Source organism: Neopsephotus bourkii, unplaced genomic scaffold (assembly GCF_033783945.1).
Source record: "Neopsephotus bourkii isolate Nb327-2 ecotype Australia unplaced genomic scaffold, CSIRO-AGI_Nbou_v1 NB_1820, whole genome shotgun sequence".
NCBI classification, from domain to species: domain Eukaryota; kingdom Metazoa; phylum Chordata; class Aves; order Psittaciformes; family Psittacidae; genus Neopsephotus; species Neopsephotus bourkii.
The window spans coordinates 1,168,259-1,239,367 of record NW_026902293.1 but is presented as its reverse complement, the minus strand read 5'-3'; the positions used below and the strand labels follow the sequence as shown (position 1 = coordinate 1,239,367).

The 71,109-nt window shown below is 39.3% G+C and overlaps 3 protein-coding genes across 4 annotated transcripts; 2 read left to right on the top strand and 1 right to left on the bottom strand.

Moving 5' to 3' along the window:
* Window positions 1-8,617: 8,617 nt before the first annotated feature.
* MRPL15 (mitochondrial ribosomal protein L15) lies at window positions 8,618-19,889 on the bottom strand. The gene is made up of 5 exons (XM_061342967.1): window positions 19,730-19,889; window positions 16,369-16,526; window positions 13,895-14,060; window positions 13,329-13,452; window positions 8,618-12,237 (listed from the first exon to the last, which is right to left on the bottom strand). The coding sequence occupies exons 1-5, from the start codon at window positions 19,826-19,828 to the stop codon at window positions 11,900-11,902; spliced, it is 885 nt and encodes a 294-aa protein (XP_061198951.1). The 5' UTR covers window positions 19,829-19,889; the 3' UTR covers window positions 8,618-11,899.
* Window positions 19,890-23,424: 3,535 nt separating this feature from the next.
* Window positions 23,425-33,975, top strand: LYPLA1 (lysophospholipase 1). Of its 2 annotated transcripts, none has more exons than XM_061342948.1 (9): window positions 23,425-23,560; window positions 24,166-24,197; window positions 27,237-27,302; window positions 28,989-29,036; window positions 29,847-29,917; window positions 30,505-30,578; window positions 31,226-31,327; window positions 31,915-32,091; window positions 33,566-33,975. In XM_061342948.1, exons 1-9 carry the CDS (start codon window positions 23,492-23,494, stop codon window positions 33,617-33,619), a joined length of 693 nt encoding a protein of 230 aa, XP_061198932.1. In that variant the 5' UTR covers window positions 23,425-23,491; the 3' UTR covers window positions 33,620-33,975. The 2 variants fall into 2 exon arrangements, with proteins under 2 accessions (XP_061198932.1, XP_061198933.1); XM_061342949.1 differs by lacking the exon at window positions 23,425-23,560 and adding an exon at window positions 23,631-23,740.
* Window positions 33,976-43,033: 9,058 nt separating this feature from the next.
* Window positions 43,034-70,662, top strand: TCEA1 (transcription elongation factor A1). The gene is made up of 10 exons (XM_061342947.1): window positions 43,034-43,167; window positions 48,822-48,884; window positions 51,820-51,925; window positions 61,801-61,888; window positions 62,926-63,074; window positions 64,907-64,963; window positions 65,920-66,074; window positions 68,150-68,296; window positions 69,224-69,295; window positions 70,329-70,662. Exons 1-10 carry the CDS (start codon window positions 43,099-43,101, stop codon window positions 70,335-70,337), a joined length of 915 nt encoding a protein of 304 aa, XP_061198931.1. The 5' UTR covers window positions 43,034-43,098; the 3' UTR covers window positions 70,338-70,662.
* Window positions 70,663-71,109: the final 447 nt, after the last annotated feature.

The window sequence follows — 71,109 nt, the reverse complement described above, 5'->3', positions numbered from 1 at the left end:
GGTTTCAAAAGAAATGGTGAGGGAGCCAAATGGATACACAGACAGGCAAGTGTGTGCTGTTATGCAACACTTCTGTCCTTAGACTAAAACACGGGAAAACTTGACCATAGCATTCCCTGAACCTGATTAAGGGAATCAACTCTGACTGTGAGGCTATGACAAGAAGTCATCATATTCTCAGAATGTCAGCTGGCATCAGCGTTAGCTACTGAAGTGTATTTCCTTTCCTCTTTTCCAGATGGGCCTGCAACTGAGAGTTCCGCTCCCTACTGAAGCCATGGCTATGCCAGCATCGCCAGCTCTTCTCTGTCTGTGCCTCCCTAACTGTGACCAAGGGACTGCTACTACCAGCCTTCCACTATAGGCTTCCAGGCATCCAGGTCAAAGTTTTACTTGAAAATGCTGTAAAGATTATATGCAGGGATGGTGTATTTTCAGCTGCCAGGCTGCAGTTTGATGAAATCAGAGGTTTATGTGCCCTCTACTTTTTACCAAAACAGTAGCCAGGGAGTAGCTTGATGATTGGATTTTGATTTTCATAAAATCATAGAATCATGCCTCATCCCTGGCAGTGTTCAAGGCCAGGCTGGATGGGGCTTTGAACAGCCTGGTCTAGTGGAAGGTGTCACTGCCCACGGCAGGGGGGCTGGAACTAGATAAGCTTTAAGGTCCCTTCCAACTCAAACCAGTCTCTGATTCTGTGATTTTATGTTCTCCCTTTGATCTCGTTCTTTTAGTAAACATTTTCTGTTCATATTAATCATTTGAACCAATTGCTCAAACATACAAAAAGAAATTCAGTAATTCCTCAATGAACTCTGAAGTCCCACCATTATTTAAATGACACTGTACTGTATAGCTTAATGCATGAGCATATACTTTATCATGATGTCTTTATTTGGACTAGTTGATAAGCTTTTATAAGAAAGTGGAATCAGGAATTTTCCAAAACTCTTGTTTCAAAAAGGAGTCAATAACACTATAGTCAGAAATCACCACAAACAGCTGCCACCTTCTGATAAAGAATATTAATGGATAGAGATACAAAGGTAGTTTTTCAGTGTAGAAACACGCATTTCCTGGTGCATTTCTGAAAAACAAAGCAAAATAAAACCAAACCACCCCGAAGAAACAAAAACAAAACCCCAACAAACAGCAATCTCAGCAGTGTAAAATTTTTCACTTAAGTTTCATCGATTGGTATTTTTAGAACACAGCTGTGTAAAATTCCAGTGAATATGCAGTGGGGATATATCCTGAGTCACAAGAAAAACTAAGATCAAAGAGGTACATTTAGCTTTAGCTTTCATTTAACTTGGCTTTTGCTGTGACTGAGAGTACGAAATGCCTTTGTACCTCAGTTTGCAAGTGTATGATCAATTCAGTTGCTTTATGAATATAATACAGGTAAATTGGTAGAAAAACTTGTAATATAAAAAAGGAAGTATAAATTTAAGCGATCCAGCTCCTTGGTTATTTGGAAGTACCACTAAACCTCTTGCAATTTGGATAAAATCCGAAGATGCAAAGTTGCATACCTCATTTACTGGCTCCCACATAGTTCTGGTGAAGGCATGTGAGTCTGAAAGATCAGTTTCTTCTTTAGTATGATGGTAGCTGGTTGTATAAGCAGGCAAAGCAAGACTAGTAATTGTCCTGGCTGAGTTTGCCATTAAGCAAATACAGGAAATACAATTATTCCTGCACTACCAGGTGGTAGCTGATAGTGGGGGTCTTGCAGGTGGACTCTGCCAGAGGAGAAAACTTCTCCAAACCCCTTTGCTAGACCAGGAGGCAGGTCACCTCTTCAGTTCCCAACCTAGCTGCAAAGACAGCAGGTTAACCCAGTGATCAGGGGAGAAGGCAGAGCTGCTCTGTGGCACTGGAGGGGCCCTGATGGAGTCATGGGGCTCTCCCTGTGCCATCACCTCCAGGCTGGGACAGTGCTGGAGGACTGTAGCCACCACGAGAGGGAAGGTTCCAGGAGAGTTTTGAGCACAGGGAGTTACTCTGAGTGATTTCTTCTGCCTATACTTGTACGCGCTCTCATGTCGGCACTGTTGGAGCTCTGTACCGCGTGTTGATTTGGAGCAGACAGACACATGGACTGAGCTCTGCCTTAGCGCACCTGCTACTTGGATACTACTGATATCACTGTAAGAAGAGCAGCACAGGACTCACAAAGACTATACAAGTTGCCTGAAGTGTTGAGTAAGCTTTTCAGAAGTGGTGTATACTGGTCCATGGAGACGGAGCTGTAAGATTCCCTGTAAGGAAGCCTTATTTGCTGTAGGCACAAGAAGTTTGGTACTGGAGAGCTTTATTTCTGCCCACAACGCTGCTTTGAACAAAGGCAGGAATCCTGCACTTGTGGTCTGAAATAATGAAAACAATTGATGTAGTCTGACCGATTAACAAAGCTCCCATTAACTAAGAAAAAAAAAAAAAAAGGTGAATCATTATATACTGCATTCCTTATAAAAGCAACTATCACATTCAAGCCTTCAGGGCTCCCAATATTTAGCCTTCAAACTGAAGAATTTGAAGTCTCTTTATTACTTAAACCTGGTCAAAGTCACATTTACCTGTTCTGTGACTCTTGTTCATAAACGCTTATTAGCTTTTCAGTGCAAATAGAATTGTTTAGAAGACAGGTTTTGTGAACTTCTAAAATAACTATTCAAACTGACTATGCAAATGAACAATCCTTTAGCCTGGATTGTAAGCTACTTCTGAAGAGACACCAAGGACAGCTGCAAACACGAGTGAGAAAATGCAGCCTTCTCTTCAGGTAAATACTACCAGGCAACAGTACTGAGACACTTGCTGCACTGCACTGATAGTTGTATGTGTGCGTTTGGCCAGTTTTGCTATCCTCATTCCCAGGCATCAGGAATGGGCCAGTGAGTTCCGGACTGGTTTGCCCCTTGCAGCCTTGGGACAAACTGTGAAAAGCTGTGATGATGGAAAAAAACAGGCCATGATAACGTAGACTAAGAGTGTTGTGTACACAACATCAGAGCACCTGAATCCCAGACTTAAGGAAAGATGATGGCTATAGTGAAAGCCTATGTTGCTCAGAGACTGGAACATGCTGCCTTTGATGTAGATCTTTGCCTCAGGAATTTGTTATCCCTCTCTCCAGAGGCACATCCTATCAGACACAATTAGCAGATGAAAAATCAGTGGATTTTAAAATACAGAACCTTTATTTTTTTTCATTGGCTAATTAGAAACATGCCACAGATACAGACCCAGAGCCATATGTAGAATTGTGAGTCAGATAGAAAAGATTATCTGAAGGAGAAAAGGCCTGCCTTTTCCGTTCAACAACACAGGGCTTGTGCAAGTTCCTAGTTATTTCATTCAGGAAGAATCAAAGTTTCCCTTCAGCCACAGAAAAACATAGAGCTCTGACTCTTTGTGTAGCCAAACACAGTGCTAGCAGCAACCAACTTCCAATATTTCAAGAAACATTTAAAGAACAAAAGTCATTTAGAAGACAAAGTTTCCTCCAGTCCCAAGGACTGCTCCAAGGTGGCTTCTTTAGGGCATTAGTACAGGTCTGCTTGTGAAACTGAGTAATGTGAGTAACCACTGAAAATGTCTGAAGTCTACTTTTGGAGTCAATGATTATTCTTACAAGGACGAAAGACTGCTTTCACATGTGGATGGCTGTTTCCCAAAATTTATATGGCTACTTGTTTTGCCAAAGGTCACATACAATTCTCAGAAATGTTACACCCTTGAAATGTCAACCTAGGCAACCAAAGATGAATCAGAAGCATCCTGGAAGTCTTTAAGGCAGGTTTTTCTCTTCCTTTTTAATATACAGTTTGCTAAGGCACAGAATTCAAAATAATTTCCAGCAGGATCTGCCATGATGGTAAAATCATAGACTCAACAAGGTCAGAAAAAACCTTTAAGATGATCAAGACCAACCTTTACCCCACAACTGCCAAGTCTGCCACTAAACCATGTCACTAAGGGCCTCATCTACACAGGTTTCAAACACTTCCAGGGGCAGTGATTCCACCACTCCCCTGGGCAGCCTGGTCCAGTGCCTGTTCTATCACCCTTTTGGTGAAGAAATTTTTCCTAATACCCAGTTTGAACCTCCCCTGGCACAGCTTGAGGCCATTTCCTCTTGTCCTTGTTACTTGGAAGAAGAGACCAGCCACCTCCTGATGATGAAACAGGTGTCAGTATCATTGATGTTACACCTGGTCAGCAGAAAATTCTCCAACTCAGAGAATATCCCATCATGCTTGATTTTGGATTCTTTAAGTCTGGATGAGTAAGGAGAATCCAAACACCAAGGTCAGCCATGATTTTATTAAGGAAACAAAAGGAGCATATTCTGAACTTTGATTGCAGTCTGCCACCTCACAGTTTGCTCAGGGCAGCTGCAATACACAGCTCCCAGGAGACCAGATGCAAAACCTTCATGTTTTGAACAAGCTTTCAAGCTACCTTAACTGCATCTTTTGAAGCGTACATTAGAAACACTGAAAAAAAAAAAAAAGGCCAAATGTGATGATTAAGTCAATTAACTGTTCATCTCGAAGTTTAAGCCTTCCAGACTTAGAGAAGAGTTGAATAGAGAACTAGAATTCAGGGAATTCCCACAGGATTAAATGCGCCTGGTCACTAGGTGTCAGCCTTGCCTGTACCACAAGCACACCGAACCTTCTCCCAGTCCCCGCGAGTAGATGCAACAGCTCTCAGCACCACAGATGATCACAGCACTCCTGGTATTTGGGGAAGGGAGCAGAGGAGGATATTGTTTGTGTGGGATATTTATTTATGTACCTGGTACTATAACATTTGTTACCGTCAGGTTTGGAGGCTGGAAACAACAGCATGTTTCTTGTTTCTTTCATGCTGAGGAGAGGTGACTGGAGGTAAACTGCAGAGACAGCAGAGGCGTTATGCTCCTCAAACAATGAATAAATCAGCAGGGTATAAGCAATGAATCAGTAACTGCTTTGCAAGCCTCACAATATTTACTGTTTATCCTAAAGCACCAGTCCCTGGAATAATGCCATCGCATGAAAATGCTGGCTCCCACTTCCTAAATTTGCTTGTTGCCTTGCTGGATACAGGAACAATGCTTGGAAACAAGATCCCTGCAGGGCTGAAAACTCTAAGGACAACAAAGAAAACCTAAACTGCATTTTTTAAATCATTTCTCAAATACTTATAGGTCATAACAGTACAGTCAGCAAAAAAAACAATGAGCAATTAAACATGCAGTGGAGCTTCAGTGGTGTTTGCAGAACACTTGTATGTTTCTGATTCTGGAATCTTTTCAGATGGAGACTTTCATACCACTATTCTCATTTTCCCAAGTCTGCATCTTTTCCTTATCTAGGGCCAACTACAGTACTATGGCTGCATGGCAGTGTCTACAGGGGTCTGCTGTCACTGCAGTTTCCTCATACGCTGCAAGCAAAGTCATCCAGCCCAGCTGAGAGCTGGGAAACCATGCACTTTGCAAAAGATGCAGGAAAAATTACTTGCCAGGTTTTTACCCTCCATTTTCTGCTTAGGTTCTCTTAATAGATACTTTTCCACAATAAATAAAGACAAAATTACAGCATCCCAGTGCTTTGATTCCCTCAGATACATAAAAATGAGGCAGAAGAACTCACCAGGTAGAATTTTGCAACATGTTAATATCCTCACTAATTCATTTCATGATCATTGCACAGTGAGCATCTGTCTTTGGTGATGAACCTGGAAGGGCTGGAGCCTTCCAACACCAACAATAACAACAAACCCCAATAATAAAGTCACAATTAGCCCAGACATTTCACAAGTCCTAGAAGCCAGGGAGGCAGCAGTATCCCACCAGCCAAGTCCAACATAAACCCAGTAGAATAATATTTTGACTGGAACAGTCTCAAGCCTAGTACAGGGCCCATACCCAGATTGCCTGCTGTGAAGATTAGTGCCTTGCCAAAAACTAAGAGAAAGAAGAAGGGATAAATGATTGCCTGTGCACTAAAAACCAAACACATCGATGAGGTTTCAGGGATCCAGGAATCACAGGAAACAGAAAAATGGTGAGTCCAAACCTCTTTCATACAAACACCACAGTTCATCACAGTAGATAAAGGAGAGGCCCTAAAACACACTGGATTGCAGGTTCTCAGAGAGCAGTTGACAGATGTGTTCAAATATCTGTCACCTTCTCCAACCATTCCAAGCACCACTTGCTGAAGCAGATACTGGGGGGGGCCTACCTTCCTCTCGTTTTTTTCTTTTGCAGACCCAGGTGACTTTAATTTCCATGCTTTGCTTACAGAAGAAACACATACATCACTTAGCACACACATCAGTAACATATTACCTGAGGGCTAAGAAGGTAGGGGGGCAGATTTTGAATGGCAATACCAATACAGGGTTGGGAACTGAGAGTCATTCATCTTGAAAGAGTGGCTTCCAGGTGGGGATGCCAGCAATTTCTGTGTCCTGAGAAAGCTGCTGTCTCCAATGGTTGTACAATAACACTGAGTATCTGACTGCCAGCATGTCACCTCTTGTGGCACCAAAGGTGTCTTCTGACTTGTTTTTCATTAAATCAGCATGCTTTCCTTAAAAGACAAATACAACCTGAAAGACATAAAGCTTCAGAAGTGTCTGCAGACATAAGACATTAAGCTTCAGAAGTTCCCAATGGCAAGCTGGGCAATCCACACTGGTGGTATGTGGATCCCTAAGGAGAATGTCCAACTATTAAGTTCAAGCATCTTAGGTCACTGAAAACACAGAGATTCAGCTGCAGATACATCAGTTTTGGCTATATACAAGTGTGCTATATATTAAAACTACTATCACGGTCAGTGAAGCTTGGAGTGCAATTTAGTTGCTCAGATGTCCACTTCAGGCTAAACACAGCAATTCTCCAGACTCCCCTCACTGTATCATTCAGATTACTACTGACTATGAAATGAGCTTAAGGAATTGTCTACATGTAAGCAATGCAAATTTAGACTTGCATTAATTCTGAAAATAAGTCAATACCTCACTATCCTATATTTATAGGGAACTTGGATTCTAACTTTTGAAGCTCTGAACCACAGCTACATTCAATGAAGTGAAAGAAAAACATCTCCCTTGTCAGATTAACATTAAGAAATGTCAGACTTCCAGGTTAGCCTGCCCATGTTTAGAAAGTAGAGCCCAGACAGGACAATCCTATCTGGAGACAGAGTGAATCTTACAGAGGCTGGGTTTGCAAAACTCAAGGAGAGACCAATTTGGGCATTGACGCATTGAATACAAAATTCCATATCTATTCAGACTTGAATCTAGAGTGTGCAATTCTGAGTTCAGTCTACAGATACCCTTCAGTGGGTGCTCCTTGACTCTGGGTAAGCTCTGAATCCATTACTCAAGGGGCCTTCCGACCCCGAACACCATGTGTCTTGGAAGCTACAAGGTTAACTAGTAAACAACACTGCTGTTGACATTTTTAACAACAAAAGCAACACCAGTCCAGGAAACTCAAGCCATGAAAAACCCCCTCGTATAAACAGATGCAGGAATGATCAACACTTTTCCTGCTCCAGAGGCACATAAAACAACCAGATTTTCAAACCCAGAGCGGGCCAGACAGGATGACACTGTGAGAATGATTGAGCCCTGTAGTTCCCACCACTACAGTGAGAGAAATAAGAAGAGACCTCGGGAAGATGCAGACGCAACAGAGGGAATATTAGCCAAAGGACACAGAATAGATCTGAGGACAGTTTGCTTCCATTGAGAAACCAATGTTTACTTTAGACAATGCCATGTATTTCTGCTAAAAAAGACCAAGAGGGGACACCTGGGCAAGGAGATGGAGCTTAAAAAGTTCATAATTTTCCCCTGATGGGTAAGAATTCTGTCATGCCTGGACTTGTAACTACACCTTTTCATAGACTGAACCGTAACAATAAAGTACAGACTGTGGGTTCTGTCCTATTCCCACCTGATCACAAAATTTTAAGACATAAATCAGCGTATGGAATATAAAACTGACCACTTTGGACAGACACAGCATCTTTCTGATTTTAGGTATGTGTAAATGTAACACTTAAATATTTAAAATGCAGAACTTGCACAACAATTTCAAATTAGAGACAGATTTTTACAGAACCCCAGTGTTCAACAGTACAAAATTAGCATTTTGAATTTTAGCAATAAAATGCAAAATAATAAAATAGCAATGGGAAGCTATCTTCATAATTGATCACTTTTATATAACTTCCTGAGCACTACCATCAATTATGCTTGTATGTCAAAACAATGCTGGCATGCTGCCAGCGAAGAACCAGATCAAGGCCACAGATTTAGTCCTTCACGGACATCAAAGAATGGCACCATCAACTCTGGTCGTTAAACACGAATGCTATAATATTAAGTATAACAAATTAAAAGGTAACATGTTTTTGTTATAAGTAAAAGGGAAAATACATGTTTTAACTTGCTTCATTTTGAATCTGCAGTCAGGTACCTGCAAGTACCTGCAAGTACCTTGATCAGCTGCTGTTAGTAGAGTCTCATAGGAAATCTGTGATTTCTAATTATCACAGTATGATATAATCACAGTATGATATAACAAGGCACATACTCATTCAGAGCCCTTTATTTTGATATCAGTCTCACATATGTAATCAGTTTTATCAAGGAACCATTCAAAAGTACGATGTTGACAATAAAAAACTGACATGGCTTTCAGCATTTTATGGCAAAAGTATCATTTATCCTCCTCAGCTACCTGATAATGCTTTTCCGGTTACAGCAGATTGGGTGCTTCTCGCTGTGCAATACATTGTTGCACATGAAAACCCCCTATCAAAACAGGATATCCAAAGCAATCATTTATCTGGTGAACATGAAAACATGGTACGTATTCCTAAGTAAAGAGAATGGCCTTAGATGCCAGTGCTGCCTTAGTCTTGCATCAGTGAGCCTGATCTTCACATAAACAAAAGTCCATTGGGAGACTGTTTACTATGGATTTATTAGAAACCTTGTCAATAACTTATTTGTGCTTTTGATAATTCTGTGTTTGGTTGCCAGGAGCCTTGTGTTCCTGATGAGATAAAGTGAACAGGAAATCCTCTATAGCCTTGTCACTTTTTCACTAGTAAATAAAAATCAGAGCAACCATCATAAAACACTAGCTAGTGTAAACAGAAGAGGTTACAAGAAAAAAAAGACAGTTGCATATTTTAAATAAAGCAACATACAGCCCTTTCTGCCCTCTCCAATTATATGATAAAAGATCACCTTTATAAAGCAGAATGACCGGATTTTGTGGAACGTGGCTGTTTTGGCTCCAAGGTATTTGTAGCGTTGTAGTATCAGAGCCAGGATACAGCTGCCTTGTGACTAAGATGTCGTTCACTGAATAAGTGCTATCCAATCCTTCAACGTCACCAGACATCTGTTTCCTGTTTTCATTCTTTCTTTCGCTGTTATCATTTTATCCAAGTTACCCTTTCACCTGAAAACCATTATAAAAACACACAGAAACCAGTGCATGCACGCGTGTATCAAAGAAGTTGATTTATAAAACAAAAAAATTGCAAAAGCAATTTGTTCATTTTAATACAAAGAGCAGGAGTGGAAACAAAGTTGCCGTCCCCCTCCCTCTCTCCTCCCCAAAATACACAATGATACATAAACACTTTTGTCTTCTGGTCTTCACTAATATGACTAACTTCCTTCTTCGCTTCCAGTTAAGTAGCTTTCCTGTTGAGTACCACTACCTCCACAAAATACAATTGTGAATTGATTCATAAAAACAGAAACATTATGGCACAAATAAGGGAAGGCAATAAATACTCTTCCCCCCCCCCCCCCCCAACTCCTTCCCAAATGGAGGCAGTGTAGTATTGTAAAAACAGAGGAAAAAAAAGTATTGCTTGTCATTTAAGGTTCCAAACCAACAATCATCAGGATGCAGAACAGGATACATCTAAAGTGAGAGTTATTTACCTCACATTCAAGTTAACACTAGCTATACTTTTTTTGGCACACGGTATTACTCTTAAGGTGCCAAAGAAGTGTTGTGCACCTTATAAAACATGACTGTTAACACCACTAAGACCAAATTCCTGCTATTCACAATCCAATTCTATATTGGTGTTCTTTTGCTGTTTCACCTATACTTAAACCACAAGTCAGGAGAACTACCATTACTGATAGCATCTAAACACATATTCAAAATGAACAATAGAACCTGAAGAGTAACTTGTCAAAAGTTAGGGACTTTCCATTGTTAAGCTCTGAATTTCAGATTAGTTAATGAGCATGAGAATGGGAGACTTAATTTGTGTTTACAGATGCTGCTATTAATTGACAATGCAGTTTGTTGAGTGAAGCAAAAATCTGGGCTGGCTGACAAACACCAATTACAAAATTCCTCCTCCTCTTGTTATTCTCTGAAAGAAAAAGATTTTTAAATTTGAGGTATACCAGAAAAATACCAGTGTTATACAGAAACAGGAGAAACATGACACTCAAAGGGGTTTCCCTAGGAGATGGACTGGTTTGGCACCTACAGGAAACTGTAAGTAGCATTTCCAAAGGCACATGAAAATTGGGAAGCAAAACGACTTCTTGTGTTCTGGTCTTCCGGGTTGCTTCCTGCATCCTAATAAACAAATTATCCCTATTTTAAAGCCAAATTCAGCTTCTATTAAAGTTCATGTAACTATGAGGGATCTCATTAACTTCTGAGGAGTCAGAGCAACTTCTGATAACTTAGTTTCCTCTCTCACCTTTCAGTTTACTCATTTCACCACCCCAAACGCCAAAACTAATCTTGCAAGTGAAACCTAGAATACTCTTGCATAGCAGTAATACAGCACTCTGCAGAGACTGACAATACATACATTTGTTGGAAAATGTCTTTCAAGATTTTAATGACACCAACCTGATACATGGATAAAAAGAATTTGCTCATAACTTCTCACATCATCTTAATTCATTTGCACACTGTCACATATGCAACTTGTGATAAAGCTGAAAACTGACCTAATTGTGTACTTTGTTCATCACACCCTCATCCTTCCCAATCTACAGCCACTTTCTAGTATTCATTAACTCCAGATTCTGCTACGCATTTCCATTAATGACATTACATTCATGTCTGGACAAGTTTTAAATTCTGACTGAATAAAAAAAAGCCACTGATTTAAGATAGATATCTTTTTTTTTTTGCCTTCTAAATTTAGACAGAAAGTTCTTTTAAACTGCATACCCTATCCTCAATTCCACCTGAAGGAGTAAGATAAAAATCAAGACACTCTCAAGCTCTACTGCTATCGATGGCAATGGCAAAATGCAAAACATTGCTATGGTATTGAACAGGTTAAGGAATTCTTCTGTACATTGTTACTTCTAGTTGGTTCTGATTTTCCCCATCTGAAAAAAGGTGAATACCTCAAGAGGAATTCAAGCTAACATTATAAATTATGTGTTAGAAAACTGTATGTAGTATGATTGTAAAACTAATAGGAGTTCTGTACAGCCATGTTTCTGATTATAAATGGCAGGGAGGGGGTATAAACTAATTATTATGTCAAGTTACTCTTTGGGATCATCCTCTGAAATAAATGCAACATCACAACATTCCATCCAATAATGTAACTAGCAAATCACTGCAAGAGAAAGTGCTTCAACATGCACTTTATGTCAGACTCTATGCTGTTTCCAAATGTTAAGACTTTTCATACAATGTATTATGACAATAATAAAGTTGAGAGCTACCCCAGAAGAACAAAAATTTATGTTTTGTCTAGTATAACAGGAGTCTTAAAAAAAAACAAACACCACTTGGTATCCATTATTTCATACCCAGATGTTTCCTGTACACCTGCAGTTGTCTCCAGTCTTGAAATCATGAGCTATAGTATTTTAACAGCCTCTCATCAGTTGGTTTTAGAACTTTCTTATCTGTCATGTTCACGATCCACCCTGGAGCAAGACCAAAAAATATCTGCCTAGGATCCTTGCGCATGCTTAACATTTTGAAGAGTTCATCCTTAGTTATGTCTGGTAAGATGTAGCCGTATTTCTTGGCAAGTTCAAGCCTGGCTTCTGCAACCTTAGATGGATCTGCCAGGTACCCACGATTCCCGGCATCTGTGTAGTAACGGACTAGATCTTCAGGTGGAAGCATTCGCTTTGGAATAGGCTGGCCACGCAGGAAGAATAATACTGGTTTACATAAAATTTCTGTGGGCAGACATGAGAGAACATAGATGCTATGCTTCATAAGACATATTCAAAGACATTAATTATACCTTCTTAATTTGATATTTTGTGCTGAATAAATTTTTCAACTCTTACTACAAATATCAAGCAAAACCCCCAAATCTTCAGAATACTCTTGTTCAGAATGAGATAGTGGTTTAACAGTTTCGTTTAATTAAACACCTCTGTTTGAACTGGTATTTACAGTGACAGTCTGGATGAACTACCACTTCTAATACATTTAGAATGTCTACTTTGGAAAGATACTATGCTAGATGCCACCATTTATTTAAAGGACTGACTTTCAGGTTAGAAGCTATGCATTTGCATGGCTACTTACACAGCGTACCAACAAACGTCAAATTTGGTGTTTCTGTTAAGTACTTTTAAGTCAAGAATGAATGGCACATGCACCTATTTAATCATTTGTGAGACTATCCTCTTCTCCCCAAGTTTTACTGAATTTGGCAAATTACATTCTGGATCATTTTAATCTCAGTATTTTGATTATTTTCCCAATTGGAAAAAAAAAGAAAGAACTTGTATCACTCCAGGGTGATTTTGCCCACTAAAATGTCTATTCCTCTTGTTCTCAGCCTCATTCACACATGAAAGCTCCATTATTGTCAATAAAAACTGCATGAATGAATATTAGGCAGGATGCAGCCTCAAGTAAAGCAAAGCCTCATTCTTCAGTGAAAGTGTTCTGAAAACAATAGCCATTTTGACTGGAATGATTCTGAGCTTCTGTAACTTAGTTATTTCCTCACTTTAACTGGAAAGTATTTGAAATTAAAAATATAAACATGCACAGTGTTTTCCAGATCTTCTTCTCCTGAATCTTCTCAGTGTTATTAAACGTGTGAGAAAGAAGACAAAAATTAAAACAAATTTTTTTATTAGTTCCTCTACTTACAAAGCTTCTTGGACTTCTTTAACTGGCTGATTGGTAAATGACTGCAAACATTGCTAGGGCTAAAGAGCAAAACTGAGGATGCATTACAGTTCAACATTTCTATAACAGTGTTTTGCTGAAGCTTTTAGAACAGAAGAAGTGGATAAGAAATTCTTACCCAAACTCCTTGGATCATAGAATGATGTTGTTACAACACCTCCATTTTTTTCTACGGCTGCAATTGCTAATTCAGATGCCCTCTGCACTTCGATATTTACTTTTGCTGCAAAAATATCAGCACCCTGTAAATTTCAACACATATTAGAGTAACATTAAAATAAGTATTTCATGACATACATTTATTCTTCTCTGCAGAGTTGTAGAAACATTAAATCCAGCAAAATATTATGATTTGTCTGTTCCCTGCACCAAGAAAGGTAACCAAATTGCTCAGTCACCTGGGCGGAATGAAAAAATAAACCCTCTGCCTTTCCAAAACATGCATACATTTCCTTCAGTACATTCTAGTCTTCTGCGCAAAATACTTGTTTGACCTCTTGTTATGTCCTCCTTCACCATCATTTTTGTAGTCTCTCAGGTCTTAAAACTCCATCCTGGGGTTTTTTTTTGCTAACACACAGTGCCCTCTAGTGGATTTACTACCACAAAAATTCCACAGCAAACTATATGAAGCAAAGATGCCTCCAAAACACGGCAAAGAATCTGACAGTCTAGTATGCATACCTCCTCCACCAGCTGGATACCATAGTCCCTTTTGAGAGGTTGCACCGTTACACCTCTGGCATTAATGAGCTGTGTTAAGTCAATCGGTTGCGTGGGGTCAACTCTACCCAAATCAATCAGGTACTGCAGCCTCTGCAGACTGAGTGGTTGGTACTGACGTCTGCAGCTGGGGAGAGGAAAAACAACCAAACAAAACAATCAGGAATTTACAAAACTGAAGCTTTAAGAGGAAGTGGTCAACTGAGATACTGCACACTATGGTCCATTTTCTACCTGCTCCTAACACTACCAATGAAATGTTTAAAACACACCCATCCATAAGGCAAAATTTTAAGTTTAAGGCAAATAAAAGCCCTAGTTACAGCACAGGATTCCATTATGCCTTCGAGTTTGTTCATACAACCCCATCTCCAGTATGATATTAATCAATGAAGGAATCAAAGTGTCAGCATTTCCTGGGAAGCCAACAGGGCTCTAAATAACTACCATGCTCAAAGTGAATCAAGCTTGGTAGCTTTACTGATACATTCAGAAAATTCCCCCACAAAAAACAAGCCAAAGACAGCAAAACACAATCAGAACCAAATATATCCTCTCCTCCCATATAAAAGACTACCAAAACAAACCCAGCACGTGCTCCTGCACAGCTTGCCTATATCCAACAAGACTTCTTCAGTCCATTCCCACTGTACCTGGTATCTCATCAGTACTAAATGGAATCTTCCTCTAAGTACCACAAAAAAGGAGGAACATTGCAAAAATACACATTAACCCATATCCCCAGAGAAAGCTGGAATATTTCATCAATAGTCATCAGCTTCAGCAGAACCTAATTTTGGGGTTTACGCAGCTCTAAATTTAGAATACAAGCAAATCCTCAGAACAGTTTTCCCCATCTCACTGTCTATGCCTCCTGCATTCCACCGATGTCAGTGCTTAAAACTCTCATACAGTTTGACCACTGCTAGTGGAAACTGGTGAGTGGTAGCAGAAAAACTGAGCAGCAGTTTATCTTTTACTGGGAAGCTAAGTAAGAAAGAGCAAGGCTATCAATTTCTTGTCACTGCAGAAGCTTGGATTTTGGTGTTGGTTACTGATGCACTTGTGCCCACTGTTAACATAAGAAGCTCAGTATCTGCATTGTGCAGCATTTCCTTTGGACTGCAAATCTACATTCTGTCTTCTAAGGTGCTTCTCATTTACTCTTATAATAATGTAAACAAACAGGAAGAAATGACAGTGCTTGGAAATAAAGTTTGAATTACATTTCAAAACTAGTAAGACTCACAGAAAAAAGCTTTAATAACCAGGACAGGTCTGTAAGTTATGGTGCACACATGTAAGCATGTAAATACAAAAATGCACAACTATTTGAAGTTATATTAGCAGGTGAAACAAACTGCAAGTTTTACAATTCACAAGCAAACACACATTAGCCTTTTCGTTCTTGAAATGTCTGCTAGATGTGGCATATTTTTGTAACTATTGCCTGTAACAGCATTTTATGGGTGCAGAAGTTTTCATGACCACACCTAAAGCAACAAAATGGTTAGTGACCCAGGTAACACACATGCTATCTTAGGAAACAAAACCAGCTTTAAATAACAACAACAACAACAAAAAACCCACCACAATTAATTTTTTAAAATTGACAATATAAGGGAAAGAAATTAATAGAACAGTGGCACATGGCTCTCCAGCTACGGACAGTGACTGCCGAAAAAGACATGTTAGAAGAATACTTTAAAACGTTAAAAAGCTGTAAGACGGACAAAGTACAAACAAGCACAATGTGAAAAGAGGACAGAGTGTCAAATAAGGCAATGTCAAACAAGGCAATGCCAAACAAGGCAATGCCTGAGGAGAACAACAGTGAAACATGACTTACTGGCCTCATCCAGCAGATTTGATATCAAAGTGCTTGTTAAGACCATAGGTAGAACAGACTCAGCACAGACAGACAAAACACTGCAATGTTGCAGGGCTAAGAAAGTAGAGTCATGAAAAGAAGCAGAATTGTTTAGCTAGCAGCAGATCAGAGATTCAGGTGAATACAGCAAAGAGAAATAACAAAGCAAGGCTACGGATTACACTGTCATGCCCAACATCCTTGCTGGAGTCAATGGGGCTTTTCCCAGTTGGTTCAATAGGTTACCTGCTGTGCTGACAGGCTTAAAGAAACTAGCACACATGGAGGAACAGTGTCAGAGGAGAAACACATTCAGCTGGTGGGAGGAGATTACGCAGAGAAGAGGGTTAATATGCAAAGCTGTACACCAACAGAAAATAAGTTAATTCATTAAAAAAATAATCTCACATGAAGTGGGAGATTCTGCTGGTAAGGAAGCTAGCGATCTGAGAGGACTATCTCATTTTCAGTTAGGCTTGTTTTGGCATATTAGAATCTGGCTTCAGGAGAAAGATCAAGAAAAGCAGAAAATGATCAATTTATACGTAAATGTGAATGAACTTACCTATGCCCCTCATTAAACCCATATTTTGGTATGACCAAGTAAAATGGAGTTTGGCCACCCTCAAAGCCTAATCGGGGGCGATTTCCTCTTTGTCTTTCTCCTTTGTGACCTCGACCACACTTCCTACCTCCATATCTTCCACGGCCACGTCTTTTCTCCTTGAAAACAATCAGCAATACATTAGTCAACTACTTTGAAGAGAAGTATCTATAAAACATAAGATTTCAGAGATACAAACAACTAAGCAAAAAGGTGATTCTGGAGGAAAAATTAAGAGACATCTCTTTTCTAAGGGGAAAACCAGAAAGGACTCAATACGTTTTTTGCAGAGCACACACAGCTCTAGGCAGGCACCACAAACAGTCTGAAAGTTTACATGAACACATACTGCTATAGAAGGAATACCAGTATTTAATCCTACCTCTTACACCTCTAAGTTAGAGAATTTTCCTGAATTAACTATTGAAATTTCCTCCTATTTCATGAGAAAGTTAGTCAGTGCTCAGGAGTTTCCCAAAACTGACAACGGAAAAAAGAAATCAAAGAAAAAAAAACCCCAAATCAATTCTGCTTCAAGGTGCAGGAGAACAGACTATATATGCTGTGCACATATAGGGAATTCTTGTATGGATTCAGACTTTCTGAACAGTCTGCTAGTGTTGCAATTTTTACTGACAATAAATGAACAGATTTTATTTTAGCCTTTATTATTTTTTAAAGACTATTATACTAAGTTATTAGTTTCTTGAGCACTTTAAAGTAGCACTACAGCTCTAAGTTGCAGTTGAGCCATCTTCTCACACCAGCAGAAGTACTTGCACAGCTAAATGGTGAATGGGATCAAAGAGATGAGCACAGGTAAACCTTTTTAACCTTTAAAATCCAGGTCAGCTGCACCCTTCAGTACCATTCAACACTCAGATAACCAAGCTTCAAGCACCTAATTCTACAAAACACTTCATGCAGCTAGACTGCAGCACAGAATACTGGATGACTATTCAGAATATTTCACTCAAATCTGAGAAACGCTCGTTACATCATGGTACCTGATTATGAGCCTAACACTACAAAAATACAAAATTTGATGGTTTCTGCTCTTTATTGTGTCTGTGAGTTTTCCAAAGTTATTACTTAACATGAAATGACATATTAGTAGAAGAGTCAGTACGGACATATATTAATGATTTTTTTTTCAAATAGATGAAACAACATCTGACTTAAGATGCAAACTTACCTGTATTAATACTAAATCATAGAACCATAGAATGATTTGGGTTGGAAGGGACCTTAAAGATCATCCAGTTCCAACGCTCCTGCCAGGGGCAGGAACACCTCAAACTAGACCATGTTAGCCAAGGCTCTGTTCAGCTTGGCCTTGAATACTGCCAGGGTTGAAGCATTTACCACTTCTCTGGGCAACCTGTTCCAGTGTCTCACCACCCTCACAGTAAAGAACTTCTTCCTTATATCCAACATGAATTTCCTCTGTTTAAGTTTTAACTCATTACCCCTTGTCCTGTCACTACAGTCCCTGATGTCACTACAGTCCCTCTTCAGCATCCTTGCAGGCTCGCTTTAGATACCGGAAGGCTGCTATGAGTCTCCACACAGCCTTCTCTTCTTCAGGCTGAACAGCCCCAAATACTGATCAAGTGCAGTTTTATGCTAGATTAGACCATCCCTGCTACCAAAGGAAACTGACTTGTCCCCAGCTCACATGCTATACTTCCTTATAGAGTTTCTTGCACTGATACAAGCAGTTGTGCAGCTCTGTCCTGGACAGGTCAGGGAATTAAATGTTCCTCTAACCTGCTTTCAGATGGTTTAGTTCCCTGTTCTGGGTCACTGCACAACCTCTAGCAGCAGCACAAAATACAGAGTGGGTGTGAACACCTGGAAGCAAAAGGACTGCCAGCTGCACACCCCCTCCCGCCTTCTGGCAGTTGCCCATACAGACACCAGATTGCATGGTGACTTTAGTTAGCACAAGTACGCTGGGAACATCTGGTCACAAACGGAATGTAATCAGTACTTTGACCAGATTTTAGACTGTCAGAGGACCTTGTCAAAACTCAAGTTGTTTTGCTGCAACTTACGTTTGTGAAGTCAAATGCTCTTAAATCCTCTTATTTGGGAACTTCCTTAATCACAGAATAAGGTTGTCAGGCACAAAAAGAAAAATACCAGAGAAACAGAGTTGAGGTCACTTGTACAAACTCTAACTGAAGGCAAACAGTTAACAGCAAAAAGGGGGAGGGGGGAGGGGAGAATCTCATTTCCCAGATGAAGTCCCAAATTACCTGCTAAAGAGCCAGTGAGCATATAAAAATCTCTATTTTCGAGCTGAAAAAAAACAACTGGCTTCCAAAAACCAACAGCTGCCTTGAAAAACACAGTCCTGAGACCAAACACTAGCAGGAAAGCATCCACTCTAGTAAAACTCGAGTCCAGACTATCTCACATCTTCTGGATGCTAAGCCTGAAAATACCATTTTGAAGTCTGGATTAGTTTGAAAAACCTTAAGAATCACCACTCCAGCCCTCTACAGGGTGACTGCTAGCTCTGCTTGACCCTGGGCATTCACAGATCCAAGTGAAGCAACTTGACAGGGGAACCCCAACACCTGCAGGGAGAGCAGAATTTCCATTAGCTTGCCTTGTCAAGGCAAGAGGAGTTTCTGGGCTACAACTACGCAGTGCTCACCAGCTCTGCAGGCATCTGTAGGGAGCCTTAAGCACTGACAAGGAAGTGCTGCTTGGTGCCATTTCTCTGTTCCTATGACTTTAGCCCTTGAACCTCATTCCCCTGTTTATTGATATTCCCCCCAAACTAGGAGAGTTTCTTCCTGGTTTCTTTTATTTAGTTTTCCATCACTTTACAAGAAGACAAGGAAGATACCATCTAGTTTTGGTTTTGATAAAACAATAGTAACAACAAATCCTCCTGGCATCACACTACTTTTTAAGCCTTTTAACTGTCCCTTTTAAAATATATTACCCCATTCCATAAGCATCTGGTACTCCTTACTTTTTTACTGTCTCCGCTCACACCCTGACAATGGACCTGAGGTTTAGCCAAGGCCACTCATCAACTCTATGCGTATGGCTACTCATGCACCCGCTACAAGCACGCAAAGGGAAGCACAGGACCAACGCACACAACAGCACCACTCACTCCTTTGCCTTCCCACACCTGTTCCGGCGAAGACGCTCTCCTGGGCCTGCAGCCATCTCCCTAAAGGCCCTCTGAGAACCGCCCAGCCAACCGCTATCGGGCCAGGTATAGCCGCTGCCGAGTCAGCGTCCTGCCACCGAGGAGAAAAAGGACGCGTACCCCACGCAACAAGCTGCAGGCACTCACCTTCTTTTTGGAGCCTGGGCTCGGTCTTAGGTTGGCCAGACTGACCCGAGGAAGCGACCGCAGCAGCTCCAGGGCCTTGCTCCCGCCATTCCCGCTCATGTCCGTTCACCTCCCAAGGGCGGCCGCAATGCTGATCCGCACAGTTGCTTTACGGCAGAACCATAAACCGCACCTCTCAACAGTGTCGTGCAGAGTCCCCTGCCAGCGGGGGTGTAGAGGGAGCTGAGGCAGCGTAGGGCCGAGGCTGGGAACGCTGCCTGGTGATCCAGGGCGCCCGCATTGTGGGGCGGGAAGAGGTGCGGCGTGCCCGGGCAGGGCAGCCCTGCCACCTCCGGCTGAAGCCTCCTCTCGGCCGGCGGTGGAGCGGGATCAGCGCGGCTGCCGCCTTGGGCCTCGGCTGGCTGCTGCCGTGTACGCGCTGTGCTGGGATGAACGGGGAAGATGCGGAGAGTCCGGCGCGAACGTGTGTTAGGATACCCGTGGGTCCCAAAATACGCATCCTTTCACAGTATTTACTTTTCTGTTACTCGCAGATCTCAGTCACATAACACCAAGCCTTTATTGGGCTGCATCTAAAACACTGACTGTGCTCAGAACAACTCAGGAGTGCTACACCCTGCATCAATACAACAAAGTTTAAAGGGAAATACTTATTGGAAATACGCATGACTATTAAAGACATGGAGCTCTTGGAGCAAGTCCAGAGGAGTGCCATGAGGATGACGGGGCAGAGCAGTCTGGGTTGGAAAGGACCTTAATACAGTTCCAACTCCCCTGTCGTGAGCAGGGACATCTCATAATATACCATGTTGCCCAAGGCTCTGTCCAATGTTGCCTCGAAAACTGCCAGGGATGGAACATTTACCACTTCTTTGAGCACCCTGTTCCAGCTCCTTACCACCCTCACAGTAAAGAACCTTATAGCTAACTTGAACTTCCCTTGTTTAAGTTTAAATCTATTACCCCTTGTCCTATTGCTACAGTCTCTGATGAAGAGTCCTGCTCCAGCATCCCTGTAGGCCGTCTTCAGATACTGGAAGGCTGCTATGAAGTCTTCATGCAGCCTTCTCTTCTCCAGGCTGAACAGCCCCATCTTTCTCAGCCTGTCTTTGTATGGGAGGTGCTCCAGCCCCCTTATCATCCTTGTGGCCACCACATCAGGGACTGTGGTGATGAGACAAGGGCTCATAGCCCCTGATGATCTTGAGGTCCAATCTTAACCATTCTATGATTTTTTGATGAGAGACTCTCTTGACCACTTCTGTTATTTTAACCTAAGAAGTAGACCTACTGGAAAGTCACACAGCAGTTTCAACCAGTATATGGGTCTGGTGGAAAGTGAGTTACTCTCTGGAGCATGGAGTGCAGGGTGTAGGCAAAGAACTGAATTCTAGAAGCTGCTGCTGAGGAGTTAGCAGAAAGGCCGGTTCCTGTTGTGAAAATTACCCAATACTCCTTGGTGCAATATCCTGCTTTTGGTCCTGAAACTTCTGTTTGACCAAAACCTTCTTCCCTGGTGAATGTCTGTTTCAGATTACATCTTGGAGGACAGGTCACATAACAGCTTAGTTCTGAGAGTAAGCGGGTGAAATGGAAATCATGTTGCGGAAATTTGTGAGTTTCACCCAGAAATCTGCACAGCTTCTTACCCCCTTCAAAATTAATTAAAAAAAATACAAATTACAATGTAACAACCCACAGCAAACTCAGGTATGGACAGCCATCTTATCCAAGTTCATTTCAGCCTCCAAGATAGGGAAAAATACACAGTTTGCCTTGTAAAGCTCTCTTTAAGCAGAACACTGAAATTAGATGGAGAAGTATCACCCGTATGATAGACACCTCACTGTAAAGAGACAGCCAACTTGGAAGTATCTGAAAGATCCATCAGTCAGTTTTCAGCAGCTCAGTTCCTTGAACATTTGCCTGTAAGGGGCAGAGTGCATGCTCAGTCCACCCAGTGCTCACCTCTCCCCAGTGCCCCTCAGCCTCACTGGCAGCAGCTGGGAATTCAGGGAAGATCACTCCAGCTATACTGCCTAAAAGATTAAAAGCTTGGTCTAATTATGAGCAGAGTACTGATCTCCTAGCCCAGAGGTTCATCAGCTCATGGAGGTGATATTTTCACAGTAAATAGCAAAAGAGAGAAGGAACACAAAACTCTTCATGTCCCAAAAGGATTCTCTACAGCAAGAGTTAGGTTCAGCATAATTGGGGAAGCACCTGACATAACGGGAAGCTCCAGATCTTTTAGGAATCTTTTATGCGTGAGCTGTATTTTCTTAACAGATGTGAATTGGGTGCAGTAGGTGAGGCAAGAGCACACACTAAAGTAGAGAGAAATCAAAACACAAAGGGCTACCTGTGAAAATAACCCAATTTTAGCAATAACAGGGACCTCCTGGCATAAATGCCATGTATCAAAGCATCTTCACAACCATGGCAAAAGAGGCTGTGTGTTTAATGTTATACAGCTGGCACAAAGGCTTCTGCAGTATACTTGATGCAGCCATGCTGATAAAAATATAAGGGTTGTTGAGCAAAAGCTTTATGAAAAAACATATCTGCCTGGTGTGGAACATGCTAGTGGGAAGGATGTGAAAGAAGCATAGTGAGCTCTCAGCTGTTGTATGAGCTGCCAAGAAAGCATCCTTGGTAGCCAGATACCACCCGGCAAGTACAAGGAGTAGATTGACTTTCTGGGAGCAAGTATCTGACAAAGATGTATGGAACAGAAGACAAAGAACAAAGTCTTTCATTGTGATAGAAATGTGTTTGCCATACTTGCTCGGAGCTGGTCTAAGTATTTGGAATGGACTGGCATGATCCAGTAATTTCAATACAGAGTGCCTGAATAGCCCAATACATTTCAAGATGAATAAGAATCATTGACTCTTTGGCTGTAGGCCAAAAGCTTTAATTTGGTGATGAAGGCATCTGATCTGATGAGAACAAATGAGTTCCGTCTAACAGTGCTGCCGTTTACTGCATTTGTGCTGGTTTTCCTGTTTCCCATGACTTATTCTTTTGTATTTACCTATTTAAGAATACTCTAACATCCCTTTTACCTTAAGCATAAAATACAGCATAAATACATACAGCTAATAAATATGCACAGTCAATACAGCATAATGATTTTTACAGGGAACATACCACAGACATGTACAAATCACAGTATACAAGTGCAAAATAATCTGGCAGAGATATCTGTCTGTTTGAAAGGCAGTTTTAAAGGTGCTCAGGCACTGGAACAGGCTTTCAAGGGAAGTGGTGGAATCACTGTCCCTGGAAGTGTTCAGAAACTGTGTAGATGAGGTCCTTGGTGACATGGTTTAATGGTGGACTTGGCAGTCCTTGGGTAAAGGTTAGTCTCGATGATCTTAAAGGTCTTTTCCAACCTGGTTAATTCTATGATTCTAAGGTGAAAGGCAGTTCAAACTCTGAACTCCATATGGCCGTCTTCCTGCCGCTACCCCGGCGACAGCGGGGCCCGCAGGCGGCCACCGGGCATGGGTGTATGTGTGGGGCTCCTGCCACCGGGCATGGGTGTATGTGTGGGGCTCCTGCCACCGGGCATGGGTGTATGTGTGGGGGTCCTGCCACCACGCCCGGCTCCCCTGTTCCCCACCCCCGCTGCCGCTTCCCCGCTCGCGCTCCTCCTCCTTTCCTTCCCGCCCGCCTTCCCCCGCCCTCCTGGCCCGGCGCCAGTCCCGCCTCCCCGCTCCTGGCCGGTGTCCCACTGGCCGCCTCGCAGCCCGGTGTATGTGCGGCAACAACATGTCGGCGCCGCTCCCCGCCATCGTCCCGGCCGCCAGGAAGGCAACAGCTGCTGTGAGTGCGGATCGGGGCGAGCCAAGGGCAGGCGTCGGAGGCCAGGGGCCCTCGCCCCCCTTTGTTCTCAGCTGTGGCTTTAACCCCGGGCGGGGGGTGCCAGTCCTGCCGGTGGCGAAGGCCCCGCAGCCTGAGGGCGAGGCCGCGGTCAGGCCCGGCCCGGCTGAGGGTGGACGCCTGGTGCTTGTGGGGGGGGGGAGTTATCGCGGGGCGGGGCGGCCCGGCCCGGGCACTTTGACAGGTCTCTCCTGTTACTTTGCTGCCTGAGGTCCCACTCCTTTCGGGGCTGGAGCCCGCGCTGGGCACGGGAAGGTCATCGGTGTCGGCGCCGTGTGCAGGACACGGGCGGGTGCGCCTGCTGATGGCGGCTGAGGGGGTGGAGAGCTGGAGAGAGGGGGATCCGGGTTGGAAGGGACCTGGGGTCTGGGGAGCCAGCATGGGGGAGGGCTGGGGTGGGATAAGTGCAGCAGAGTTTTCTTTTGAGAAAGTCGTGTGGAGCTGCAAACTGTGTGATCGTGTGCGGGCCACTGTGGTACGCAGGTTAGGTGTGGTTATTGTTTAGTAATCTTACACCACTACGTTTTGTTGTTTTGTTTTCCCTTTAGGTCATTTTTCTTCACGGATTGGGAGATACCGGGTGTGTATCCTCGTCTATTGCATGCTTAATAGTTGTAGTTTCAAATATAAGGCTGCATGCTTTAAAGGTGTGAGTAGTTAAGAGTTACTTAAGCTTCTTAATTAGCCCTTAACTAAATGCAGGGGCTAACAACAGATGAAACTTCATGTGTGCTGGAGTGATGATGACAAATATGTATGCAGAATTTCCCAGCATGAGTACTCAAAAGGTTTTTCTTCTCTCTTTTCAGTCACCTAATTTGGTCTGAATGTGATCCCTCTTTTGTTTCTGGGTCAAAGTTGGAAAAAAAAGTCTGTGGGTTTCTCATCTTTCACTTTCCTGAGAGTAGGTTCCTGGTTATTCCTGTGCTTGTCTAAATTTAGAGGGTTGTTTGTTTTTTTTTCTTCTCCAGACCTGTGGGTTGCTGGTTTGCCAGTAGTTGTAGTTAGGCCATGTTTTTTTCTCCAGTGTGTCATACTTGCATTAAAATCCAGACTCACTTTTATCTAAGCAAAGTCTTAAGGAGTCACCTAATGTCTACAGATTTCTCTTTCTGAAATACAGTCTTAAGAGTAAAAAAAACCCCAAACCAACCCCCAGCCAAATAAGCTGTGAAATACCCTGCTTTCCTTGTTCCTGTTATTTCCATGTTTGAGTAGAAATGGAAAGAGTGGAGAATTTATTGGGGGCATTCTAGGTGTGGTATAATGTTTCCCTTTGAAGCTTGTGTGTGCTGTGATACTGAATTAAAAGTTACGAGTGCGTTGAAAGCTCTTTTGGTGGAAGACCTTAAAGAAATTCACGCTTCGATACTGAAAATAAGTAGCATGAGTGCTTTGTCTGTGTTCTTCCTTACAGGCAAAATTGCATAATACTGTTTTTGTTACCTGAAGCTTGAATGTTGCCTCTGGGTTAAAACTTGTAATGTTTAAGACACAAACTTTTTCTGAGGAACTAATAAAAAAGCCAGCTTTCAAAAGCGAAAGTTGTGTAACCTGGGCACTTAATACATTAAAAAGAGTGAAATCCATACAATTGGCAGTATTCTACAAGTGGAGATGTTTGCTCTGTTGTGCTGACACACCACCTTGTTTGCATTATCTCTCTTCCTTACTGCTGGTAGGACACAGCTGAGGCAGCAGAACTGCCTTAGTGTCTTGGCACCATTGTTCAGCAGCTGATTTCAAAATCTTTTGACCCTTTAGAATTCAGGTCCTTGCAAACTGGGTTGATGTTGGTTTTGGCAAGGGGAAAAAAACACAGATTTGATTAAATTTGTTAAAGAGATTTGCTCTATAACATAAATTGTATTTCTAAATGTGCTAAAATGTGCTATTTCCATTTTGGTGACAAAGCTAACACAGTCTCCATCTCTGAGCATACTGGAATGTATGCATTAACAAGTCATAACACCTCCCTGGAATTACAGTGATTTAGCTGCATTTGTTCCTTTTGGCTACTGCAGATCAGATTAGCTAAAGCTGCCTTTGACATCCTGCTGTTTTTTTTCCAAAAGAGCTGCAGTAGTGACCCAAAAAAGGATTGTCTGAAGAGAACCAACAGTTCACGTGAAATTTCAAATTGCTTACTTCAGTTCACCAACTGCATTTTTCTTATTCTGAGAAGTGTCTAACAGAGGTTGTGTTCTTTTTCTCTCTTAGCTCCTATATAAATGGCACTTAAAGATTGGTACATACTTGTCAAAATCTGAACAAAAGGTACAACACAGAGGATTGTTCTAAGGAGTCTGCCTAAATGTGTATACAATGTTGCTTTCCAAATTTGTCAAATTAATATTTATAGCTGGCTTAAGGAAGTCCCCAAATTCTTACCTAACTACTTCTTCTCAGTTGTATTTCTCATTAGAATTCTTATTTGGCCTTCTGTGATACTGCAAATATTACGCAAGTAATAGCACACACAGTTTGTTAATAGTATATATAAAAGTATTGGTAGGAAGTAGGCTGAGATATACAGCCAGTATTTCAAATGTTTGTGCTGTCTGTGTGTTTGAAATGTCTCTAACGTTGGGTAACATACATTAACTTCAAGATGATACTAAATTTAAAACTAAACCAGATGTGCTTTTATGGCTTGTCTATTGTTGGTCTCATTAGTTCCGTTGTGTCACTGATGAATTTGTTAAAGGTGTTCTCTGCTTACAATCAACTTTCCAGTATCTAGTTAAGTGGGTGAGTTAGAAATACTGAATAATGAGAAAAATCAGGAAATACAGGTCCTATTGTGTGTTCCGGAAAGCCAAGTGCAGGCACAGGCAGTGGTTCTTCCCAGGTTCAGATTTGGGTCCAGCTTGCTTCATGTCTAGATGAGTCCTGGAGTGAGTCTTTGAGAGCTGTTTATTTAAATTGTGCTTTCCAGTTTCCTGATTTGTAGGAAGCTTGATAACTCATCTGTTATACAGATCTTGCTTGTTCCGGGCATTCATGCAGCATGTGCTTGACGTTAAAAAGCTACCTGTAGTTTGGACTGTAGTTCAGGACTGCTTGAATCTAAGAGCATTCAAGCTGACCCAAGGCTAAGGGATCTGATGGATTAGGTTGGCTCCCTGTTGAGTTAGCTTAGGTGGCAGCTCGCTATGATCTCACATCAAGAAATGTGGCTTGGAAAAAAACAAATCTGTGAAAGAAGCTGCTTTAACTCTACAGGAGCAGCAAAGTAGCCTCTGGGCTAGAGCTGCCTGGAAGCAGGATACCTGTGTTCATGTCTTGTGGCACCCAAGTTAATAAAACCAGCCAAATATAGAGCAGGCTTTGCCTAGAGCCAAAGTGGTATTTCTGCAGCTGTGCTGCAACTGCAATAATCAAATCAGATAAAGTCACCCTGGCCGTATACATGCAACAAACACTCAGAGGCAGAACAAACCCTTTAAGTTTAGTACTGTATTCATAGCATACTGCAGTTGATGTAAAAATTAGCTGGAAAAGTGTTTATATTGATCTAATTCAGCATATTTAATACTTGTCTGTGCTGTTGCACCAACACAGAAATACAAGAGCTAAATCAAACATAAATTGCATTTAATGTATCTTTTGTTAACAGGCATGGATGGTCAGAAGCGCTTGCAGGTATCAAAAGCCCCCATGTAAAATACATTTGCCCACATGCGTAAGTTTGTAACTTCTCTTGTTTAACCTTTTTCTGTAGAGTTGTATGTTAAGATGCTCTCACAGATGAAGTCAGATGGGATTTGGATTTTTTAATATAAAGCACCACTGTAAAATAATGCTGATACTAATAAGTATTTTGTTATTTTTGGGAGCTGCTGTGTGATTTATTTAGGGCAAAACTGCAATTTTATTCATATTTTTATTACTAATTCAGACTGAAAAAAGATTTGGAAGGTTTTATGTGCAAAATTACAGATTATTTTGATTTTATGTTTTCACTGAATTGGGTTGGTTGTTCCTTTCCCTCCCCCCAACAGTAATTTGTTAAAAGCCTGTTTTAACAAGGAGTAATTTTCTGTGTTCTACTGATGATTAGATATACTTTGTACTAGGTACATGTACTTAGACTTAAATGGGCATATAGTAGATGAAACTTCTGTTACCTAACAGCAAATTTCAGAGGTTCACAGGGTATTCAGATTTTCAGTAAATAAGGTCACTTGAGCTGTCTTTTTGCAATCTGAGAAGTGAAATACTTCTAAGCAAGGTGAGGAGTCAGTAAATAAAACATTAAGATCTATCTAGTATTTACTTAATGATAGAAAAAAGTAACTATAATCTTAATTTATTTTAACACAAAATTTAGGTTTTCTTCTGCTCTAACAGTCTTGGGAGATGTGGAGCAGGGATGATAAGGAGATAAATAGTCAATATTTTGGTTTGATTACTGGGAAGTGATTTATTAATTTATTTTATCATATGGCCATGCTTTGCTGAGCCATTCAAAAAGAGCTTAGCAGTATCTGCTCTTTCTTGTTTCTTGCCCTTTGTTTTCTTTCAGTTTTTCCCTGCAGAACTTATAGAATCATAGAATCATAAAATCATTTGCTGGTTTGGGTTGGAAGGGATCTTAAAGACCACTTAGTTCCAACACCTTCCACTAGACCAGGTTGCTTAAAGCCCCATCCAACCTGGCCTTGAACACTGCCAGGGATGGGGCAGCCACAACTTCTAGGGGCAACTTGTTCCAGTTCCTCACCACCCTCAGTAAAGAATTTCTTCATAATATCTTATGTTCCTTGGTTTCTGTAGATTAAAAACTATAGCCAGATTTAATCTGTAGCATGGTCCACTGAAGTGGTTGTGGAGTGTCTGAACAGATGCTGTGAAGCAGTGTAAGATTGGGAATGAGTCCTCCAGTGAAGGCAGCCACTGCTTAAGCAGATTCAGCTGTTGAGATAAGCATGTGTGGCCAGACTTATATCCACCAGTATGCTACATTTAGCTGCTTCCTTAGGTTGGCTGATGCTGCTGTGGAAGGTGCTTTTATCCACGGAGTGTGTAGAACTGTGGTAAATGTTATTTAGAAATAATGGAATTGTATATATAAAATATGTATATGATTTATATGCAGTACCACCCCCCCCACATACATATAAGGCAGCCCATGAATGCTTTGCTTGCTCTCCATAGAAAGTGGCTAATTCAGCCCTGAATATTAAATGTGTTTGGGCTGGCAGGTTTCAAGAGAGATTTCTTGAAGAGACACTGCAAAGTAGCTGATGTTAATTATGGTTTGAAAGAAAGATGGAATTAGGGATATGTAATTTCATGATATAACTGCATCTGCATTATTAAATTTCGGTGTATATCTTATGTCATTTGTGTTCGTTCTTATTACTAGGCCAGTTATGCCAGTTTCTTTGAACATGAACATGGCTATGCCATCATGGTGAGTATTTGTTCAGTCGCGGATGATTCTAATCAAAAGATACCTAGGGGTTTGAACTCATTGTTCTTAATTAAAACATGAACAACCTGACTGGTTGGGTTTAATTACATGTAAGTATAAAAGGGTTTTTGCTTTAGTTCTATTCTTTTAAGGGGCGCTCATGAGTGCACTCTTAATTCTCTTTATGTATCTACGATAATGGTTATTCCTCTGAACTAATCTGTGTATCTTAAAATACGAAACACAGTTGTATAGTCTGTAGTCTGTATGATTTCGTAGTAGTAGTAGAGATGGAGCAGAAGTATTATTGCTACTAGTGAGAAATATGTGGCGGGTTAGTTGGATATCTAGCAACTGTTTTTTTTTTTTGTTTGTTTGTTTAGAATGTCCATTCTGAATAAAAAATAAGAAGATAATGTAAATGGTTTTAAACCTGTCCACTTGTTTTTGTTTTTTCTCAAGTAACTTGGGTTTGTTTTTCCTATATTTCTTTAAACAGTATTCTAATTTTGTACATGCAGCTTATAAACTGAAATTCCTGCTGATATTTTTGGAATAAATGTCAAAATTGAGTTGCTTAATCTGCAGCAAGTTACAGATCAAAACTCAGAAAAGCTTTGTTGACTAGATGTAGCCTTTTAGTCATATACACAGGTTGTCCATTATTTCTTGTAATCTATGAGTGTTTGGTACTAAATAATATATTAGCTAGCATTTTCATCTGGAAATTATCCCAGGTTTATTATTTGTGTTTTAGGGAAGTGGAATGGATGCTCTAATGAGTAATGCTTTTGTTGATATTTTTGTAAGGTTTGATATCATTGGACTTTCTCCAGATTCACAGGAAGATGAAGCTGGGATCAAGCAGGCAGCGGAGAATGGTATGCTTAGGGAGTACTTTCTGTGTCTTAAAAGTGCTTCTTAGTATTCTTAAAAATGAAGTATCAGTCTGAAACAGATTTTAGGAACACAAAATTATTAGGGAAAATAATATGTATATATTGTATTATTGGTGATCAAAGTTTAGCTAAGTGCATTGTTTGGGTTTTTTGTTTGGTTTGGTGTTTTTGTTTTTAAAACCAAATGAGTAAGTAGAGCAATTTGCCCGTATAAAGACTTCATACTCTCAAGTATGAAATGTACATGGGAACCAGCGTACTCTTAAGAGCTTCTGAGTAGCATAGCAGGTTAGAGCTTTATGAGCATCCACTTGTGATGCTGGATGGTTAGAAGAGGATGCCGTCCTCTTGGCCGTGGGGCTTTTGCAAGACTTGCCTGTTTTTCTCCTTGGAAATGGCGTACAGCGGCACTGGAATTCCTGATTCTGCTCTATATCTTTTGATACTTTTTAATGTATAGCAGACTATATTTTCCTTTCACTAGCTTTCTGTTGACATCACGGAAGTCTTTCATCTTCTAGACTTTACATAGAACAGTGTTTTTTAACTACTGGCCTTTTATGTTGCAGTTAAAGCACTGATAGATCAAGAAGTAAAAAATGGGATTCCTTCTAATCGAATTATTCTAGGAGGCTTTTCTCAGGTACGGTATAGTTGGAAAGAGCTGTCTTTTTCTAGGGAAGTAACCTAGCTTTCCTAACATGGGAAATCCAGACAATGAATTGAAAAAAGCTGATGTTACGTGCTTTTAAAATCTTAAGGTGTCAGGTTTTTTTTTCCTTAAGAAATGAATGTTTTCTAGTTTCATGCAAATAATTACTGTTCCCTGGAAAATGATCATGTATGGGAAAAAAGATACTAAAATGAATAGTCTGTTTAAGTCTTAATGCACATAATGTATGTAGCTTTGCTTGAAAATCTTTTTAGTATTTTTAATGCAACATTAATATGGTAGATATTTGATGATCTGGATTTTTTTTGGAAATTCTTCCCTTCATACTTGAAAGACATCAGTGGTAGGTAGGTTAATAGATTATTTGGTCGATAAAGCAACTCCTCAGTCTCCATGCAAGTAAATTAAAATATCAAAGTAGTGATAATGTGGGGGGAGGAGAGGCAGGGAGCAAAATAAAAGTTGTACAGGAATAATCATTTTAGTGTTGGTTCTAAGGAAGAATAGATTGGAATAAAGAGAAGAAAGACCTTTAAAGGAGAAACCAGACACCTTGAGACCAGCATTAAAAGGGACATTACCATCACCATTCTAATACTTCTATCTCTTTATCTCAGGGAGGTGCTTTATCATTGTATACAGCTCTTACAACACACCAGAAATTAGCAGGTGTTGTAGCCCTCAGCTGTTGGCTTCCTCTGCGGGCTTCTTTTCCCCAGGTACTTGTTTTTTTCCTAAGCTAATTTGCACTTGGGGAATGGGTATATCTGAAGATTGTATCTTGTGCAGGAATTAGTGGCCATCGTTATTACCAAATATTGACGCTTGTTTGGTAACTCAAAAGGCTCTGAAGTTCTAGAGTTTGGCAAGTAGAGAAAATGAGGAAATACTCGATGGCTATCTCTGCTTAAAATTACATTCCTAGGAAACTTAAAAAGGTTCAGCAAATTTTCATTGAATATTAATTTTGTTTGCCATTTGTTCCATCTGCAAGACGCTGTCTCATTAGGAACTAGGTATTTAAACAGGTTTTTTTACTTGTACAAAAATCATGATGTTCTGTTCTGAAATTAGTGCCACAGTTTTATTTGCAGGTTTTTGAACTTAATGTGTCGGGCACAGAGCTTATTTCATAAGGAACTTAGAGACTATACATTGTGGTTTTGTTTTTTGTTTTTTTCTTCAGAATTTAACTGATTTGTCATCCCACAGGGCATAGTGCCATGGGGTTTGTTTTATCTCAAAGTCATTAGCCATACTTACTATCTCTTTCTTCTCTTCTCTCCTCTGATTCCACCCCTAACAGGGCCCTATCAGTGGTGTCAACAAAGATATTGCTGTTCTTCAGTGCCATGGGGACTGTGACCCATTGGTTCCTTTAATGTTTGGTTCTCTCACTGTTGAGAAGCTGAAGAGTATGGTAAATCCTGCCAACGTAACCTTCAGGACTTACTCGGGCATGATGCATAGCTCATGTATTGAGGTGATTTTCTTAATATACAGTTTTTTAGCTGGGAGGTTAATTTCCCCCTCTTCCCAAACAAATATGTATTGTGTGGGGGTTCTGGAGGGTTGTCTGTGGAATTTTGTGTGGGGTTTGTTGTTATTTGTGTGTGTGTGTGTGTGTGTGTGTGTGTGTGTGTGTGTGTGGTGTTTTTTAAATAAGTGCTTGATGCTACTGACTTATTTTAATGACTAACTGAATGCCTGGCCGAAAAAGCATCAAAGGCAAAAGTTTGTATGACTAATGGGAATTTCTTCCTAGGACTGTAGTTTAGGGACTAGGCCAGTTAGTCTATAAAATACTGTTTTTTTCTCTCAAATTTTTATTATTTGCTAAAAGGCATAAATAAATAAATAAAACACCAGCTTGGAAGGCAGATTCTCACAGCATAAATCCAACTTGGTATTTTGGAGAGAAGAATCCTGTTAGTTCTATGGATGGAGCCATCAAAGGAATAGGGAGGGATGGGAGGAGTGTTGATGGTACACAATAGGAAGCCTCAGATCCTATTTTTATGGGTCTGGCTCAACACACAGTTGAGCTGATGTAATGGCTTGCTGCTGCCAGAAAGGGGTGGACTAATTCCTTCTGTTTATGATCCTGTGGCACTCTCTTCCTTCTTGTACCAGATCTGGGGCTGATCAGGTATTTCCTTGAACCATTTGAACTTGCTAAAATGGCAAAAGCTGCTGATTTCAGTTTTGGCAGCTGACATGAATTGAAGCATCAGAACTCACACAAAGCAAATGGTAGAAGCGAGAAACAGAAAAGGAAGCAAGGAACAGATCTGCCATTTGTCAGCAGCAGTAACTTTGTTAATTTGGATTGCTGCATCTTGTGGGAACTGTACCTTTGGACAGCCTCTTCAGGATGCACACAGTTGTGTTTTGTTTAGGCAGTAGTATCATTGAGTTGTCACATAATGAGCTCTTTGTTACAGCATAGTCTTAATAAAAATATTAGTTAGTTTCAATACGGATTGGTTTCCCAGTCTAGTTTGCTGTATTGCGTTTCCTTAGGGAAGGAAGTATCGTGAAGGTGAAACTGAACATTTAGAAAGAAGAGCTACTGGGTTTTCACACTTCTGTTAACTCACAGAAGTTCAAAGTATACACAAAGGTGCTGTCTTAACCACATTCAAATCCTGTCCATGCTCAGCTTGGTGCTATTCAGGTCACCTGATAATTAATATGTAGTTTGCTTGTTCAACTTCAGAGAGAACGAGAGGGTAATAAAGTAGTCTTTGCTCTCTTTCTTGTATTTTAGCCTCCTCTGAGTGCATGGTGCCTTTAAGCATTATCAGCCTTGACTTGCTGTGTGCAAAGTGGTACAACTGTATCGAGAGCTAATTACTCTGTACTTGTAGCCCAGCTGCTCATTATAACTGGAATGGTGAACATGAATATATATTAGTATGGAGCTTCAGCTAATGTATACTTTTATCTTTAAACAGGAGATGATGGATATAAAGCAGTTCATAGACAAACATCTACCTCCCATAGACTGAAATAATATGTGAGAAGCCTTCTGTATAAATACACCAGCATCAACTGTGGTAGAGTGTTAATCTTTTCATATGCCTGATAGGAAGCATTACTTCTATACCTGCAGTGTTACTACTGTGTTGCAAATTATACTTAGGATGAGTATTAAATAATGTACAAGAAATGGTTATCTTTTTGGTATTAATCATCCACTGGCGGGACTATATGAATGAGGCAGCTAAATAACAATGACAGAATGTAACCTAACATACTGGTTTAAAACATCTGATTTTTTTTTTTTTTTTCAGATTTAAACTATTTGTACAAGTAATTAAAAACTAAATTTAAGTGAGCAACATAAATGTGACCAGTTTAGTTACATTTGAGACATTATTTGTTTTCAGTACTCATTGGAAAGGTATTACAGCATTTCCTGCATAAAGTACACAACATGTAATGCAGTGGGCATATTATGGTAGAATAAATGCTGCTAAGGACAGAGCTTTAAATGTTAATTGCTACTCCAGATAAGGAGGGTTGTTCTCCTGTAATGGCTAGAAGTCAGCGTATTTTGACCCCCTCAGTTTTTAACTGTTTCGTATTGGTAAATATTGTTGAAATTCTGAAGGGACTCATTCCATGTCAGACCATGATTTAATGCTCATTGTCTTTCGGTTTTTGGGTTTGTTGTTTGTGGGTTTTTTTGTTTTGTTTTTGTTTTTTCTTCAATTACTGTAAACTGATGTCAAATGCTGGCTTGGAACAGAATTCTGCTGAAGAAGTGCATAGAGTCAGTTCAAGTTTCAGTTCAAAATTCCTGGGTTTGTACTGAATATCGTGTCTTGTGCTTTAGTCTGTGTAGTTTTCATTTGTGTAGAAGTGTTGATATATTTTACAGAGTAATTCCAGCATAGAGTTTTGATTTTTCTGTCTCCTTCGGAGTAACTAAGTGAAAACAATGCAGCTGTATAGTGTATTGTTGAAGTCTCATCTGTAACACAGGCATTGACTATAATTTGAATTATTTTTTAATAGAAATACAAGTGCAATTAGGATGTAACTTACTTTAAAATTGTACCATGTAGTACTTTCTTTCATTGCTTATTGAGACTTAGCCTAGGAATATGAAGGCCTACTATGGGAAAAAATAAATCTGCAAGATACAGAATGTCTTTCAGAAGCTTAAAATCCTAGAATGCACTGGGTTACGGACATTGATGCACATTCAAGAGTGTTTTGCAGTTAAGAGCCATAATTCACTTCTGGAAACAGCTGCTCTCCTGTAGAGCTCAGGGGTGTCACCACACAGGAATGTTTAAAAAAACACACTACAGTTTTTACTACATATTAGGCTGCATAACAATGTTCTGTACTACAGTATGTTTGCAAGCAAAGAATATTCCTTTTTGAATGCATCTCTTGTGTTAGCATGGTGCTTCATACCTGCATTTAAGGTACTTTCTCCTCTCCCAGCTTAATCAAGTGGTTCTCTTACAGTGTATATGGATTTATGTCCATAATGCATAAATGGGGAATTATGCCTCTATAGCCCTTCTTTTTGCTGCCAGAAATCTGACTTGTTCACCTGGCATGAGTTCTTAGTTTTCGGTGCTGGGTTTTGTTTTTTTCATATGTATTGCGCTTCATTTACAGGAAGTAATTTTTCTTGTATAATCCAGTCTTTCTGGATAATTATAAGTCTTTTAACATGTAAAACTGGAAAGGAGTTTTTTCTAAATGGTATTGAAATACACTTAGATATTCCATCTGTGTGGTTGAGAGGGCATGTCTGTTAACTTTTAAGTTTAATTAGTTTTTTCTCTTCAATCACTGTTCTATAGATCTGCCAATTTGTTTTTCAGTTAGCTTAGTTCACAGAAGAAATGGTAATATTCTTATTGTAGTTATGCCAAAGTTTACTGAGAAAACAGTGTGTCCTAGCTTGGAGTCATTCCTAAATTGCATTAGCTAATTTTGCAGTCCTGCTCAGTCGCAGACTTGGTAAGCAAACCATATGAAATTTCTCCTAGTTTTCAGATTTCCCATCACCCCCCGTTGTATAAATCCCTGAATATTGGCATGTTTCCAGCATTCTTGCACAAACTTCTGGGTTTTTCTTTATTATTTTTTTGTTCTGTATTTAAATTGTTTGCAAATGCTGTTCAGCCGTCTTGTTCAACTTCTCATTGTGTGCTCATTTCACATATTCTTTCTTCTGTTAGAATGAGTTTAAAAAACTATTTCTAAGATGTTAAAATGAGATCAGGCCTAGCTTTATTCTGTGTTAGCTTTGTAACACTTTCTTTACTTCATGAACTGTGTTCACCAATTGTGGTCAGTTTCTAGTACTTGGCTTTTTAATCCAAATCAGTTTCAGCTGTTGTCTCCATGATGATTTCAGATGTTTTTTCCAGAAATGCTTTATGTGCTACCTTTATTCAAATATTCAGCTATCATAACAAGATTATTTTTTTCATACTGTTGTTTTGCTGCTTGCGTAATCTACAAAGAGCTGTGTTACCAAAGTAAATGGAAGTAAATGTTGTGACTTAATCTGAATTTCTGTATTCTAGGGAAAATTCCTCTCAAGTTTTTATTCGCAGAAGTGTATGTGTATGTTGTAGTTGGGGGTTGTTAAAAAGCCCAGAAGCTAGACGAAACTTCAAGGATGTATCCTGTCTCCTGTATTACAGTGTGTGTCTTGAGCTTCTGTCTTTTGTACCTTCCCAGCTGGTTAGAAAGCTGTGTATATGATATTGTAGCTGAACAACTTCACTGCCTGAAGGGATTTGATGCTGGGATTATTGCTGTAACTGCATGTATTTTTAGGCTGAGTGATAGCTTGGTCTAGTGTTGGGGTTTTCATAATATTTTATTAAAATGGAGAACTCACACTGTTAATGTTCTAAATGTGAATGTCCTAGCCTCAAAACCTACAATTTGAAACTGTCAAATAATGAAATTTATTTGTTAGAATGTTGGACTTCCCCCAAAAGAGGTGATGTCTGTCAAACCTTTTAAAGCATTATATGGAAATACTTTGTTTGCAGATCAGTTTGTTTCAATGGGTATCTAACTCCATAATGCATTTTTGATTCTAAAATAGTACTTAAATTTCACTGCAGTTTTGTGTGGAGCCTGACTTCTTGTTGGAATATGTTGGCCACTTTTTAATAAACATGTTGAGTTATGTATGACATGCCGAATCTTTCAGCCATTCATGAGGTAAACCTGTACTGGGGTCTGTACTGCGATGAGTGCTGTATGATTTGGTCTCTTCCTCTTTTGTATAATCACAACACAGTAGGTTGGCAAAAATATTGTACACTGTAACTGGTATTAGAACTGTTAATTAAAACACGTTCTCTCTAATGGAGTATACTGCACTTCATTGAAATCATTAAGATGCATCTTTTATGTAGAGATGCTATTTGTGTTGATGGATATGACTGAGAACAAACTGTATGTTAATGAAGCCATATGTACAAGGCCTGTGTATCTTAAATTTTATAAAGAAATACTGAACACTTACTCTTTGTGTTATGAAGTATAAGCCATTTATATTTAATATAAACCTCTAAGATGTAACTTACTTAGTTTACTCTTTTTATTTATGATAAGAAATCTTAACTTTGGAAATTTTCTGTAGTAGGGAAAATTGTAAAATCTTTTCATTTTTATCATTGTGAAATAAATTTCAAACAGCATTTGGGCAAGTACTAAAGACTTTTTCCATATTTACCTGAAGGAAGGTGAGCTTTCATGTGCTGCAAAACAAGCAGTTTAGAGGGTTCTTGCAAGTGCTTTGGATGGTAATTATGCATGATGCTATAATACAAGAGAACGATGGTTTGTAGTTACTGAATCTAAAAGGGGGGGGAATCACATACCAAGTTATGTTTTTCTGCCTTATTGAGAGAATACTGAGTATGAATTTTCCCCCCACCCCATGTTCTGGGTTAATTTTAACTTTTTTTTTTTTTTTTTTTTTTTGCAGTAATTTGGAAGGGTAGAGGAAATTAAAGTATCTTCTAGTAGCCTTATTCTAGGACACTTAAGAGCTGAAGTCTTCTCACTATTTTGCTACACCTTTCTCTGGGGTTTCTACAGTTTTGGGGAGCCTTTGAAGTTATATTAGGTTTGGCATGTGTACCAATTAACATATTTGTTAAAGAAGCAGTTTTGAGGTCAGGGTTTACATGTGCTTTTTAGGTTAAGTGTAATATTTGAAGCTGATCAGTGGTACACGTAGTGTGGAGCACTCTAGAAAGAACTTGAGATTATCTGGGACGACAGCCTGAGAGGGAATGGGGTGTACATAGAATGGTTTGGGTTGGAGGGGACCATAAAGATCATTAGTTCCACCCCCCCTGCCATGGACAGGGACACCTTCCACCAGACCAGGCTGCTCAAAGCCTTGTCCAACCTGGCCTTGAACACTTCCAGGGATGGGGCATCCACAACTTCTCTGGGGACCTGTTGCACCATCTCACCACCCTCACAGTGAAGAATTTCTTTCTAATATCTAATCTAAATCTGCCCCCTTTCTCTTTAAAGCCATTCCCTACTGTCATGTCACTACAGGCCCTTGTAAAATCGCTTTCATACAGTGAAGGTAGACTTCCCCTCCTCAAGCAGCTTAAAGCAAATAAAAGGCTGCTTGTCTCCATAGACTGATGTCTGAAAGTCAGCATGCAGTACAGTTAGGAAGTTCATGAGTATATGGAAATGCACAATAGATGCAGTGCTGTGTATGAATGTATTGCGGCAACTCACAAGTATAAGAATAGGTAGTAAGAATAAAGATGTGATACTGTACAGAATAACTTGTCAGTTTATATTTTATGGAAAACTTTTTGAGTAATGTTCAATTTCTGTTTGCTTGCACCCCTGAAGAGGTAATTGGGAGGAGAAACATTGCCTAGAATTAGCATAGTAAATAAATTACAATGTTCTATTGTATTAAACTTTATCCAATATAGTATGAGACCACTTCTGTAAGTGAAGGTGACTTTCAAGTTTTCAGAATGACTGTTGGTTAACTTGGAAATAGGATTCTTTGAAGAATAATAGCTGTAGGGAAAAATAAAATCTGTTCTTTCTTCTCTCTCTCCTCTATCCCCCCCCTTCATTGCTTGCCACTCTCATGTTACCACCATTTGCCTTTGGGATAACAGGTTTTATTAATTCTCTTTGAGTGAAACAAATGCCTTTGATGTAGCTGATTAAAGCTGATTTAAATGAAGTACTTGTATAATTTAATGGACATCCACAAAGTGAATCAGTAGATAATGACTGTCTCTTAGTTCCAATTACTACAAAAGAGCAACCCATTGCCTCTTTTTTTTCTTTGCAAAACTTTTTCTAGGTAGTTTGCTGAGGTGTAGTGAACCTTGCTTCAGGCATCTAAGTAGGAGGTATAGCTTCTGTGTGCAGAGAAGGTACTTCCCTCAGGATTGTTTAAGGTTATTTTTTTAAAAGGCTACTTGTTTGCATTAAAAGCTGGAGCAGATGGAGTCTGAAAGTTGTCTGAATGTTTCGTGGCTGTGAACATGAGAAAGCTCTTCAAGTAGCTTCTGCTTGAAATCATCTGCTAGCTATGTTGTAGCATTTAAAATTATCTGGGGGGGATCTTGAAAAGGCTTAAATATTGTCTGTATATGCATAAACAATAAGTGGAGGTTGCCCCAGAGCAGAGAACTCTAGTAACATGACCTTAAAAACCAAAATATTTGTTTGCTTCCAGTTACTGCTTCTAAGTTAAAAAAAAGTGAAGGCATTTTAAATGTGAACTTAATAACAGTGTGTGAACACCAGAATTTGAAAACTATACTTGGTATAACTTCAGACCATGCCATTATAATCTACAGGAAATGAGTAAGTAAATTAAAAAACTCTGTTGAATAACCATAGAAACAACTAGTCAAGATGCTTGTTACTGTTTAAGAAGTTTTTGAGGGAAGTTTTTGCTCTCGTGAGACCTCACTTGGAGTATTGTGTACAGTTCTGGTGTCCTCAACATAAAAAGGACATGGAACTGTTGGAACAAGTCCAGAGGAGTGCCACGAGAATGATCCAGGGATTGGAGCACCTCCCATATGAAGACAGGCTGAGAAAGTTGGGGCTGTTCAGCCTGGAGAAGACAAGGCTGCGTGGAGACCTCATAGCAGCCTTCCAGTATCTGAAGGGGGCATATAAGGGTGCTGGGGATGGACTCTTCATTAGGGACTGTAGTGATAGGACAAGGGGTAATGGGTTAAAACTTAAACAGGGGAAGTTTAGATTGGATATAAGGAGGAAATTCTTTCCTGTTAGGGTGGTGAGGCACTGGAATAGGTTGCCCAGGGAGGTTGTGAATGCTTCATCCCTGGCAGTGTTCAAGGCCAGGTTGGATGAGGCTTTGGGTAATATGTTTTAGAGCGAGGTGTCCCTGCCCATGGCAGGGGGGTTGGAGCTTGATGATCTTGAGGTCCTTTCCAACCCTAACTATTCTATGATTCTATGAAATCTTGCCATTACAAAGAACTGAAACTTCCATTTGCTATAGCTCCACTCATGTATCATGGTTGGGCTCATCTGTTCTCCCCAGCGAAGACTGGGGATCAGTTGGTTGATTCAGATTGTTTCAACTTCTGTTTTGGTAGGCCTAAGTCACTGGTAGACTAAAGGCTCAAGTAAAGCAGAGAGGTACAAAGGGTATAACACATGGTTACATAAAACCTTTGGAAATGCTGCGAATGTTGTGTTTTGCATAGTTGTTTTAACACTTGATTAGATAAGCTTTTCCCATACAGAGTATTAGTCTTGAAAATAGAGCAATGAAAGGGTGTTCATAGGAGTTCAGAGATGCTTTGTTAAACACATTTTTGTGTGTGCTACTGTTTGCACTCCTCCATCTAACCCCCTTCACCCCCCAAAAAAAATTCTCAAGATGCTTTCATCAAATGAAGATTAGTAAGAACTACAATGTTTTGTATGTGTACCCTCTTAAGAAAGCCATGTTTACCTATTAAGTCTAGGAAGATGCTGTGGTGCAGCAAACGATGGGCTCTAGGGAGTTAGATGCAGGCTCTTTGCAGCAGCAGGTGTATGATACCTTTTGGAAAATGTTACAAAAGAATACTGAGAATATGCTTTAACAGGCAAAGGCAGTGCGAACAGTGTGTTATTTATTCTTTCCAATGGGTTTATTTAAGAGAAAGAAGCTAAAAAGAAAGGAAAAGATTGCCTAGTTTTAACTTTTGCTTGGTCTCTTCTTTCTGCTATTGTTCTTTGGACTTGCGGCGACACGTTATAGGAGAAATTGATGCTGTACAAAGCTGCTTGTTTTAGAGCCAATTAAAAGGGAACAGTCATGGAGACTGCTGATTTCTTTGCCATAAAGAATTGCTGCCCCAAGGATGATGGAGCAGCTAATATGAAGAATCTGGTTAGTACTGGTTCAATTAATTGAGTATTGTTCTGATATTGAAGCATACAGTACAAATAATGAGAGCTGTGTTTTGTTTCCTTTTAATGCATCTGTTTGCAAAAAGATATGCATTACCATCTGCTTAATCCCTGATTTCTCCACTGAAATACTTCCCTAATGCCATGTCTGTTGGTTGTGTTGCTAGGTGTGACATGCTTTCCTCTTAACAGTCCCACAGCAGGCTTTTTATAAGTACTATATAGCAATTAATTTACAATTATAATTTCCTTACCTGATACATTTTGGATGTTGATAGATTTCATCTGCATTTAACGCTTTGCATGCATTTCCAGTGAAGAAGGTGCTGGATTGTGTTTTTAAAGAAATGAATACTGTAAGACTTTCTAGAACTTAAATATGTTCAAAGTAATCATACTGAGTTGAGATTCCTAGCTTTCCAATAGCATTATCTCTGACCTCACTTGCACCCACTGTAGAACACGTACAAGCTTGTTTACCTCTAGCGTAGTGGTAGCTCTCAGCTGCTCACTGTGTACTGCTTTTATCAGTGATGTGGTTGTAGGAGAAATGGTAACAAATTTCATTTGATGTTAACATCTGATTTAACCTGAGTCAGTTATTGCAGGTGCTGGGTTACTGCATCTGGGCAAAATGGAATTAAATCTGAACTGGTGCAATCCCTTAAATGCTACGGTGATCACTTCTGGGTTGTTTTTTGTTTTTTGTTTTCTCCAAAAATCTGTTTCTGAAAGAAGAGTTATTCTTTTCCTTAAGAATTCATTCCTTTGTTGGGTTTTCATATCCCCTTGGGCGGAACAGCCAAAATTTCTGAATGCTTGTCCAGTTCATGGCTCAGTTTTAACCTGTGGCAAGATCCTATCTAGGTCCCAGATAATTTTAGTTGCCTCTGATTAGCCTCTGTACGTGCAGCCCTATCAGCTGGCAGGCACTGTGACCACTGTGTGCATTGACCATGATGTACGAGTGCCTAAAACCCACCTGTCTCTCTGTGGCTTCAAGACACAAGACAGTCTTGCTGTGAAGAGTGCATGACACAGGTGTGGTGGCAGTTTGTGCTGTATCACTTCTTTGAGTGTTGTTTCAAGGAAAAGGCCTATCTTACCTCTTCTCCAAAACGTACATATGTTACAATCCTCGGTTTACAACTTGGGCGTCCACAGCATTTGGCTGCTTACTAATAATAGAGCCGCATGTGTAAGCACCCTCCCAGATCTTAGTAGGGGATAATCTTTATGTAACCTTCAGCTATGCTTGCAATTTTGTTGAAGTAGATGCTTCTGTTTTACAGTTGAAAAAAGGTGTTTTAATGTTGCTGCTGTTTTCAGCATGGAAGAGCTGTAACTCCACGATCGTAATTGTCACTGTGGTACACCATATAAATGTGACAAACTTTGTAAATGTGATATTGGAATGTAATGCCCCACTGGAACTTGCATACGGTTCAGGTTAATATTCAGGCTTAGAAGCACTGTAGCATGTTACAGTGTGACACCTGGGCAATGCAAAAATTTATCTCCAACTCTGTTGTAGTGACTCTACTGAAATTGCAGTGTGAAATCCTCACTCCCTTTTATACAAAAGTAACTATTTAGGGAAAGACACTTAAAAAAAAACCTTTTATGTTACAGGGAAGAGGGGATTTCCCATCCACTTCAACCTGACAAAATCAGGTGTTTGCTGGCTGAGGATGAGATGCGGTGGCGGTGAGAGGTCCCGGCACCATTTAATTGCACTTCTGTTGGGTTTGGGGCTTTCTGGGGGCGAGGCTCGGAACCCCAAGCAGCCCCTTACTCCTCCCCCCGCCGCGCTCTCGGCCTTCCATAGCGCTGCCTGGCTCCTGCTGCCGGCGCTCGACGCGCGCTGCCTGGCGCCGCCGCTCGGGCTGCTGGGTCGGGTCGGGGCGCTGCGCAGCGGCCTGGCTCCGCTCCTGCCCGCTCAGGGTTTTGGGGGTCCCGGCCGCACCTCGAGAGACGGGACTGGGGGTCTGCGCGGCTCCGCTCGCTTCATCTTTCACCCACCGCAGCGGGTCCAGCTCGGACCGCCGCAGCCATGACCACGGAGGACGAGATCATCCGCATCGCCAAGAAGATGGACAAGATGGTGCAGAAGAAGAACGCGGTGAGTAGGGATGGGGCGGGACGGGAGGTAGCTCGGCAGCGCGGAGACACCGCGGGCCCCGGCCATGCCCACGCTCCTTCCCTTCAGCGGGCCCCGGGTCCGTCCCCACCCCGCCCGGCATGGGGCCTTTCGCCCGGCTCCGTTTCAACCCAGAAGCTGCGGAGCCGCCGGCCGGCCCGGCCCGGCCGCCGCGGGGTCCCTAGCCTTGTCACCCGGGCCTCCGCCCCGGCGGGTTACTCTGGCCATCCTCGGCGGCGGTAGGAGAGCCGTGCCTCTTCCCGCTCCAGCGCGATATCGCGCCCGGCGTCTGCGACCGAGAGGCGGCTCCTGTCCCGGCACCGAGCGGCGCGCACTGAGAGCACTAATCAGCGCTTCCCTCCTCTCCCCCATTCATTAAAAGTGCAACAGTGGTGAGGCCCTGGCGCAGGTTGCACAGAGAAGTTGTGGCTGCCCCATCCCTGGAAGTGTTCAAGGCCAGGTTGGACGGGGTTTTGAGCAATCTGGTCTAGTGGGAGGTGTCCTTGTACATGGCAGGGGAGTTGGAACTGGGTGAACTTAAAGGCCCTCTTCAACCCAAACAGTGCTGTGATTCTGTGATGATACCAGTCTTGCTCAAGAGACAGCATTGTTTGGGTGATAATACCGGCCTTGACCGAGAGCAGAACGTGAAGTGATGGGGAAGCCCGGCCGACTAGAGGAGAGTGACTGAGGAGCAGGTTTCCTTTAGATGGGTTGATTGAGCTTCCAAGCATGACGGCTGGAGCTTTATGGGGGGGTGTATCCAGATATAAATGAAGAATCCTAATAATCTTAGCTCCAGAATGGAGGTAGGTTACAGTTAGGTAGAATTCTGTTAGCTTACTTCAAGCGATATTCTCATGCCCTTGATATAGGACTTATTTAGGTAACATTACAGTGTTTATGCTGTTGCTACAAAAACGTCAAAATACATAAAATCAGAGTGTGCAGTAATAACCAAATACCTGATTATGGTTACACATAAAATACCGTACAAGTATATTGCAAAGTGTGTTTACTGCTTATCAGCAAGGCACATAGTTGTTCTTTTGTAATTTGTGTATTTATGATTCCTGCTCTTCCTGCAAGCTGCTATTTTAATACATAAAGTTAAGCTTGTTTTTTGGTTTTGCTTTTTTTTTTTTTTTGCCTGTGTGTTATAATAGTACATTAAAAGCTCAATGGTGAGTGGTGTGGAATTTCAATTTATAGAAGGGTTGTTGGTTGTTTTTTTTCCATTCAAGGTAATAGAAATAGTAAGTAATTTTTTTAATAGGGTTTGCATGTTTGTAGAAATACTGATGGCATTAAACCAATGAAATTTGTTTCATTCAGAATCCAGACAAATTAATTGGAAGGGCACACAGGCTGTGCTTTGCTTTGTTTCAAAATCCTTGATGTTCTGTAATATTGCATGGTTTAATTTTGATGCCTTTGAACCCTCTAATGACACAGTGTGGAGGCAGAAGCCTTGTCTAGTGAAGGGGATTTTTTATTACCAACATTTATTCATTTGATGTATTTTTTCCTTTTGGTCTTCTCCCGCTTTCTTTTTATTTCTATTCTCCATGCTTTCCAGCACAGAAGAATTCACTACCTCACTTTTGTGACTTTAAAAGTAGTGGCTCTTTCCTATGAGGTGTCAAAGGGTGGAAACATACTGACTGAAATCTTTAAATACTATGGAAATGAGAATGCTAAAGTGTGGTCAATTCATAGAATCATAGAACAGGGTTGGAAAGGACAGTTTCACTTGGAAGACTTTTGACAATAGAAACAAAACGGCAATTCCCAGTTAATACAGGAATGACTGTTGGTGCTGGAGAGCAGCACTGCAGTGATACCAGAGATGTTCCAGGTGACCACAGTGTATTTCTCTATAATCTGGGAGGTTTGGGAGTTTGAATGTAATTCCTAGCAGCAGCTGGGGACATGTATTTGTACTGTAGCATGTGTAACCTACTGACCTTTAAAATCTCTAGGGAGCAGTGCCGTGTCTTCGCTGGGATCAGGATAGGTCAGTTTACCAGACTGGTCCAGCCAGAGCCAGCACTTGGGTCTTCATCTTCACCGCTCTCCCAGGCTCAAGAGTGATGGGAGCACAAGAAGCAGTTGTGATTCTGTAGTTTGCTGGGACAGAGCTCATTTGTTCCAGGTCATTACTGCATACAGGAGGCTCTGTTGTTAGTTTGAGGCTGACTCAAAAACCTTCTGAGGCTGAGGGCTTGAGCTGCCTCTGTGGCCAGTAGTGGAGATCTGACATTTTATCCAAAGCACGTGTACATAAAAATACTTAGTTGTAGATAGGAGAGGAACTATATCAGTATTTAACTGAGGAGATGTCTCTTTGCTTTTCTTACTAGCCTTTGTCATTTAGAAGGTATTTCTTCTTTAATTGCACAATATGATTTCCCACCTAATCCTGCCTTCCAGTTAGAATTTTAACTTCAGTGAAATCAAGACAATTTCTATGAAGAGGTACTTCATTGTCTCACAAAGATGAAGCTGGACAAGAAATGCATTCTTAAATAAGTAACTGCTAGATAATGGTGCTCCTGACAACCTCTTATATTCCTTGCTCCATTTTTACCCAACAAGAGCAGGTATTTGGTGTATACCTTTGAGAATGATTTGAAACCCCTCAATTAAAAAAAAAAAAAAAAAAAAGGGATTTAGTTGCAGGTGTGAAAATTTCCTAACTATTTTAGTGATATAAGCAGTTCTTTTGGTTTGAAGAACAAAATAATAATGAAATATATTTAATACAGTGTGAAGTAAATATTTCTGCTGTTACTTCAGATACTTCAAAATAGATACTCCTTCAGAATAGCTGTGATTGGATTAAAACACATGTAGTGTCTTCCTTATAGCTTTTGTTGTACATAAATACACTTTTCTTTCATTAAGCTGCTATAATGAACAAGTGTGAAAAAAGGGTTGGATTAAAGAAATCAAGAGCAGTTGAGTAAGTTTAGAGAAGATGTAAAATTGTCCATGTTATTAAATGTTTGCTGCCTTAAGTGGAACAGAATTCTAGCTGAATGGCTTGGCTGTCTTGAGAAGCATACTCTACTAGCTTTAAAATATGAATACGTGACGTCATTCTGGTGTTGTGATTTGACCAACTGTGGGAAGCTGAGAGGAGCAGTCTACTAAATCTGTATGAATCTGACTTCCGTTAATTCAAGTAGCAACCTAAACTGAAAACCAACTGTCCTAGTGGAATAGGGCATTGCCTTTCATTTACTATAAAATTATAGAAATGCTTTTCAAAGAAGATTTATAGTAATGTGGTTTTGTTTTGTTTTGTTGTTTTTTTTTAACATTACATTAGAAAAATAGGAATTGCAAGATTTTACAGTGCAGTTTCCACTCTGGTTTTGCGAAAAGGAAGGCATTTGACTTTATGCCAAGAAAAGTGGTTTTGAAAAACTGTTTAGTTGCTGTGAGTTTAAATTCAAATTAAATTTCATTTTAAAGCATCTAATTCTTGGTACACAATATAATTGATTAGAGTGAAAACTTAGAAGGCATTAGTGCATTATAAAGTTGCTTGACATGTAGACTTGCAGAGGGATTTTAGAGGCAAAGAAATTCTGACTAGACTGTTTTTAAGATGAGGTGAGGAGAGTGCTACTTTGCATTGCAGCATCATTGTTATGCTGAAATTGCAGACTACAATAACCTGGGTTTATTTTGAAATCACGTACTGTTCCCAGTTTGCTAATTATTGGTTCAGAGGTGTTGTTTGATTGTACATTTGAAAATGGCATGTTGACTTTTGTCATTCATTTTGTTTCAGCTAAGAAACTTTTCTTGAATTTGTTTTGTAGCAGTGAAGATAATTAACTTGCTTTACTTGGATCTGTGTTTGCACAGATGAAACCACATTTACAGCTGTGTAGAAGAAGAAATAGTTTAGTATGCTAAGTCAGTTTAGCTCCTGAAAACAGCATAACATTGCCCAGTCTTGGATCATTGCTGCTATAAAAGTTTTGTATATCATGAATAGAAGTTAAATAAGACCTCTTTAGTTTTGTAAGTGAATTGAATTTGTGTAAGGTGGGACATAGTGAAACATTTGGTTTTTTTTATTTTTAGAGTCTTCTCTGCTATCAGCTGTGTTTAAAAAAAACAGAGGTTGTAGCAGACATTTGAAAATATGCAAAGTTGTGCCTGTTGCATGTGGCCCAGAAGTTCCACTTTCATTGTTCTTAGCTTCTTGGTGGTTATTTTATGTGCTGTCTTTAGTGGTTAAATTGGAAAACCTGCAGATGCAGCAGATTACAAGCATTTGCTTGCAACAGGTGTCATATTAGAAGTTGAGTAGGGAGAATTTAAAAGTAAAGGCAAGGAAAATGCATATTAAAATAATTGAAAACAGGAAATAGGAATCAAATTCCAAAGATCTGCAGGACGGAAGTTTTGTGGGGTTTATTTCTAAACCTCATGAATCAAAAAAACAAATCAGAGGGAAGGTGACTTAGCCTGAGTGGCCTTTTGTGTGCAAAGTGTGTACAGTAAGATGTGGATGGTGCACAGCTTTGCTTAAGTAGAGGCTGTAAATTATCAAGGATGGTTAGAGATTAAAGTAAATTATGGAGCTAACATTTATGAAAATTTTGGTTTTAAGTAAGGCCAACATTGCCAAGGAATGAATTGTTAAGAGTAGCTGTGTATAGAATTTATTAATACGTAACAGTTAAGTCTCTGAAATTGTCATCTATCTAGAAAGTTGCTGCTTAAACAGTGTTAATTTTCACCTTTCTTTATGGTGTTAGCATGGGAAAAGGATAAAAGAAAAGCCCACAATGGCTGAATAATAAACAAGGGGATTAGCTCAGATGTTACAGCACATTAGGGTGGGCTCTGGCTTCTAGTTTGCAACATGCTGATGCTTTGCCAGCCTGGTATAGGCTGAAAAGTGTTTTCTGCAGTAATCTGTATTTCATTGAATTAATACTCAAATTTAATAGTTGAAAATTAGACTTGAAAGACAAGTGTTGCTCAGCTTTTTTTATTTAGGTATACCCACAAAGCTGTCTTTTTCTCTGGGGGAAACTGTAGCGTTGTCTAGTAAAATAGTGTAATCTGATCATGGTTTTTTAAACCAGTAAACTACTTTGGCTTTACCACACCACTGCAAGAGTGTTTGCTTTATATGGTTTCTATATATTTATATGTATGTATATATACACATTATTGATGCACTGTGCAGAGCTTCTCAACTCCAAGTTCTTGTGCTAAAACATCAGAGATTGTTCTGAAGTGAAAATTGGTGCTGTTTTCTGGGTTGTTTTCTGCTGCTGTTAAGTAAAGTGCCCTTGAGGCTGTTTTCCTGAGGATGTGTGTTGGTTAAGTAGTAATTGACAGTGCATTTCAATTATATGGCATAAGGCTTTTCTAGTCTTTGAATGAATACTTTGATTTCTGAGTTAAGGCCTATTGATGCTTAGAGTTTGTGAAGCAGAACATTCCTTGGCCTAGAGTAGTTCTGTGGATGATTTGGCAGCTGTTGATTTGAATCCAATCTGTGACCTTGAAAGCAGATAAGAAAGTGTATGTTGTTGTTATGTTATGCTTAAAGTACCTGATTGCTACTGAATTTGACTTCTTTTTTTTTTTTTTTTCTGCAGGCTGGAGCTCTTGATTTATTGAAGGAGCTTAAGAATATTCCCATGACCCTTGAGTTGTTGCAGGTATTATTTTCTTATTGTTATGTTGCAGGTATTAACTCTGATGATGATGAAGCCAGAAAATGTTGAAGAAGATTGCACTATTAAAGTAGATTCCTATGCTGAAACTCCTTTGAAGAATGTTATTATAGTATATATTATACTTCATATATATATGTTATATATATATTATACATATATGTTGTATTCCATATTGTGTATATATATACACACACATTGAGAAAAGCACTGCTAGATGATATGATAGTTTCATTATTCCTGTCTACTATGAGAAGTGACGTATTTTCCTGTAATACGACTGTTGCTTCAGTCTGAGCTGTCGAGCTCCTCTGAACAATTTACAGGTGTGTGGAACAGGAAGGTGCGCGTCAGTAGTGTAGACTTGTGCTTGTGTCTTTCTTGAAGGAATTTTGTCAGAGAAAACTGAAGTGGCTAGAGACAATAATATGACTGTGCCACGTCTAACGAGCTTTATGTAAGCAAGCTGATCCTTGCTTAGCTAGGGAGAGAGCCAGTAGCCTTCCTCCCATGTGATTTATCCAGTGGTCAGAGTTGCAAATCTATTTAGCAGCCACACAGTATTAAAGGCTTCGTGTCCCTGGTGCTAACTGTGGGTAGTGCACAGCTAAACAATGAGTGAGACAGACATTCTTTATTTTAACAAACAGGTTTTACTGGAAATTGCATACAAGTATGCAAAACTAGGCTGTAATCTACAGTCCTTGTTAATGACTTCTTGCCGGATGATGGGACCTGGGAAGCCTAGAGATGGTTATTCTTCAGGGCTTGATCTGGTTCTGCTTTGGTCCAGAAGCTCACCAATTCTCTGTCCTCCTGCTCTCTCACAATTTAAAAGTTGCTAACACATTTTCCTGCTTCAATGGTTATTTCATCAGCTATGTTCCTTAAATTTTTTCATTTGCTCTGGTTTAGAGAAGACTAGCTGCCACCATACACTGTGTTGGGTTTAGTCATAGGTTATATATGCTATTGCACATACCAACTGAAGGCTACTTAGCCTGCAGCTTGAATGCTTCAGGGATGAAAACAGCTGTTTTGTGCTGTCTCTGAGCCTCTTTACTCAGCAAGCAGATGAAAGGTGGTCTAGAATTTGAAATGGGGAAGAATGATCCTTTAAAGTGCATTTTGGACTGGCTGAAAAAGGTTTTCATATACCTACACACTTAAAAAATGTCACAAAGAGAAAGCAGTTCAAAAGTAACAATGGGCTAGGCAAAAATACTGGAGTTTTCTGCTTAAAAAGACTGACAAGAACAGCTCTGCAGGATGGAAGACTGAAGAAATTTCAAATGCTGACAGCTGATTTGTCTTGAAAGCACTGTAAGTTTGAGAATGTAACGCTGATCTTTCGCAATTACCAGTGTCAGTTTGCAGGCAAATAAATTGGTGGGTCATTCCTTCCCTTCTCTTTAGGCAAGGCGAGGTCAAGTGTTCTGTAAAAGCAAGCAAATTAACTATGTTTATGTACTGCCTTTTTAGTAAACTGTTAGACAGTTACCGTAATGTTTCTCCTGTGTGATCAGAAGAAGAGAAAATTTATCCAATTAATTTTGAGTTTTACTTGATTTTTTGAGTTTTGTGTAAATAAGTCTGTAAGTTGGTGTCTTTTACTTGAGGAGAGTAGGCTGTGGTTGTGCATAGTTATCAAGGGAGCGTTGGGGGTTTTTTTATAGATACCTGAATGAGAAAAATGAAATAGCTACTGAATATTTTAATACATTTCTAGTCATGTAGTGCATCCATGGTACCCCAAGGAAGTGTTGTGTGGGTTGTAAGGAGTAATTTACAGGAACAAATAATTTCCATTCTTAGCAAGTCACAAAGATTGAAATTTTCCTTTAAAGGAGAAGGAAATTTAGGATGAACTAGTGCAAAAGTAAATAGAAAATTTATAGTTAGTGAGTCCCATAAGTGGTAAATGCAACAAACCTGATATTTTAAGAACAAAAAAAAATTGTGGTCATTAGTCAAAATATGAAATGATAATAAAATCCTTATTTGTGTTGTTAAATGCTTTTCTCCTCGTGAAACTAAAAACGTGGGACTGTTTTACTTGTTAGGTTAACACGTTAGTCAGACGTCTTCTAAAATGAAACTGTAGCTGCTTTTGAGCTAAATTTGTGTCCTAATCTTCCCAGTCTTAAAAGGAGTGAATTGTAAATGAATCTCCTTCTCATTCTGTAGGTGGCAGTAGTGCCAAAGGTTTAAAGCCTGTCACTATCAGCTTTTTCAAAGAGGTAGGCTAGTCTTAATCGGTTCTATCTAAAAGCAAAACCCTATTTGCTTAAGATTTTCAAGAATTTCAGTATCACCAAAATTATTAGGAACCTAAAATGTGGTCTTTCCCATCTAGTATTACCACTTCTACTGCAGCCACGAAACAGGAATTCTGAGAGTCACTGAAGCAGCCAGCAAGCTTCTGATTATGCCAAAACATAAATACAGTCACTGCTTCACAGAAAAGTAAAGCTTTGAGGCTAGAATCCCTGCTAACAGCTTTATGTAATGTGAAGATGTAGGTACAATTTTTGCATTCTTAGATGTTTTATATGTTGTACTTAGTTTAAGTAAGTAGTTCTGCAGAGTTGTTTTTAAGTCGTTTGGGAGCAAAAATCTGATTGACTCTTCTTGCTGCCCTCTCCTCCCTCTGACTTCTGTGATGGCAACAAATGGTAATACTATTGTACTTTTTTTTTAAATGTCCATGTTAAAATAAGTTTTGTGAAGGCTGGCACCACTTCTTCCTGATATTCTTAAAACCAAACGAAAACGAGAACAAAGCAACCAAACCCCACAGCACAAAACCAGGAAAAAATATACTTTAAAACAATATGTAAAAGTACAACTCTATGTATGTTTACTGTTAAACTGTCTTCATGTCACCTTTCATAGTGTTTTTTTTTTCTTTCTTTTGCAGTCTACCAGAATTGGAATGTCAGTGAATGCAATACGCAAGCAGAGCACAGATGAAGAAGTTACATCTTTAGCAAAATCTCTGATCAAGTCTTGGAAAAAACTGTTAGGTATGGTGACACAAGCGTTCTTGCATGTTCTCCCTGTTCTTGCATGTTTTAACTGTATGCATTCTCAATGCAAAACCTAGACACTGCCTTTATTCAGGTATGTTTGTGCTCCTGTGCAAGTATTGAAACTTTTTGCACTGAGGTAGCTGGTTTTTACTCTTTGACTGTCATCAGTGCGGTACTCTGCAAGGGCATTGATAGAAAAACTTAATATGTTTTTACTGGGGCTGGCGAGCAGTAGGAAGTCAGTTTCTGTGACATGACTCATTTCTGAAGTCTCGTTGCTTGCTGTTGAGTTAGAGTGACTGTATTGCAGTACTAAGCACTAACGAACCTGTTCTGGACTATTTCCTCTGTCAAATATAACAGGTGCTCTGAAAAGCTTGTGCAAAATCTCGTATGAGAGTGTGGTGGCTTTGAAGTTTGGCTATAAAGTGATGTGTGAAGAGGAAGAAAACAGAAAAAAATAGACATTAAAAGTCTGTTAGAACTTACAGGGAGTGGGAAATAGATCTGCACTTTCTAAATCCTGCACAGTTATAAACAATTTACCAATTAGTGAGTTAATACTTTTTGTTTAATTTTCCTTAAGGCAGTGAATACAGTTAATGAGAACTTTCTGTTAGCAGGGTTTTATTCAGGGTTATTTTGTAGTACTTAAGGTGTTTGAAAATAGTCTAATCTCAAACTGGGTCCAGCTGTCTTTGTTCACATGCTGTACTCTGTGTCATTTCTTTGTATCTAATTTTAGGTAAACTAAGATTCAGGAAGGTTAAAGTTTGAAACAGGTAACAATTTTGTTAATGTTCTGCTAATGGAAATATGTGGCATTCTGTCTGAATACCTGGAAAAGTTAGAGTTCCCTGCCATTTGAAGTCAGCTTCATTTTCATCAATGGTGAAGTATTTTGTCTGGTACTTTATTACTCTCTTGTAAAAGGTTTAGAAATTACTTTGTATCCATCCGACAGTATGCAAATGTAGAAACAGAATTTGTCACTGCTGTCATAGAATAGCATCATAGAATAGTTAGTGTTGGAAAGGACCTTAAGATCATCAAGTTCCAGTCCCCCTGCCACGGGCAGGGACACCTGCCACTAGACCAGGTTGCTCAAAGCCTCATCCAGCCTGGCCTGGAACACTGCCAGGGATGGAGCATTCACCACTTCTCTGGGCAACTTGTTCCTGTGCCTCACCACCCTCACAGTAAAGAACTTCTTCCTTACACCCAACCTGAACTTCCCCTGTGTAAGTTTGAACTCATTACCTCTTGTCCCATCACTACAACTACTACAATCCTATCAGCTTCTACATTCTAGTAAGAAGCAACAGTCTCTACAGCAGACATATTTTTTTATCTTTCATTTAAAAAGTTAAATAATTGTAATTAGGTTAGTTTTAGTAATTAGGTAATGCTAGATATGGTGATAAAATATTTTTTAATTTCTGATAATGATTTACAGATTAAATGTATATTTCATAGAGGATCTGATCAGAGTTCAGTGGCAAATAGGGCAAATTATGTGCTTTTTATGTTTATATTTCCATTTAGAATTTGAAGTCCAGCTGTATTCTATCCAGTGCATAAAATGGTAAGAACATAAGTGGAGAAATGGACTTACATGTTACTTGAGTTATTCTAAAGACTTCTAAAAGCAGCAGCTGGATTGAGTAAACCAGTTCTCAAGTTACTATCCTAAATTAAAATTAAAAAAAGGCCCTATCAAAGTTATTTTTTCTTTTTAATCTAAAGGTTCAAATTTGTGATACTGAGACTTAGTTTAGGCAACAAAGTATAGGAAATACTTTTCCCCCTTACCCCTTCCTGAATTAGCATTTCTGGGGATTGCTGTTGGATGATACAGCTTTTTTTAGGGGTGGAGAGGGGTGAGCAGTGGGTGACGGGGTGCTTGCTAATGAGTAAAGGAATTGGTATGTATTTGTTGAGACTGTAAAAATATTCTTGTCTCGTTTTTTTTGTTTTTTGTTTTTTTTTTTTTTTAACACAGCATCCTGAGTCAGTCAAGGTTGTCTTTCTGTATTGTTTCTAACAGCTGACTGATCCTTAAATGTTCAAACATTGTGAAACACAGGGAGTATTATTCCCTCCAGAGAACCAGAGTGTGTTCATGCTGTGGAAATCTGGAATTAGACTGTGGTGCCTGGTGGTTGCAGCAGGTCAATCTTAGTGCAGACTGCTTCTGAAAGGGGTGGTCCTGGCTTCCCTCCTGTGCTACAACTGATGCTCAAGTAGCTATCCAGGAGACCAGAGCTGGGAACTGACCAGTTGGAAGCTAATGGCTTTGTTCATTTCTTCTGGCTTGCATTTCAACTGTGTCAGTTTTCTGGTCCAGCCTGTTTGCAGTTACTGTTTTCTGCACAGAGATTGTGGCAGTAACCTACAGTTGGAACAAGGTGGACCTTCCCCAGTTGGTGGCTCACTACATTCAGATTGTTGTAAGACAGTTGGGAGGCTCTGCGTAATACTTCTTGCATTAGGTGAAGTAAAAACATATGATAAATTGGAAAGTAAATAGCAAATACTTGACATTAATCAGAACTGAATACTTTCTTCTTGAGGCAATGGGTATGTGACCGTTTGTGTTCTGATTTTTGTTATAGGAAAGGTATTATTGCATGCACATTATTGTGCCAGGTCTAGCATAGTTTGGTTGTGCACTTACTACATAAAATCAGATTATTCCTGAAAAAATAGCAGTGCTTGAATTCAAAATTTAGTTAAATTCTCCTTGATTGTGATTCAGACCTTATAATAAGGCATAGTAGGGCAAATGTTTCACCTCATTTCATTGCTTAATAATTAATTAGAACTTGAAATTTCCTAAGTATGGAAGGTAGGTTATCTGGGCTGCACAAAGTATGGGTGGGAATCTTACCAAGTACTCTTACTCTGTTTTGTCATTAGCTTTGACTTTCTCAGAAGAATATGAAATACCGTATGTTGAGCTGCTTGAGAAATCAGTTTCCATTGTGCTGTTCATAGTGCATGTAAAATGGTATGGATCAAAGATGGCAGCAGAAGCGGACAGCTGTTAATCATAACAAGCATTGTACTCAGAGATCTGAAGTCTTTGTGAGTTATTTTTATAAATGACATTTTGAATTTAGGCAAGAATTGTTGACTGTTCAGGCTGCATGTACTGTTTAAGTTCAGTACTGTTTAAGTTCAGTGCTGTTGGACCTTAGCTTTTAAGAATGTATGGGAAACATGAGAAGGAATCAAAGTCAGGTTGTGAATCACCAGATGTTTATAGCTTGACTAGAGCCATGGAAGGCTACCAGTGTTTTTAAGGGGTGTCAAAGGCTGCCCAGCACAAGGCTTCCAAGTGTTGTCTGAAGTGACTCACTGAGTGAGCTACAGTGGGAGATCACTTCTAGATGTTGCTGTAAGAATGTTAAACCACACAGCTGAGTTGGTCACAGTTTACATAAGGAAGCAAATTCAGCTCTCAGAATAAAATACTGTGGAGTTATAACACAGGATTTGCAAATGATTGTTTTGCCAAGTAGCTGAATATGTAGGGTATGCTATGCAGATAATGGATCTATGCACATCCATTTTAGGTTGAGGAGTGTTCCTTTTTATTAAAAAAACAACAAATTCTTAAAGGAATTTAACATTCTCCATCACAAATAGTTACTTGCTGAACTCTTAAGAGCATATAGTGAAAAAAGAATGTCCAGACCTCTAAGTAGACTCCAGTAAGTTTATATACTGAACTGGAAATACAGAATTACTCCAGTAAGTTTATATACTGAACTGGAAATGCAGAATGATTGGACAGTCATCTTGACATTAAGTGCACGTGTGATACCTATTGCCGGTACTAAAAACTAAAAATAGTCTCATGAATATTTTGAAATGCCTATTCCAAAAAAAGTGCATGCCTGAGCAATTTTATTTTAAAAGAATGTCGAAGTGCTTGATGTTGTCAAGAGAAGGCAACAACAGCCAGACTTCACAGGAGTGTTTTACTCTGATTACTTTATTCATGGAATCCTTTGTTATTTCAAACCTGGGTTTGCTTATACTGGAGCAAGCTGGAAAGGTCTAAGATTATCTTACAGTTATGTTAATTCAGTGTCCTGGGCTCAGCAGTAGCAGTCATTTTTCTCCTTCTTAGTAGCTGGTGCAGTGCTGTGGTTTCGACTTTCAGCCTGGGAACAGCGCCTATAACACCGATGATTTTAGTTGTTGCTGAGTAAGGTTTACTCCGACCAAGGACTTTGTGAGTCTCATGCTCTGCCAGGGAGGAGGGAAAGCCGGGAGGAAGCAGAGACAGGACACCTGACCCAAACTAGCCAAAAAGGTATTCCATACCACAGCACATCATGCCCACTATATAAACTGGGGGCAGTTACCTAGAAGGGCTAGGTCGCTGCTCGGGTCAGGCTGGGTATTAGTCGTAGAATCACAGAATAGTTAGGGTTGGAAATGACCTTAAGATCATAGAATCATGGAATAGTTAGGGTTGGAAAGGACCTTAAGATCACCAAGTTCCAACCCCCCCGCCATGGGCAGGGACACCTCGCTCTAAAACATATTACCAAGGCCTCGTCCAACCTGGCCTTGAACACTGCCAGGGATGGAGCATTCACAGCCTCCTTGGGCAACCTATTCCAGTGCCTCACCACCCTAACAGGAAAGAATTTCCTCCTTATGTCCAATCTAAACTTCCCCTGTTTAAGTTTTAACCCATTACCTCTGTCCTCCACTACAGTCCCTAATGAAGAGTCCATCCCCAGCATCCCTACATGCCCCCTTCATATACTGAAGCTGCTATGAGGTCTCATGCATCTCTTCTCCAGGTTGAACAGTCCCAACTTTCTCACCTATCTTCATATGGGGGGTGCCCCAGTCCCCTGATCATCCTTGTGGCCCTCCTCTGGACTTGTTCCAACAGTTCCATGTCCTTTTTATGTTGAGGACACCAGAACTGCACACAATACTCCAAGTGAGGTCTCACGAGAGCAGAATAAAGGGGCAGGATCACCTCCTTTGACATGCTGGTCACACTCCTTTTGATGCAGCCCACGATACGGTTGGCTTTCTGGGCTGTGAGTGCACACTGAAGCCGGCTCATGTTCATTTTCTCATCGACCAACACCCCCAAGTCCTTCTGCTCAGGGCTGCTCTGAATCTCTTCTCTGCCCAGCCTTTAGCTGTGCCTGGGATTGCTTCGACCCAGGTGTAGGACCTTGCACTTTTCATGGTTAAGCTTCATGTGGTTGGCATCAGCCCACCTCACAAGCATGTCAAGCCCCTTCTGGATGGCATTCCTTCCCTCCAGCGTATCAACAGAACCACACAGCTTGGTGTCATTGGCAAACTTGCTGAGGGTGCACTCAATCCCACTGTCCATGTCGGCGACAAAGATGTTGAGCAAGACCGGTCCCAACACTGATCCCTGCGGGACACCACTTGTTACAGGTCTCCAGCCGGACATTGAGCCATTGACTGCAACTGTTTGCATGCAGCCATCCAGCCAGCTCTTGATCCACTGAGTGGTCCACCTATCAAATTGATGTCTCTCCAATTTAGTGACAAGGTCAGCGGGTTGTGAGTGGTTGTATTCTCTTCCCTTGTTATTTCCCTTGTCATTATTGTTACTGGTGGTTGCAGTAGTGGTTTTTTGTTATACCTTAGTTGCTGGACTGTTCTTATCTCAACCCGTGGGACTTACATTCTTTCAGTTCTCCTTCTCCCTCTGGGAGTGGAGAGAGGAAAAAGAGGGTGGAGTAAGCGAGTGGCTGCATGCTTCTGTGTTACCAGCTGGGCTTAAACCATGACAGCTGTCATTGGGTAAAGTTGTTCAAGGACATCTAGTAACTTAGTGGCTTTGCTCAAAAAATTGTTGACAAAAAAAGTTCCTAAATTGCAGTCTAATAGTGTTAAGGGTATTGTTTCCTATTGATTAGAGTACATGTCTTTATAAGATATGAGGTGCAAAAGTTATTTCAGTAGTTTCATTTCCATATCAGGTATGAGCTTTGGAAATTGTATTCTGTCAAATGTATGTTTGGAACTGTTTTATGTGCAGTTAGTAGATCTTTGTTTTGTTCAGATTATTAATGGAGAGATAATAGTACATGATGCAAGTTATACTGTATAGGAGAAAAAAACACATAGGAGAGTTCCTATGTCATGCTCTTTCGTCAATTGTGATAATAAAAATCTTTAAAAATTGCAAACTGTTCATGATTTTGTTATTTATAGATTTTAGATATTTTTCCTCCCTGTGCTACTGCTAGAAAGAAGCTTTTCTGAACTTACCTTCATGTCTTACTGCATCTTGCGGAGGAATTGCTGACAAGTGTAGCTGCTTGTGCATCTCAAGATTATTTTTGTCAGGGTCTGGGAAATGTGGCCTAAAGAGCTATTAAGTAGAGTCATTGTTAAATTAATAGTTATGTCATCTGTTACCTGTTCTAATATCTTTCTTTTAACTTAATACTCAGAAGACTTTCCAAGTTTTGGGGGTAATACCTGAATCACTAACCTACAGTAACGTCCTAAATTAAATTCTTATGTTCTTCCAGGGAATAAGTAGCCACCTTTCATTAATAATTGTGAAAAAAATATCACTTTAAAAAATCCTTTAAATAAAGTTAATTTTATAAGTTAATGACATAGAACCATAGAATGGTTAGGGTTGGAAAGGAGCTTAATATCATCTAGCTGACCCCTCCTGCCATGAGTAGGGTGCCTTGCCCAAGGCTCTGTCCAATCTGGCCTTGAACATTGCCAGGGATTGGAGCATTTGCCGCTTCTTTGAGATATGGAACATGGCATCTTTATATTTTCTAATTTTTCTCTTGCTACTAGCAAATGTTGTGAGTTCACTTGTACTATAAGTACAAAAATCTACAATGAAGCTGTTAATGGCTTCTAACATTCAGATTAATTATATTATCTGGCCATATATTATTGCATTAAAAATCCTGTTCTAGTAACAACACTGTTATGTCATGTTTGACCCCTGAAAAGATTATTTCACTGGAAAAGCTAGAAGTATCTTTCAAATTAATTGCAAGTCCCAGGTAAAAGCTGCAATGCAGTAGTCAGAATTTGATAGTCTTATTCCAGTGGCTGATATTCAATTCATGTTCCCAGTGTGTTTGGAATTTTTAAATATCTCTCACAGAAAGTCCATTTTTTCCATTTTACTTTGTTAGAATTTCTGTGGTTGGTTGTATCCTCATTAGCTGTCATTCTTCCTTTTCAGGTCTCCTCTCCTTGGTGCTTTCCAATTTGATCCGTAAGGGTGAATGACTTAAACATTTAGGAGGATATTTCTAGCACATAGAGAACATTGTTAACTCTGTTTTCAGATTTCTGAAACTGGATTGAACAGAAGTATCTGTAAACTCCTCTAAGCAATTAAAGAAATTGTAATTTTGAGGACATACTTGCTGAAGATGTTCCGGTGGTCTCAGCTGCTGAAGTTTGACCTTGGATTGAGATGCGCTTGCATAGACTAGTCTCAGGTGTAGAAAGAGCTGCGCTTCTACCTGTTGCTTTATCCCCGTACCTCAGGTATACCTTGCCCTCCGTAAGGGAAAGAAGCAATTGGGGTATTGGCAGATGTTCTCAGCTGCCTGCCTTCTCTGAAACAGTGCTGAGCTAAATGGAAGTGTTTGATAAACTAAAAAGAGGTGCCAGCTATGCCATAGTGGTGTGTTTGATGCAAAATGAGCAGGAGATACCTACGTCAGCTCTGAATCTGACAACTTGTGTGCCAGAAAAATATATGGAGGTAAATGGACTGAAGCAGAGCTCAGCTCTAAGGCAGGTATGCTGTTTCGCAGAACCTGAGGTGTAGCCTAAGGTAGCTGTTCGATCTACCAGTTTGTCTTAAAGCCCCTGACAAAAATGATCATGTAAATTATGAAGGTAAATGAGATTATGTGCAGATTTAGAAGATTTTTTTAAATCATATATCATGTGTTTGTTGCCATAGAGAGTAGTCATGTGGATCTGCATGTTAAAAATGGGATTTGTCTTCTTTCTCTTAGTACTGTGCAATTTCGGTATCGTAGAAAAGAACTTGTGTGATCTGTTCAGTTTATATAGCCTTGTTTGCTTTCTTAGTGAAATTACTTTTAAAAATAATAGTTGATAAATGGATATCTGTATTAGGATTGTCTTTGAATAACAGCTTTAGCTTATTAAAGACAATCAGTCCAAATGCATCATCTACTGTGTTTAATTTTCCAATTTTTGTTTTATGGTGAAATTTAGTAAGGATTGAATATAAAGTTACAAACAGTAGGTGACCTGTTGAAGGCTGAGGAAATATTCTGGAGAAGTATCTTTGTGTGCTTGCCTGGTTTCTGTTTTGTAGGCATCTCTTTATGTACAGATGGAGACAGACTGGTAAATGGGTGTTTGCTCTGATCCAGTACGTCTGTATCTGGTCTCCTTTTATGATGATGATTTTTTAACACAATGATACTTTGTTTTATAAATTCCTTAACTAAAAAGGAAAGGATCAAAATCCTCTTCACTTTAATATCTTTTCTATGTAGCCTTAAATGTAAATTGTTACTATTAAAAATAACCCAGTTCATTAATTTTCTGTTCTCTAGGAAAAAGAAAAAAAGCTCAGTGCTTTAATAAGAGACCTGAATTTTTTTGTTCTGTACCATCAAGTTACCCACAGAAATGTGGGGATGGAAATGGCGATACTGTTAGATGCTTAAACAAGGATTTGATGTTTTGGAGCAACCTGGTCTTGTGGAAGGTGTCCCTGCCCGTAGCAAGAGGATTGGAACTAGATGATCTTTTAAGATTCTTTCCAACAGGAACCGTCCTGTGATTCTACGGTTCAGATACCTAGTTCAAGACATCCCTGTGGGGAAGACTGAGCCTTATCAGATTTCCCTCCTTTTCCTGATCTGTTAGTTATTTTAAAAGCTTGTAATATATGCTTATCCCAGTAGTACAGTCTGTGGATTTTGACTGGTAATAGCAGCTTTGTGAGGGCTTAGAGAGAGAAATTCACAAAATCTGTCACTGAGTGATGCCAGTCTTGCTAGGCTTTCTCTGTTTTTTCTTCTTCTTGCTAGGCAGTGGAGATTAAGCCTTTCTAGAGAGTGAATCAAAGCAGGAGCTTGATTTAGCTACTCTGAATTCCTCTTTAAAATAGAAGGGTGTATGTGTTCTTTCTAGGCTAAAGTTAAATGTTGTGTCTGCCTTTTTTAAAAAAGGCTTTTGTTCTTAGTCTGTATAAAATCTCTATTAAACATAGCCTGTATGGGAAAAGCAAATACAAGTATTTTTAATCACAAAGGCAAATAATTTCAGAGCTATCACAAAAAATACCCTGTGTGTGTCTGGAAAACTCCTTCAAAAGCATGTGAAAATGATCTTTATATTTTTCGGCAACCATGGTAGCTTTTGCACCACAGTTTTGTTGGGTTCAGTCCTTTAGTAGAAATCCTGTGAATATATCTAAAGAGAATGGCATGGTTTTAGTAGGAACTTACATTTAAAACATGGAAGACAAGCTCTAGGGACCTGATGCAGTCATTTAAGAACTTACTGTTTACGTCATGCACCTGTGTTGGCAAAAATAAATCATAAAAGTCTACGTTTTCATTGTGTCTTCACTGCTAGTTTAAGCAGATGCTGGACTTGACTTGAAGGATCTGAAGTGTTGTCATTCTCCATTTGCTGGGTTGGCGAAGGTGTTGGGGAGTGGAAGGCTGTACTGCAAGAGAAGGTCAAAGCAGAGAGTGGGAGCTGATAGCATTTCCAACTGATTTAGGAGAAATCATCAAAGATATTTTACCACTGCTTTAAACTGGTTACTATTTCTGGATAAAAGAGTTTCTCATGTTTTGTATTTCCAGATGGACCTTCAACTGATAAAGATTCTGAAGAAAAGAAAAAGGAGCCTGCATCTTCCTCACAAAATAGTCCTGAAGCAAGAGAAGAAAGGTGCGAAGTTCTTCATGACTATGCAAATGATCTCACTCAGTATAAACATTAAAATGGTTGGTCAGAATTTGACAATTAGAGACAGCTTCCACATTCTTTTCTGAAATAGATTTATGTAAGAAATGGTGTTTTGTTAGGGGAGTAAATCATGCTGCTGCTGACATTAAAGATGAAAATCTCAGGTCAAGATACAGCCAGACTAGTTACTGTTTATTCCATCTGTCTCATCTGTCAAATGCTCCTGTCTTTCTCAATACTCAGTACTTTCTCTCTTAATAGCACTGAGCTTTGAGAACTGTAAAACAACTTTCAATCGCAGCTTTTTGGTAATTGCATATGTTAAAGGTTTAGAACACTACTTTTGTCTCTTAGCTTTTATATTCAATAAACAATCCCACTCTGCACTTTTTTTGGTAAACACAAAATATGTTACCAGAAAAAATGAGGCCATGTTAATGACATTATAGGAGCTGAAGAACGTTTGGGAAATAGTACCGGCAGGCCCATTTCTTCTATGTATTTCTGGTTTTAGTGAATTAGTTTGTAGCAGCATTTTCAAATAGAAATTAACCTCTAACCATTTGACATGATGCAAGCTGAAAACTTTCTAGTTTACAGTTTGCAAAGCTGCTCGTTTGTCATCCTGGTATCACTTCAGTACAGTAAGCAGACTGAATGCAAGGCATTCACTGCAGGGTGCATGTTAGTGTTCTCTGTCTTCACTGTTTTTTAAAGTTCCATGGGGGAAAGAAAAGATTTCATGTTAATGTAAAGAACTAAAACTTGCATGCCACATAATGGAATGAAATACCTGCTGTGTCTCTATTGTGTGGAATACCCTGGTGAATATTCTAAAGACACTTTTAAAATTGTATTGACGCTAGAGCTATAAGTAGCGTTAAAAGAGTGGCTTGTGTTCTTTTTGTTTGGAATACCATCAAATGGGTATAGCAAAAGGCCTGTGTTTTGTCCTGGAACAAAGTTACTTGAAGAGGGGGAAAAACATTAATAGTAGCTTTCTTTTTGCCTTTTTTTAGCAGTTCAAGTAGCAATTCCAGCAGCAGGAAGGAGGAGGGTAGTGCTCCCTCAAATTCTTTCATTCCTTCTTTTCCCCGGGCTCCAAGCACTTCGGATTCTGTACGAGTGAAATGTAGAGAAATGCTCTCTGCAGCTCTCAGAACAGGAGGTGAGCTTTTTGTAGACTATTTTTCGAGATTTAACTATTTCCTTCTTCTCTGATTTAGTCCCTCCCACTATTTTTCTCAAGTCCTGTAGGGTAGAATAAACTCTGTTTATGTCCATTTGTGTGTATACACCCATAGGCCATTTCCCCCAGACTGCAAATAATGAGTAACCTTGACAGCATGGGAATGTATTGAAATACATTTTTGTTGTTGATGATACGGGGCATTTTGTGTCATTTATTCAACTGATATCTTGCCTACAGTGGAACTTCTTTTCAGGAAGGTTATTGACTCCTTAATGCCTCATTTGAATTGTTTTTTTGGAAGCTGCTGGGTTTTCTTGTCTTCTGTCTGACCAAGAATGCCACTATGCACATGCCTACCTTTCTTACACCAGAGACCCTGGGGGCCTTCACATTGTGGATTTTGAAGGCTGCTTTTTTTCGGTTTAATTTTGAGGATTCATTGAGATAGGACTCTCTCGCAATAAGAGTCTTGCATTGCTCTATCATTGTGCTTTTGGGCATCTGTAAATTCCTTGACTGTTTTGTCTTCTCCTTTCCTCCCTCGTGTACACTTGGGTGTCTTTAAACTGACAAACTGAATGATAACTCTAGATGAGGAGCAAATGGAAACGGGACTCCTCAGAATGATCTGACTTTTTTCTTGTGGGTCCTTTTCTACCAGAACTTACGACCCAGTCCTGTTCCTCTGTTCTTAGCATAGCCTGACCCAGTGTAAGCAGACTTCTCAGTCGTCCATTTTTACCCTCTTCGCTCTTTTATTCTTTCACTTAATTCACAGAACTTCAGATATGAACAGTAATCAAAGCTGACTAAAGGCTATGAATTTGTGGTCCTCTGGATATGTAGTTCAATGACTTCTAAAATAATTTGTGACAAGAAATTACATATAGCATCTTAGTATTCATAATTCTATGTAGCCTTAATTTTAGCTAGTTTTGCAAGAACTCCTTTTTGCTATGTTTTCTACAAGACGTATAAACTGATCGTCTGTGGATTGAATACAGGTATCAAAAAATAAGGTTATTTTCTGGTTTTATAGCCTTCTGCATGTGATGAGGGAGAGATGGTGTTTGGATTACTGGGTGAAGTACACCCGTGTTAAAATGAGAAGGAGGAAAACACATACTGTATCTAATTTGTCCTAAACTGTCTTGGAAAGGCAGCTGTCTTTATGAGTAAGGGTTTTGGTCAGAAACAGTAAACAATTATCTTGAGATAATTTAGGTCGAGTGTTGAGTTTTCTTCAAAATTGCTGTGGTTTATTTCCTCTAATTTGCATGTTTTATGACACATCTCTGCTTTGCATTTAAAACAGAAATCTAATAATACTGTTTCTGTTATTTAATTACTATGTTTCTAATGAAATCTTTCTCTTGCATGCAAAACATTAATTGCTTATGCTTGTATTGTGTGGACTGAAACAATTGGTGAAGCACAATACAAAATATTTTCTGCTTAGATTAGCCTGTTCTATGCTGAGGAGATGGGTATTTGCCAAGCCTGTTAGAGTATTAAAAATTTTTCTGTATAGCAGTGATTTTTTTTTTTTACTGTGTTTGCAACTAGATGTCAGAACTTTTGTTTTTGTGAAAGATTTAGGCTTTTTCTACTTTTTAAAACTTCGGTTGCTCTTCATTTCACTTATTTTTGTTATTTCAAGAGGTAAATAGTAAATTAAACTTGACTATACAAACGAAAACTCAACTGCAGTTGTTTCATAATTGGCTGAGATTGAGTTTCAGATGAGTTTTCAGGGATGTAGAACACTGATGAGATTGTCAGGTTACTAATATTCTGTTTTTTCTCAGATGATTACATTGCTATTGGTGCTGATGAAGAAGAGCTGGGTTCTCAGATTGAAGAAGATATCCTTTTTTGCACATCTATGTGCTCTTTAACAAGAGTATATTTTAAAAGCATTAATAATGTTAAATATAATTAACTGGACCTATACATTGAATATTTTTAAAGTTTTATTTAAAAGAGAAATAACAAGCTTTGTCCAACACATCAGTGCAGAAATTTAGTGTTTGGCAAACCAGCACAACCTAAATGATTTGTCTTAAAACATGTAGGAACGTGTGTAGGTGAGTGTGTGTGGGTTTTTTTCAGTTCAGTATGTTTTCATTGCAGCAGCAGTATTGTATCTTAGTGAAGCATTCTGACATAAAGGGCTGGGCTCTTCTATGTTATTTTAAAATTTTGTTAACAGTTTTAATATTTTTATAATGTCTGTTTCATTTTCTACAAGTTTATTTCTAAATTATTCAGAATTTTCAAAAGTGTTGCTTTCTTAGCAGTGTTTGAATCATTACAGAGCAGAGGTCTGAGCTTCTTTTTCTTTTACCTTGGGTTTTGGGTGTTTCTTTCGGGGGAGGCATATTCTTAAGCATAGAAATAGTTTAAGCTTCATGATTCTAACTTGCTAACGTTGTTTGGTAGTTACAGTCAGCCACCATTCCTGTTAAGGAATTCCCTGCTCCTGTTGCAAAGCTGTTTTAAAATTCTATTAGTGAGCTGAATATTTGATTTAGAAATCAATTAATCCTCAGGATGAGGTCAAGGCACTGGATATTAATTTATGGATGACTTTTCGCAATTTCAGTTGACATCCTACTGCCCAAATACTCATGTATCACTGACCATGTGCTGAGCTATGATTAGGCTTCAAAAGGATATGAAGTCTTCTGTGTTGAACAGAAAAGTAGAAAGAGGGGTTGATCAGCAGTGGAGAAGTACATTGCTTTAGAAAATTTGACTCCATAAAATAATCCTTTATAGTGCTCTGCTTTACTTGGCTTGTTCCTTAAATCCAAAGCACCTATTTTTCAAGAATTAAAAAACACTGATATGAAATACAAAAACAGGGTACGAAGTAGAATATCGAATCTTAAGGATGCGAAGAATCCTAACCTAAGGAAAAATGTGTTATGTGGGAACATTCCTCCTGACAAGTTTGCCAAAATGACAGCAGAGGTAAGCAAAGCGTAGGTCTTGAGCTGTTTTTCTATTGGACTTAGCCATAAAAATAATGTATTTAAGTTGTCTACACTTTTCAAAGACTGGCATGTTTGTGGCTTGCAGAGTCTGTGCAAGGCTGTGTTGGGACAGAGGGAATGAAAGTGGTGTCTTAATGTTTTCTAAATGCCTCATTTTGTCTGTAAGTCAGAAGGCAGATAAGCTGCTGCATGCAAATTTCCTGAAACATGGTATATTGTGCTGGTTTTAAAAGGCCACATGATGTATCAGTGGTAGTTTTTAAATTCAGGAAGACATAAATATGACTGGCTAATGACTCCAAGCTGCTTACATGTTCACTTTTCTGGATATGCAAGTGTTACCCTGTCTTGCCATTTGTTTTTTGAATGCTAACCTCTGCTGTTTTACGCCTGTGGAAGGGAGAGCACTGTGGTTTTAAAGATCAGTCTCCCTCCTGTTGGCATTATCAGTGTTTATCTGAAGCTTATCTCTTGAATCTGCCTTTTTAATTCTTGAAGTGAATTTGAAGAAAACTCTTAACAATAAATAGAAAAAGCCATAAATGGTAGGGGAAAGAAGCTAGGGGAATTGTCTTTTAAATCCAGTTAAATTTATGTTGAAAGAACATTTTTAGCACGTGAATAGAAATTCCTGTTTACGTGCTCACTGTCTTTACAAATTCCTTGTGAGATGCTTGCTGTCTTTACAAATAAAACTAGATTTAGGAAGTCAAATGAAAAATTAGACTCTATGGGAGAGAAAAATGAAAGCATGGTTAACATCTGGTTTCCGTTTTATAGTTCTGCTTTTACATTTTTGATTCTGCCCATCCAAATGAGGTGTAAAGCAGTATCTTGGAGACTGAAATAAGTGGGATTTAAGATGATGTAATGAAAATCATGGTTAGCTTTTTTCTAAAGGAAAGGATTTTTTGGGGTGTTTTCTCCTTTCTTTACCTTTATGTAAAGAGTAAGGCAAACAGACTGATAAAAGAGTATATAAAAAAAACAGTAGATTGTATCTTTAGTGCATAGTTTTTCTTTCTACTGTGTGTATACACATATGCACAAATATATGTTTTGTGTTAACCAGTGCCCTTTCTTTGTATCAATTAATATGTTGAATTAAAAACTCAATGGCTAACACCCACCCCTAGCCCTCTTTACGTGAGATGTGAAATAAAACTTTACTGAAGAAAAATGGAACAACTTGGTTTTTGCTATTGCATATGTGATTACTGTACATTGAGGAGATCCTGCACACTAGAACTGTTTTAAAGGAAAAAGAAAATTGGTGAGTCTGAGCTGTTCAGTTAGTGTTTTGAAATGAAGTGTATATAACTTCTGGTAACATATGGGAAGCTACAGCTTTACTATATTTCTCAGTACAAGTATGGAAATAGTCAAAATAGTGTAAGTTTTTCCTAGAATAATCTTCTGTAGGTCAGTGAGATAATTATGCAAGGATCTAACCTAGGGAAATGATCTTTTTCTTCTTCTCTAGAGAAATTTAAGTTATCCTCTACCTTCTCTCTGTATTACATTTCTGAACTTCAGAAATGCATTTACATAGAAATGTTTCCAGGTGTTTGACATCACAGCTTTTACTGATTTTCCAGCTGCATTAAAAAAAAACCAAAACAACCACCAACTTTTTGTAGCTTCTGTGCTGTGAAATATAGAATCATAGAATAGTTAGGGTTGGAAAGGACCTTAAGATCATCAAGTTCCAACCCCTCTGCCATGGGCAGGGACACCTCACTCTAAATCATATCGCCCAAGGCCTTGTCCACCCTGGCCTTGAACACTGCCAGGGATGGACCATTCACAACCTCCCTGGGCAACCTATTCCAGTGCCTCACCACCCTAACAGGAAAAACATATCCCAACAGGAAAAACATATCCCAACTTCAGTTTTATAAAATTAAAATTTTGTAAAATTACTTTGCCCTTCAGTAATGTTGCTGCTCATAGATTCTAAATAAAAAAAATGGTATGGGCTTACCCGGTGATAATGGCTTGCTTAAAGCTAAAACTCTCTACTAAACTCCGTTTGCTCTTTGTCCATAACAGGAAATGGCAAGTGATGAGCTGAAAGAAATGCGCAAAAATCTGACCAAAGAGGCTATTAGAGAGCACCAGATGGCTAAAACAGGAGGTACCCAAACTGATCTGTTTACATGTGGCAAGTGCAAAAAGAAGAACTGTACATACACCCAGGTACATGGTTATTCAGGCTCTTTGTTTTCCTTTTTCAAAGCTTAAGTTCTATATAAACATCGTCAGAAAAAATGTTTTAATTACAAAATGAACTTTTAACAAAATGCTAACAGATTACAAAGTATGTGAAGATAGCTGGGTCTACTTAGATGTGCTTATGAAAGAATGCTTGTTGTATTGATTTACCAAAGATTTTATGTAAATCCAAACTGATTATCTATATAGCCTGAAAGGTCTGTTTCTTTGCACTGCTGAGTTTTTGTTAATTCATTTATTACATCTTGTATTAATACAGTTTTATGTGGAGAAAGGCTAATTTACTGGTTCTCGTATGTGTATACTTTTCTTTACAGAGGGAATAAATAGCAGAAAATAATGATGCATACATATAAAATATACATCATGTATATAAATCTACCATTTGACTAACTCTAGACCCTGACTTACAGTCATTCCTACAACATTTTTCTGTTTTAATTAGGAAATATGTGCAAGAAGCAGGGATTTGATTCCTTTAGCAGCACTTCAGGGCATGTAATTTGGTCATAGGATCAGCTGCGTTTGTAATATTGTGTATCAGATGCTTTAAGTAGCAAGCTGTTTTTCAAATCATGACACTTTCAAGCCTTTGTATCAGTAAATATATATAAAGCTGTACTGAACATGTAGTTTTACAGCAGAGTCTTTTCCTAGAAGTATGTGTAGTTTCTATGCTAAAATTGATATCTTAGTGCTGAATCTGTCAAAATGTGTTTATGATGGCTTTATAGTCTAGAGGAAAAAATAACAGTTTCAATTTATATGAAAATTTAACTTATATTTTTATTCAGATGTTAAACTTTGATTTTAAACCCTTACATGGAACATATACTAACAGTTGATGATACTGATTTTCCTTTTTTGCTCTGGCTTTTGCGTTTATCAAAGGTTCAAACCCGCAGTGCCGATGAACCCATGACAACGTTTGTTGTCTGTAATGAATGTGGAAACAGATGGAAGGTAAGACTGATAGACTTCTCCACATATTTGATAGCAGACAGCCAGGCTCTGTGCTTAATTTTGGTTTACATTAGACGACAACTGAGATTCTGTTGACTTTTGGTTATTGCTTAGCTCATTAATGATATTACATGTTGATAGTGCAAAATTGCATAGGTTAGAGAAGTATTTTTGACTGAAGACGTGAGATCACTCAAGTAGGGCAGTGGCAAGACGTTAATTTAACCCTTGTGATGTTTAGTTGTAATACTGCTTTGCTACGCAAAGTAGTGGCAAGTTAGTCACTGTGTTTTTCTTTACTCAAAAATATTCTAATTCTTTTTAATCTGTGCTTTTGATGAGTGGAATTGGCCTTTTTAGACCTTTTGTCATTGTCTTTTCTGTTGTGGGTTGGTTTTGGTTCGGTTTTTTTTTCAACTCTGGAAAGGAGAGGGGGTAAAAAGAGATGACTGATCTGTATTCCTGTGCCAGGATGAGTAGGGCAGTGATAACTTGATTTTTTTTTTCCCCCCCAAGTTTGGGAAATGGGAATTGTAAAGCTTTTGAGGAACACATACTCCAATAAAGTGGAGAAACACTGAAATGAAGGCCTATAAAATGTACAACTTCAGATGCGATAGCATGCAATATGAAGCATGTACCCACATTCCCTTATTTTTGTTAAGAACACTGCAGAGCTATGTTGCACAACGTACGTTAAGATTACGGCAGTAATTTCATGCATCTAGTTTTATATATGTTACTACTGAATATTGTATAAATATATACTCCAAGATGCCTAAATAATTTATAAAGCTTAGAAATTATTTTATGTAGCGCCTGGAAGAATTCATTTGTTCTTAAAGCCTTCTGTAAGGTGGTGGTTACAAAAGTGTCTTGTATAAAGATGCTTGAGTGAAGGAATGGGTATGATATAAGCAAATGCTTTAGTAATTTCCATATCCAAAGTATGGTGTCATATTTTTGTTTCTTTTTGCAAAGATTTAGAAATAAGCTGTATGAAGATCTCATAAAAATTCCTTTCTTTTGACAGTTCTGTTAGAAGAAGAAATTGTCAAGACATCTGGACCAGTATGAAAGAGGATTTTGTAATTGGCTTTAAAAACTAGGCTAAGCATCTAGCTTCCTGCAAGTGAGAGAAATTTGGAGTTTATTTTCTTTCTTTTTTCTTTTTTTTTTTGTTTTTGTTTGTTTTTAAAGCAGCATACATGCCTGAAGTTAGCCTTTGTTTTGACACAGCCACCATTTCCTTAAATGCCTTCCTATAGCTAATAGTCAGTAGGGCCAGGTTGCTCAATTGTATGGTGAATGTTAAAATATTTTTTCATTTTTATAAGTAAGTTGACATTAAACTTTTACCAACTAAACATTTTGGTAATTGGCTTGGTTTTTTCTAACTATGTGAATAATGTACTGTATTTTTTGTTGTCTGAAACATATCCCTGGATATGTATTTTACCTTTCCACACTTGTTCAGTTTTAAGAGTAGAATTTGTTTCTTGCTGCTGTGTTCACAAGTTTTGCAAAAAGAAAAGGTGTCTAACTTCATCTAATCATGTTAAACTCGGTTGTTAACTAAATCACAATTTAGTTAACTCTCCAGTTTATACATACTGCTTCTGAATTGGGACTGCATTTGTGATCATGGGGCTCAGAAATTTATTAGTGGATATGATGACCTCTTTTGTTTATTCAGCTTGCTTATGTAACCAGCTTTCATCAATGCAATATATTTTATTGCCCAAAGTATGTATTTGACATTCTATCAGTAGGTATTATTTCTAGCTATGTCTTAAAATAGTATGTTGAATCTG

What these genes read in the sequence shown, in the direction of transcription:
- LYPLA1 (XM_061342948.1), top strand. Translation starts at nt 23,492, where the DNA reads ATGTGCGGCAACAACATGTCGGCGCCGCTCCCCGCCATCGTCCCGGCC. An exon ending in AAATACATTTGCCCACATGC is followed by an intron (nt 27,303 to 28,988) that starts GTAAGTTTGTAA and finishes TCTTATTACTAG; the next exon opens with GCCAGTTATGCCAGTTTCTT. An exon ending in AACATGGCTATGCCATCATG is followed by an intron (nt 29,037 to 29,846) that starts GTGAGTATTTGT and finishes TATTTTTGTAAG; the next exon opens with GTTTGATATCATTGGACTTT.
- TCEA1 (XM_061342947.1), top strand. Translation starts at nt 43,099, where the DNA reads ATGACCACGGAGGACGAGATCATCCGCATCGCCAAGAAGATGGACAAG. An exon ending in TGACCCTTGAGTTGTTGCAG is followed by an intron (nt 48,885 to 51,819) that starts GTATTATTTTCT and finishes TTTCTTTTGCAG; the next exon opens with TCTACCAGAATTGGAATGTC. An exon ending in GTCTTGGAAAAAACTGTTAG is followed by an intron (nt 51,926 to 61,800) that starts GTATGGTGACAC and finishes TTGTATTTCCAG; the next exon opens with ATGGACCTTCAACTGATAAA.
- MRPL15 (XM_061342967.1), bottom strand. Translation starts at nt 19,828, where the DNA reads ATGAGCGGGAATGGCGGGAGCAAGGCCCTGGAGCTGCTGCGGTCGCTT. An exon ending in GTATCCAGCTGGTGGAGGAG is followed by an intron (nt 13,453 to 13,894) that starts GTATGCATACTA and finishes TGAAATTTACAG; the next exon opens with GGTGCTGATATTTTTGCAGC. An exon ending in CTATGATCCAAGGAGTTTGG is followed by an intron (nt 12,238 to 13,328) that starts GTAAGAATTTCT and finishes GTCTGCCCACAG; the next exon opens with AAATTTTATGTAAACCAGTA.